This window comes from Diadema antillarum, unplaced genomic scaffold (assembly GCF_040938485.1).
Source record: "Diadema antillarum isolate AM-2024a unplaced genomic scaffold, OU_Dant_1.0 seq00001904_RagTag, whole genome shotgun sequence".
NCBI classification, from domain to species: domain Eukaryota; kingdom Metazoa; phylum Echinodermata; class Echinoidea; order Diadematoida; family Diadematidae; genus Diadema; species Diadema antillarum.
In genome coordinates, this window is record NW_027272570.1 from 110,385 (window position 1) to 182,473 (window position 72,089).

A 72,089-nucleotide genomic window follows, 5' to 3' on the forward strand; every position below is an offset into this window, starting at 1 on the left:
GTTAAGGAATCTTTAATGCAAATCAACAAATCTTCTCTGGAACTAGAAGTGAGAAGGGTAAAGTTAGTGAGACTGTATTCATGAGAAAATTCAACTCACTTATTGGTGACTATAGTTTCAAGTTTGTTCATACTATAGCAGATTTGGTATGGGTGGGGGTGGGAGGGGCAGTTTCCACGTTTTTATCTTTTGCTTGAAAACACGTAATCAAATTTTCACCTAACTAGCAAGAATTATCACAAGAGTCACAGACATTTATCTGTACAAATGAAAAACTATTCCCCACTTTTGGGTCTCCGAGGGACACATGATCTAGGGGTAATGGAAATCACTCCCTTCTTTCATAAATTAGTGGATGAAGTGGGCCTACAGTGGTAGTATAGGTCTCATACCAGAGTTCTTGGTGGCATCATTCTTGTGCAAATTCTGCTTGTTCAAATTTTATAATGAATTCAGAGCCTGAACAGAAAACGACAGTTTTGCCCATAATGAGACTGTGTGTCTAAATCTATATCAATAAAGATATGTAGACTGGGACTTTGAGTGAAATAATTTTCTTTGATTGCTTCCTTTCTATGCAGACAAAACTGTACACGGATGACTGATTGATGGGGGAGGCATAGAAAGTGACAGATGTCCCCTGTAACCCATCACCAACACCAAGCAGTGGTAGACTTTCCTCTCAGTGTTTGCCACTAGTGGCCAAAGGGGAAGTCTCTCTTAACTGCTTGCTCTACTAACACAAAGGATCATCAGGATAATAGCAACAGCTATGGGGGAATCTCCGTACTATGTGGTTGCCAGGATGCAGGAGGTGGTTGCCAGGATGTTTTATAACTATGGCATCTTCTGCTCCAATTATCCCTTGGCTCTTATCGTCTTCTCATCTATAATTGCTGTGTTGTGCAGGTGAGTTGGGGTGTAAACCAACATGTTTAGACTTTATACGTCATATTCATAAAAGTAGGTACAACTTGTAGTTGAAGTGAAATCCATGGTTTGAATTTTCAGTCCATGAACTAAAATGTAGGTGTACCTTGTACATGTATGTGTCAGAATGCATTAATGTTTGATGCCATATGCGACGTGTTGCGTGCATATCAAATACACCATCGAAATTCATGCACTTCATGGACTAGCTCTAAACTGTCATTGTGAATTGTGTATCTATAGAACTTTGTCTAGTATCAAAATACAAAAAGACAGTAAGTTATCAGCAGCACAAGGAAAACTGTGAAAAAAGTACAAGTGTAATTATTCATAATTTACGTGCATTTCTTGATTTGTGATGATGAATGATGAATATTTTTTGGGCATTTTTTGATGCACAATTATTACATTTTCCAGCAATGATGTGTTCTTTTCAGCCTCCCCTGCTTCTTTGCCGTTCCACTGACATTGACTACCCCATACCAATACACCACACCACTAAAAGGCTTTCCTGACACAGCAAGAAATTTCTACACTCAGAAACATCCAGACAACCAGACGACCATCGATTTCAGCAAGCGACCTCAGTGGGTGAGTCACTTTCTGCAATACATCAGACAATTCTTCTTTATCACGCGGTATGCTGCCACACAGAAACAAAGAGATGTATTAAGTCTTGATGAGCCAGAAATTCATCTGAAGATTTAACTTTTTTTTTTTTAACCATCAGAAATATGCAGAGTACATATTCTAATCCGGTTTTGTGTGGCTGTTGCTTCTGAAATTCTAAGAATATGTTTGAGGCTTTCTGTTGCTCAGCAGGAGCAGATCTACATGTATGTTGATATTTCAATGACACGTTTAGAACAAAGGGAAGTGAAATACTGGCAAGAAAAAGCACAATTTGGGGACTAAACAATTCTGTTTTCACATTTGTAAGTCAAGTTTACTTGCTTGTCATATTATTTCTGATATCACCATCGTTTCGACTATCTACTAACATCTTAATAGTGTTTTTTCAATGCTGTCAAATTTCAGTAGAAAGAGGCAATGTTAGACTTACATTTGTACATTCATAATTTTTTTGAACTTATTTTGTTGCTTTTAACAAATTTGTGGGTCAGCTTACCTTTTGAGTTCAACTTGGCATTCATTCAAATACCACTTTATGAGTCTTACAGTGCTCATTTAAAGTAAGTATTTATCAAGTGATGTTTACTCAAGGTTTGTACATGTTTGTACACAGACATGTAAAGTGTCACTTGACCTTTAACCTGTACCAAATGAATACTAGTATTCTGAATGTCTCAACTTGTTCTACTTTCTGAAACTTATCTGCAAGTCTTTATCGTCTGTGTAGCACTCTGCTTAAAATTGAATATTACAGTAGAGAAAACCGTGATGCATTTTACAATCATGTGTTGGGTGTGTATGTATAGATCTGTTTATCTTAGGTGAGCTTGAAATGGTTCTTGTCGTAATGATAATTTGAAATAAGTATGCAGTTTAACTGCTGTGGTCCTAACTTTACTGTAAAACACAATATTTTCGCGGTATTAAATTTTTGTGAATTGGAGCTGACGGCCTTTTTTGCGGTGTAAGATTTTAAGTGTTCTCAACTGTGTATACAATGTCACCAATCTTTTTGAAGAGCGCTCTGAAAGTGGTGACTGTCACCTGGTTGAATTGAAAGTGCATGCACAGTACATGTATGTGTTCTGAACTGTCTTGGGGGGGGGGGGGGTGTTGGTTAAGAATCAGAAAACATGCCAACTAAATATAGTAACAGTATAAGTGCGAGCTGTAGCCGCAGTGTGCATATAATTTTTGTCCAAAGTTTCTGCATATGTGCATATGTTTGGCTGTAAGCATGTCAGTTAATGCCCTCTCAGCCACTTTGTGTTTGGTCTTAGTACGTGGTGACTCTGTATAACAGATTCATACCCCATGTATACCTGGAATTATCTCTGGGAGCAGGCTAACTCTGTATGAAAGGTAAAAAAATATTCAGTTTTAGCTAGAGGTAGCCCGCTCTCTGAGGTAGTTTAGGTCCGCTCTAGGCCCAAGCTAACGTCAGCATAAGCTTGGGCTAGATTCATTGTCCCATGACCATAGGTTAAGCATACATATTGATAAATAATTTTCATGCCTGCAGGAAGTACGGCTGGAGGGGGAGGGGAGGGGGTGATAAGGTTACCATGACAACTACCCTGGTCTTGCACACAACTTGGATCGTCAAGAATGGCAGTAACTCAACTCATCCCAAGTTGGTGTTACTCTATCTCGCTTCAGAAGAGAGCTATAGTCATGCACAGTGTAGAAGGGGTATTGAAGGACAGTAAAGTCAAAGCATTTCAAGAGTGTTCCTGTGCCTGACTGTGTGTATAAAAGGAGTATTAGTGATACTTTCATAGCATGATTAATGCATTCATTTTCAGTCTAGACATTCATAAAAATTGTTTTCATCTTTGCTTTAGCATTGACCATGAGCCATTAATTCTTGTACTATAAAGAGATATCTGAAAAACAATAACTTATGTCTTTTATTTTCAGTTTTCCAGACCGCCAGTAGGCTATGTGTTACAGGTTGTTGTCAATGCATCAGTATATCCATGGCAACAAGGTTTGACCTATGGTGATGACATCAGAGGTCCTCTGGCCAAAGCTTTTGAGCTTGATAAGGACATCAAGAGCTTTGCCTCAAAATCAGGGTAAGATGTATGACTAGCGGTGGTGTTTTCAGACCGAGAAAGAACACACGTGTTGTAAGACAACTGTATGACTCATACCATGTTTGTTTCTTATCTGTTTGTCAGATCTCTTTAAGAGTTTCTGTAGCAGTGCTAATGGGGAACACTATATTCATGGATCCATCACAGTCAGAGGGCTAGAATTCCTTTTATCTTGTATGTGGTCATTTATGAAAATGTTGAAAGAGATTCAGCATTAGTGTTAGTCATGTAGAAGACACAGGGTGTGATGTCAATAGTGGCCCTATCAATGCATTGAGATTTATTTGCATTGTATAATGAAAAAGTCCAGTGAAGGCTCTGGCTCTAATCATATACTCCTTAAACAAAAAATTCTCTATAATGATTCATTAAAACATGTCTAAGAGAACTACTTATTTCTTTAATACAATTTTGATCTGTAGTCAAGTATGAAAAATAACCTTGGGTTATGCCCAAATACCCTAAATTAGAAGGATGTTGCCCAGGGGGTCTGCAGCAATCTCTTAGACTCAAGATTTTGAAATAGTCAAGTGTGTTATTGCAACTGATTGGCAAAGTGCAACTGATTGACATATTAAGCTTCATTTAACATATCAAGCATGGGTTATTCATCGTTGAAGTAGTAGCCATGATAATAAATCATGGGCATACAGTGCGCATGGGATACCAAAGTACATGTATGCCCGTGATTTTTGTCATGATTGGTGCGTATTAATTTTGACGAAGGGCAGTCGTCAATCAGTTACAATAAAAACAGCTCAGTGCGAGAATACAGTCAACCTTGCATAAGCCGACCTCACATAAGTCAAATTATCGCCTAAGTCAAAGATCTTTGCAAGTCCTTTTCTCTTTAATAATATTCTATTGATTTGATCCCTCATAAGTCGAATTTTCTCTAAGTTGAAGCTATTTCTTCAGTCCAAATAGATTCAACTTTAGTAGGGGAGGTTGACTGTACATTAATTTGCCCCACTAATCTCTGGTCTGTTTTTCCTCAGGATATCGATGAGGTCAACATGCCTGTATGTGATGGAAGCTGTGGATCATGTGAAAGGTTCCATGCCAGAGCATAGCTGCCTTGTTGTGTCACCAGCTAATGCCTGGCAGGGCAGCTATGATCAGTTTCAGGAAGATCCCTACCCTGGAAGGTCTGTCTTTAAAGGCAGGTTCTACAATAAGCCTGCCTTGCATGGTATGTGCACACAACACTTCACTTTCATATGGTTTTGTTTCTTTTGCTGAATCAGTGACAAAACATGATCCATGCTCATAGATTAAAGGTAATTCTGCCTATTATCTAAGAAATGGCATTTCTTGAAAACTTTCTTGGGACTGTTCTGAAATACTGAGATGAAGTACACAATTGTTGTTATATAATGGGGCATTAACATAATGTATCAAAATGTTACATGGTATCAAAATGTTACAAGGTATAATAGGAATATGGTCTATGTGATGATCTGGTTTCTGGGAGACATATGTGCAAGAGAACTGTCCCCCCCCCCCCCCCCTTACTGTATCTTCCCTTGTAGTACTCAGTACTGTTCAGGATAGCTTGCATGCATTGTGTTAAACCAAGTCAATTTTATGTGATCATCAGTGCATATTTGTGGGCTTCCAGTATGAAACTGATTTGCCCTTCCATTTGTAGGAAGTCTTCTTCACTTGATGTTGTTTTTATATTTATCAGATCTGCTGCTTGGTGTGCAGGCAAAGTTCACAGGTCTTCAGAAGTACAACATCCACTCCTTCTCTGAGCGTATCTCATATGCAGTCACTGTGGTGTTACACACCTACAATGACAGGTGAGGCAGAGATCTAGTTCTGCATTTCATTCAGCAGGGATGTACATATTTGTTCATTCTGCACAATGTGTGCAGGAAATTCTTACAAGAAGTCAGTACTTGTGCAATTAAATTCATTCACAGTTCCTTAAAGTGATAATGTAGACACTAAGTTATTTTCCATGGCCGTGAGATGTATGGAAGTAAAGATATGCCATATCCAACTGCAGAGATACCCTGTGGCCTGTTTACAGAACTGCCACTCATTCTAGTTGTTTGCAGGTTTTGCCAATCCAAATCTTAACCCATTGTGCCTAGCATTCCCCTTAAATAATTTTTTGTCTGCATTTCATTGTCTCCATTTGCTTTTAAACAGAGAATACCCTTTGAAACTATTTCCAGACTATATCTACCTAATACATGATTGTAAATTTGAGCCATTTTGAAGTGATCTTGTCTGTCTCCATTGTTCACTGATCATGGTAATTTACACTTTGCCAACTTTGCCATATGCTTTTCATCAAACAATTACTATAGTATTATCAAATGGGTATTTGTGGAAAGTTGGGTTGTGATTTACCAGCTTTGTGAGATACCAGTATGTCTTTGCTTTTTATTTCTCGTACACCGCATTCTGACAGGGCAAATTTCAGTGCATGCACCTGTAGAATTTCTTAAGTCCTGAAACTTTCTCAATTCCCAGTGAAACATGTGTCAAATATGGGTGAAATTTGAACAGAAGTTCTCCACCTTACCCCAAGAGTAATTTCCAGTTATGAAAATATTGAATTGAGGAGAAACACTGGTCTAGCTCTTGTCTCTCTCATTGAAACACCATGGAAACACTGATGAATGTACATGTATGTATTAACCTGTTCAGTGGCAAGGTTGAGGGTTCTGCATCACCAGTTCTGTTGACAAGTCGTGCCAACTTTTGGTAGTTGCATTTGCATTCTTGTGGTTTTCATCTGGCTTTATTACCTTTTGGTCTGATTGTGTGTGTAAAGAAAATTATGGCAGATATCATTAGAAATTGTCCCTGTAAAATCAGTGGGTGTCCAGGGAGTACCGTAACCATTAGGGGAAATATATATGAAAGGGATAGAGAGCTTATATATGTGACCCTGCATCACAAATCTAACAAAAAGTTGCCAGACATTGATTTTAGTTAAAGGCAGGTTCTCAAAGAGCAGACTCTTAAGCTTCAAAATGATGTGTAACTCAATATAAATGGGCTTCCCTAGCATAAGATATAAATAATGAAAAGAAAGTACACATTCTGGAAAAGTGTATACTGAGAAAAGAGGCTGTGCAGTTTAGGGTCTATTCAAGTGCCTTACCTCATGGTGCTGCGCATTGCTTTGCAATAAATGGAACAAAAAACTGGATGTAAAACTCTGCAGCCACCACAATGAAGAGATTATCAGATTAAGTTGAAATTTTGCACACACCCACATATATGTTCTATTCATGACTGATACCAAGGTTGAATGCAGTAACATAGTCCTTTCAGAAGTTATCAGAGTCTGAAGTGAGGAGTGTGTGAAGAGTATTTAAGAAATGAAATGGAGCCTCTTTGACTTACCTACACTGTAGTCACACTATTCTGTAAAATAGTGTTCTAGAAAAACTGCTGAAACACACTTGTGACGTCCCATTCGTTTTGTGATCCCAAACTTCAGAATTATGAAGAAGAATTGTGCTTTCAGAATATATAAAAGACAGAAGATTGACAAGGCTGACCCATTACACCTATTTTGAGTCTTCATGTAAATCAGGGCCTGTGACTTTATGTTAGTTTCATGATGCACGATCACATTATCATATTAGAGAACTTTGAGTCATGTTTGAAGTGTGTCTGAATATCAGTGTCTTTTTTTTGTTGTCCTCTCATGTCCAGTTTCATTGATGATTTGAAGTCTCACTTGGAGGACAAATACAACACAGCTTCACCGGTTGACTGGAACAATGGAGAATTCCTGATTCTGCACATTTATTACAAGGTTTGATTACTTTCATATCCTCTATAGCTGTATTTGAACCCCCTAGTGTATAACATGAAATATATTGTCTGTGCTGCATTGGCCTGGTGTTAAGTGAATTAAAGGAAGAGTTCACCCAAATGTATGTGTGTATTAAATGAATGCAGCAAAAGTAGTAGAACACATCAGTGAAAATTTGATGAAAGTCGGAAAATATATTCAAAAGTTATGAACTTTGAAAGTTGTAGTGCCACCGCTGGATGAAAAGACTACAACAGTTTGTGGCATCACTGCAGGACACCAATGTAAAGAAAATATGAATAGAATTCAACATATTATATTTCTTGCAAAATGAAAGGGCATTACACTTTTCATATTCAGAAAGCAGGAGGAATAATAGTGTCAGTAGCAGGTCGAGAGAATGCGTACTTTTCATTTTTTTTAAATCAAATTTGGTGGAATTCTACTTATATTGTTCTGCAGTGATGTCACAAACTGTTGCAGTCTCTTCATCCAGGGAAGGCAACCCTGAAACTTTAAGAATTCATAACCTTTGAACAAATTGTCCGATTTACCTCAAACTGTCACTGACGTTTTTCTAGTAGTGTTAGCTGCCAGCACTGGATCCACACATATATTTGTGTGAACTTGTCCTGTAAGAACTACACTGGTTTTCATTTTTTCACATTTCGAAATGCCATTATGAGAAGTTGCTTGAGACAACCAGCGTATTGAAGCTTTTCCGATATAGCAGTAATGAATTAGGAGCAAGCCGGATTTCTCTGCTGTGTAATGACATTAGAACGGATAAATTAAACTGCTCGTCACAGGATTTTACAGCAAAATATGATTGGATTAGAATACATTACCAAACTGGCCTATTCACCGATTGTGTGGGATATAGCCATATGTCATGGTGTGACTTGTGAATCACAAGCTGTGTGTATAACATGTGTGACAAAGCTTATCATAACCTGGTGTACTTGTACCATGTGGTTCATAATCAATCAGTTTTGACACATTTGCACATACGTAGGAACTGAATGAATGATTCAAACTTAGGTAATCTGATCAGTCAAACTAGTATGAAATTATGAAATATCATTAAGAGTATTACAGTTTGAGTGGGTGTGTATTGTTTACTTGGAACTCCTGTTGTTTTCAGAGAAATATATTGATAGATAACTGTTGATTTATCCTAGATATTTGGGACATGCCTTTGATGAATAAATTGCAACCAGTTCCTACAAACTTGTGTACAGAGCTTTGTTGTACAGTATCACTGAGTTTCGGCTAAAAATGGCATTTTCTGCTGTAACTTCATCTATCTTATGTATTTGTCTTTTCATCTGATTTTTTTCCCCCTCTCTTTACAGAGTTTAATCAACTTCCATGATCTGATGCCTGGTGCCATTGTATACTCTCTGCTCATGTTTTACATCTATTTTTCTGTCCGTAAGTATACATCATTATTCCTGTTTAACCTCTCATTACAAAGCATACCAGTATATCATCCCGAGAGCTTAGGACAAGACATATTTCCAGCTTACCAGACAAAATCATTGCTTTACAAAATATAACTGAAGTGTAAAGTACATTTATACTTCATGTTTCTGTAATTCATTGAGAGGATATGAAATATGAATTTGATTGGCAAAAGTGTATCGGATTGAAATGAGGAAAATAACGAATGAAAGCATTGGTAATTGTGAACAAACATGAAGTGCAAATACAGTGATAATGATATAACAATTTGATGTGCTTGGGTGTCCTGTAACAGGTAAAATCGAGATGGTGAAATCTAAATGGGGGCTGGCCCTTAGTGCTACAGTGATGCTAGTTCTCTCCTGTACCATGTCAGCTGGACTGTGTATTCAGTATGGAGTGGAACCGACACTAAATGAAGGGTAAGTTAGACTGTGTATTCAGTATGGAGTAGAACCAATATTACTTGAAGGGTTCTATCACCTCTCAGCACCTCACAGTTTTGTCACAATTAATATTTACATCCAGTTTGAGGATTTTATTGAAGCTATGAGGAAAAAAACAACAACAACAGCTCAGGTTTGTCTGGAAAAACAAAAATGCCTGTGTGACTAGCAGGTAAGTATAAAATGCATTGAAACTGTTTGTTTTGCCTGTTGGTCAATCAAGCGGAGTACCCTGTGAAGCGATATCCCGCTATGCAGAGACTGCTATGTTCTTTTCTAACATTTTGTCCCATATTTAGGTGTTTCTTGACGAGCATATATGTGTAATTGCATGCTTCTTAGATATTTGTTACTCTGAAACTGTACAACTGTGTTTTCTCTTGTAATACTGTCTTTCTATAGAATTAGTTACCAGGTATGAATTTTACAATCTGTGTTACTGCTTCAATCTCTTTACAGGGAGGTGTTTCCATACATCATCATTCTAATAGGACTAGAAAATATCTTGGTGCTCATAAAGTCTGTTACATCAACTCCCATGGATCTTCCTGTTGAAATCAGGATTGCCCAAGGTGACTATCAACTTTTCTTCTCACCTCTGTTGATTGTTGTGTATAATAAATGTTTCTTTTTGTGGTGGGATCGTGGCTTCTAATGTTGGTTTTGTCATATTCAGTGAATTCTCAGCAGTTTTGTTTGACGTTTTACTATTTAATAGGTAGTATATGTTCTTATTAGATTGATTTACACAATCGTATCGTGGGTATTGTCCAAATAAATGCGTAACCTATGAGTTCACGTGGCTTACAGATGTCTCGTGAATTCCTCAAGTGTCCTCTTCCTCTACATCTCTGTGTTTATAGTGGTGATGAAGTCAGATTTTGATGTCTGACCAGTCATTTCTTGGAAAAGAAAAGGAAATGATGTAGAAAGAATGAAAGCATACAAAAGTCAACTGCCGTGCTCTTTGTGAAATGACAAAATTTGTTATCAATCTCTAACCACACCCTAGGTCTGAGCAAGGAAGGTTGGTCCATCTCCAAGAACATGTGGACTGAGATTCTCATTGTCGTCATAGGTCTCTTCACATTCGTCTCAGCTGTTCAGGTGAATGGTTTGGCTGTGATCTTTCGCTGTTATTACTTTAATCTTCTCTGTACATAACTATAATGTTCATTACTTTTCATCAGGTTGTACATGGACCTAAGCCAGGCGTTCTAGCTTACAAACTTTTCTTTTTGCTCACATTTTCTTCCTTTTTCATTGATAGTTGAGAGATAATTCATTCTTGCAATCAGTATGTGGCTGCCTTTTAAATGGCTGGCTATTTCATTACACAGCAGCTGAGTGAAATTGATCTCTACCTTTAGAAAATTAAGCAAAGTATGAGACAATTGCAGTCATAGCAGGATGGTCATTTTTTTGTGATTTGTTGAGGTTACAGTGGCTTTGATGTAGTTGTGTGAGATATTTTTCTGGACTTATTTCTGCATTTGTTGATACCTTTAAAATTGTATGGTAGTTTGGTTCTACACAAAGCTTCATATACAGTCAGCAACTGCTGACTTACAGGAGTAGTGTAAAACATATCAGGTGTAAACTGGATGTCTTTTAGAGGTTGAAAGGTTTGTTTGTTACGTTGCTCTTCTCTCTCTATCTCTCTGTCCTACAGGAATTTTGTCTGCTAGCCCTGGTAGCCATGTTGTCAGATTTCTTTCTTCAAATGATGTTCTTTGTGTCCATCTTAGCTCTGGACTTCAGAAGACTTGAGGTACTTTCAGCATTCTTTTACCTGCCATTGTTATGTCAATTAGTGATCAGGATATGTTATATGACAAAGTCTCTGAGAAGATTTGTAACCCTGATTTGAAATAATGAATTTGGGAACGGACAGTTGGCTCTGGGCGTAACAAATTTGTCACACATATGGATTGATTTATGAAGGGGAATATTATAATGTGTATTTTTGATGTCATTGATTATTTTTCAGTTTGTAACGATGTCATTGTCTGTGCCCACAGTGTTATATGAAATTGGCAGGAAACATTACACATATTATAGTGAAAAGAGTCTTAACCCTGCAGAGGTTAATGAACCACTTTGTTTGTGTAATAACATCCGTCTGTTTTGGCTAGTTAGAAGAATTTAATCACTCTTTATCTATGTGTCAACAAGACTTATGTAGATAATTTATTGTTCAGGCATATTTCTGCCTGAAGGGACAGTTAAAGGAATCATTACCTAGCAATATGAAATGGTAGAAAAGGAAAATATAAGTGTATCTAATGATTCAAGTATTATGTGTACATTCATGACCATTTGTATGCTTTCTTTACTTCCTTTTTTTATGTTAATATCGTGCTTTTTTACATCAATCTCATGGTAAAGGTCAAAGGTGATGACATACTCTGATTATCCGATGCAATTCTTTCTAATCAACATCCATTTGTTCCACCTCAGATCTCAGACCTCTACAAGTCAGGGATGATGAAGACCCTACAGGGCTCCTCTGAGAGCACTCCAGTCCCACGCTCTGCCCATCGATCTTTCCTCTCTCCATTCTGGGGCCAGCCCCTCAAGGATCCCACCCCAGGGCCAACCATCCCCCGCCGGCTCAAAGTCTTCAACTTCTTTGCAAGTGTCAGAATTATTCAGAAAATCATCAAGGTAAGAGAATGTGAGAGTTTTGTGGTCAAGTAAAGTTTATCAGACCTTGTGGGAAGGACATTAGCACACCATGAATTCTTCCTGGCAAGCAAGGACTTTATGTCTTATAACAGTCAGGGAAGATCGCTTGTCCTGTTTATACAGTTACAGCTGTATATCAGCACATCTTTGTTTGTTTGTTTTTTTTTTTTTTGCGCTGATTTGGTTAAGTAGTGCCATACTGTTATTATCTTTGTTTTTCAATGCCTCTATAGAGTTTAAAATGTAATTTCAATAGCCAATTACGGATGCTTGAGACAAGCTTGCTATTTGCTAGTATTCATTCAATGAATAATGCCACTGCTTGCTGCCAGCAGTGTTGATGAACCTCTCTGTTTGTCAGGTTTCATTTCAATCCTTGTGCAATATTACAAAGTAATAAAATGTAGCATATCATGTGGTTTCTTTCTTCAATCTCATTTGCAGTTCACTTTGGCTCTTTGGATCGTGGTGACATGTCTCTTCATCTACAAGGCTGGCATTATCAACTTCTTTCTTGTCAGCAACAGCTACGGCAGTCCCCTTGAACCCTCTGCATCCCCCAACACTGCCGACTCCAATCCCACCGACCCCAAACTGCCTCCCTTGCCCGCCAATCTCCTTCCAATTCTCAGCCCTGGCAGTGCCTCCAAACCAACACAAAGTGGGAGGAGTGGCCCTTCCTCGTCAGAACTTCACATCAAGGCTGATCCAGGAAGCGAAAAAGGCAGACGGGGTGACACTACAGAGAGTGCTTCCGGGTTACAACCCTGCCATGGGAGTGACTGCAGTGACAAGCTGTCTTTGTGGCTGCATCAGAGAGGGATGTGGAAGCTGTCAGCCTGGCATTGGCCGGCTCTCTTTAACAAGTACAACATCAGCTTGGCTGACAGGTGAAAACTAGCTTCCTTCTTCTCCCTTCTTGGGTATTGACCGATTCGGGTTCGTTGAGGGCAGCAGACATTTTATGGCACTGGGCGCAGCCATGAGGTGTCTCAGCCGACCCCCCCTGCTCTCCCCCACCCCCCGGGCAACATGTTTATCACGCACTTGTAACAAAGGTTCGCGCACTAAGCAAGCATTCGCGCACTCAGTACGAAACGCCCATTGGCTAAAGCCATTTTTCATTCTGCGCGCGTGCTATTGTAGGGAGAGGGGTGGGGAGTGGGAAGGGGGGGGGGGGGTCGGCTGAGACACCTCGTAATGGCGCTGCCCATGCCAAAAATACACATAGCGCGTCACAGAATCGGTCAATACCGTCAAGATACAGAATGTCAACATTCATTATGTTGAAGAGTACCATGACAAAAGCAAGGACAATTTTTGTAAAGGTTTATCAGATCTGTGTCCTTTGAGCTAGAAATCAATGTGACTAGTTTATGAAGGGATGCTAGAACGGTAGCATGGAGAAGGAAAGTATTCCACAAGGAAGCCATGGCTATTTTATCCATTATTACTGAAGATCGTAATAGATCTTTGTAATCATATTGTTCTTCACATGCATCTACAGTGTTATGAATCCAGTGTGTAAAACCCTATTATTTATGTGTTATGGATCCAGTGTTATGAATCCAGTGTGTAAAACTCTATTATCTATTCACAAACATATCAAGTACACTGGTGAGGAAGAGGAAGGTGGGGGTTGTGAACTGGAAGTAGGTGAAGGAAATGTTTATTTTAAACCATGAAATTCCAAATACCATGCTTCATTTTAAAGCTGATTGTTAGAGCCATCATCGGTAGCTGGCATATAAGTCACGAATAGGGGCTGAGAACCCTGTCCTGAGATAGATTTCAGAAAGCTTGAAACTACGGCACTTCAATTATGTGTAGTCTTGTGTCTGGTCCACTTGAAGAGGAACCCTTCTTCTCCTCACTAGATCTGTCTTTCCAGATGTAAGTAATGTTATGATGGATCCCAAAAAGTTTGAATGTAAATCAATGCAATGCTTCTCAGGTATGTGAGTATCCTGCCACCAATCAAGCTGAACATCAACATTGGTCCAGAGAAGGCCCTGGCCCTGAGGAAAGACCATGAGACACGGCGCTTTGGTCCTACACCAGGCTTCTCCCCTGTCATTGGCAACTACCAGAGTCTCTATGAAGAAGACAGGTAGACATTGCTTGTAGTTTAAGTCCTACCTGTTAAAGGTTTATGTTTCAAAATGTGCCGCATTTGAGTCCAGTGAATTGCAATCCAAACTCAATATGTATGTACACATACTAATTGATAAGCTCTGAGTCTGAGCAAGGAGTTGTTTTTTATACTTTGAAAGAACTCTAGTACTCCAAAATTGTCAAAGCTGCCCTTCAACCAAGTAATCAAAGAGTTTCAGTGAACTGCTGTATTTTAAGACCATATTGAGCCTTGTTAAGGAAGTATTGTCATCTTTTTGGAAGCTGTGAGAACACTCACCCTGACTTTTCATAAATATTAAGAGTTATGGTTTAGTCCTGTATAAGGTCCAAGCTTTCAATTACACTGTGTGTTGGTAAGCATGGTGTATCATCATTGCATGCACCTCTATTAGAAGATGAGGCTTCAGTCTTCTTAACCAAAGTCCATACTTGATACATTTGAGAGCCAGAAATAAGTAATTCATATAGACTGAGACATTTGACAACAACAAGACGAACAATGCAGCTTTGGTTTATCAGACTGCTGGACATTGATCCCCTTCCTAGACACTTTGAAATGAAGGTGAGTGATGTGGGATTTAGTTGCTTACTTGGTGCACATGTTCTCCCAAATTCCGGTGCTCCTTCTTGTGATACAAATTGCATCAGAGCAGCCTCCTCAAACTATGTTATGTTTCATTAAAAATGTGAGTGAGAGTGTGGATTGCTGCCATTATGTGTATACAGTGTGTAATTACAGGACTGTCTATGTATCCCAGGGCTCTGTATGCCTGGAATAAAAAGAGACAAGTATGCAAGTAGTCTTAGCACATACAGTTGTGTGTTGGAGACAATTTGTACAAAGAAAGCGAAGTAACATACGTTTTTGCACAGAATGGTGTAATCTAGTCATACCTTTTGACTGACATTGTACTACCAACATGGCTGCTTTTAGGTGGGACTACTATGTGACCATGATGCTTGGTATCATCAGTGGAGCTTCATCTGTTATCCTTGTGATGCTACTGTGTAAATGTGCCACTCTGGTGAGGAGTCGTCAAGCTCGCTATAAGCCTGGCCGTCGTGTTGACATCATCAAACGGGTCCAGGGACCATGTGAGGCTGTCCCACTTCACCTCACTGGCCATGAGCAGGTAGGATGTGACCTACCATTCTTTTTCTCTTTTTTATTTCCTCACATGATAAGCAGAAACAACAATGATTGGGGAATTAGACATTGAGATACATGAGTATTTCAGTGATGTGGATGATGGTGAATGATATTACTAGGCACCCAAGTGCCATGAGTTCAATTGTACCGAATTAATATTGAGCAGTGAGAAGTAAAAACATTTCTCCCATATATGTTTGTGAAGTCGGGATATCGTTGCCTCAAGATGGAAGAATTTAATTTCTTTAAATTGATATTTCATGATACCTTGAATGAGGCCTTGTGTTGCACTGAATTCAGAATTCATAAATTTAACTCATAAGATAAGTGTGTAATCATGTGAGTTGGCATTCAGTTTTGTTCAATACTTGCATACAACTGCTCATGAAAATGCTGAATTGAAAGTTCCTGGATGACGGCACACAGGCTGTCTCACAAATATTTAGTATAATTCCTTATCTATAAAGACCTCTCTTTGTGAGACCTATTAAACCTCTTGTATTTGTTACACCAGGAATTATACCTTATATGTGTATATTTATGTGAAACACCTGGTGATGCATATGTATGCTATAACGTTAATAGAAACAGAGGCTGAACCCACAAACAGATTGAAATGACTGTGTGTTCCTCAATAGGAAAAAAAATGTACAGGGTAACTGAAAGCATTCTGCTAGTTTATGTAATTAATATGTTGTTAACTGAATGCATGTTTCTTACCAGGAGGTGGAGAGCTTTGTGGCCAATGGACGTTGGATAGTGAGTGCTTGCATCCAAGGTGATATTCGGGTGTGGCATTCTCTGGAGGGAAGGTGTGAACATGTCATCCAAAGGTCAAGGTACTTTACCAGAAGTCATTAGTCATCACTTCCTTCTTATCATTGATATGATTATTATTATTACTTTCATGATCATCACCACCATCAATGTATCCATTGTTATGCATTTTAGATTATGTCATTGTCAAGATCACATTTTTGTTTGTGAAAGTTAATGTGGCATGTTGGGTTATGGAGAGAAAGCTAGGAGGTCAGTAAAAAGAAAAATAAGAAGTTAAGATTTGAACAAAACTTTGCAAATCGATTATGTGGCATTGCAATGCAAATATAAGTTTCATATACCGTTATACCATGCATATTCTTTCTATTGTTGTTGTTGTTGTTTTTAGTTACTTTATGAAGAAATAATGCTCTGAAAAGGCTGGCCAACACAGCTCTGCTGTGAGTCTTTGTAAGGGAAATGACACTGTTCATGTATGCCAAGACTTCTACCATTTCTACTTGTTCTCTGTGTGTGTATGATTGTGGCAGACACTGCAGGCAAAGAGTGCGTAGGAGCAGCCAGGGTCCACCCATCTCTCCAACACAGCCTCTCTCAAGTCCCGGCACCATCCCAGCCAGCCCTTTCAGCCCGCTGGAGCCAGACTGTCAGGCCTCGTCACACCCAACTGGCCTCCCGAGACCAGGCAGCTCTTCAGACATGGCGGGGCGATACCACCCTGACGGGACCATTCCTCACACTGGAAGTTTCGCTGACATGTATACACCGTCCCATATTGAGGGGCAGAGTGGGACCGAAGACCAGGGATACTTTTCAACCAGGCCCCCCTCACAGTCATCCAGCTGGAGCTCTGGAGTTGCGAGTGTTAATGATGAACTTAAACAGCCTCCATTTAATAAACAGAGGACTCAGAGTAGACTCTCAGGAGATTTCTCTCCGTTGGAGAAGGAGGAGGATGTGTTGGGAGGAGAAGGACTGTATGCCCCCCTGGGTAGGGATGGGGGCGGAGACAGGAATAGGGATAGGGGTGGAGACAGGGCTAGGGATGGGGAGGAGGTTGCTCCAGCAGTATGGTGCCTGGCTTGTCAAGAAGGCGTAATTGCAGCTGGCTGCAGTGACGGAAGTGTGGAGGTAAGTGTAATAAGTCATCTCTCCTCTCCTTGATGAAGCTTTATCACTGAATCTGTGTTACTCTTTCTGTAAGCTTAGCGTTAACTTGACAAAACGACGTGCAATGATGATGAAAGAAGCAGTGAAATGGTGCTGTTTGTTGTTAAAACAAGGTTTTCCTTTTCACAGTGGAAAAGAATCTCTTCAGCAAGACACAAGATATCTAGCTGGACTCCAAGGGAAGAGTGCTAGAGGAACAGTTGAAGATTGAAAGCCAGTACTTGCATTTTAATGCTGTCTCTTTAGGCAAAAATATTAATGTATCCAAAGCTGCAAAATCAAGTGCAAGGAGTATTTGTGCTATCATTTATGCTTCCTGCCTATTTGCATGCAAGTATTCATTATTGTCCTGCTACATTGTATTTGTTGCTCTGCAGCTATGGAGTAGTGAGAATGGGCAACCCATTGCCATGTCACCCAGCAGCAAGGAACAGACTCAGGCTGGAGTGACGGGGATCTGCTTCGCTAGGAACCTCCTCTTGATTGCCAGATTAGATGGCAACATTGACTTCATGCAGATTGCAGGCTTTCAGGGCCTGGGAGGTAGGTTGTTACCAGATTCTAATGTCCTGTGGATTGCAGGTTCTCCAGGTCCTGGAAGCTAGATTGTCAGTTACCTTGATTCAATGTGTTAGTACCGCAAGTTTCTAGTAGATGTTTCATGCTGATTGGTGTCTTATAAAGAAGAAGTAAAAAAAGAAGGAAAAAAAAAAAGCCTGTGTATTGACATTGAAACAAGACATGCATTGAGTTGTGTCATTGTTTGTGTTCAGCCACTGTGAAATAATGTGGGGAAATTGTGTGTTTGAATAAGTACAGAATCACTTCAAGCAATAAGCAACCCTTGTCTTGTCAAAGCAGTGCACTTTTGTGGACATACAATGTACACCAAGACATCCCAACCACATTGCTACACTCTTTCAAACAGGATAACTTTTCATTAGCAATAAATATAACAGTTGCTAATCTTATATTTAAGAAGTGAAAATGAAGAAAATAGGTTGTCTTAAATGTTATTGACTTGACTCCAGTAATGGATATTTTAATAATGATAATAATAAACCATTTTTATAGAGCACAAATTACGTTTAAGTCTCTAAGCACTTTTTTAGAAACGAGAAAAGACATATACATGTATGAGAACACACAAAAACAAAAGAAGAAAATAATATACAGTATATCAACTTATAACACATCATTAAACAATTTACAGAACAATGAAAGTTACTTTACAAACAAATGAGACTGCGATAAAGACTTGAACTGATCTAATGATGAACATTCTCTGATATCATAGGAGAGCTGATTCCAAAGTTGAGGTATTGAATATTGAAAAGATCGTTGACCATATGACTTAGTTACTACATTATACGGTGTTTACAATAGATTGTTTAGTGCTTAATCGAAGTTGTCCGGAAGGTTGATATTCCTGGAGGAGCTGTTGCAAATAATGAGTTGACATTTGTATGCGATTATAAGTAGTTTGTAAACTAATCTATCTTTGACTGGCAACCATTGTGTGTAATATTGAAGAAGTAGATTCATATGTGTGAGTTCGAGTAACAAGTCTTGCAGCCGAGTTTAAAGGGTGTGTACGGTTCTGGTCGAGGTGAAGATTTAGCTTGTAACGTTTTGTGAGATATTCAGAAAGCACTCTATGAGATGTCAAGGAGCATGCGGTTCTAAGGGGTATCAAAAGTTTATTCGATGAAAATCGGTTTTGAAATGGCTGAGATATCCAAAAACAAGGTGAAACAAAGAGATACTAATAAAGTTGGGGCATGTCGCCTTTTATCATTAGCACTTTTTTTTGATATCTCAGCCATTTGAAAAACAATTTTCATCAAATAAACGTTGAATCCTTCTTAAAATTACATGCTCTTTCATATTTCATAAGAGGCTTTTCATTATCTCACATAGGAATGTTCAAAACATGAATCCCTACCTCAACCAGTACTGTACAGTCCCTTTAATATGCATTGAATGTTATGATTCAGTTACAGTCAGTTATGACAGCTACTACCAGTACCCCCCAGTGGTGCACCTCAACCTCTTGAAGACAGTACAGGCCCACCAGCAGCCTATCAACACCATCCAAGCTAACAATGCACAACTCATCACAGCCAGCCAAGACTATACATTAAAAGTAAGATCATGTGTAAGCTAAGACGTTGGCATTGATCATGAGGTCAGTGTTGCCATTACTGAATGAGTCATTCCAGCTTAGAGTGGATGGATTTTTTTTTTTTTTTTGCATTGGAGATAAGGCAAAATAGCAGCAATGTTGTCATCAAGGAATTGTATTGTTACCTCCGCCAAGGGGGGAGGTTATGTTTTCTTCGGGGTTTGTTGGTTTGTTTGTCCGTGTGCAACATAGTTGCGAACCGATTTGGATGAAACTTACAGGAAAGGTTGAGAATGACACAAGTAACAGATGATTAAATTTTGATAGTGATCCGTCAATTTTTGTGGATTTTATGAAGGATTTTCTATATTTTGGCAGGTTAGGGTCAATGAACTTGCGCATTTTTGAGGTTTTCATACGCGCACTAAAGTGCATGCTCTAGTTTCTGCTAAGGCGAGGCACAGCGCAGGTGGAAGTTGATGACGTAACAAAAGGCTTCTACATTGGTAAATCGGGCAACTTTCAGCATGCATAAGTATGGATGGAAATCACTGATTTCTATGGAAGAACAAGATCAGTTGTGTAAATGAACTGCTTGGTGGAGGTCTGCACTCTCAGAGTGCGTCTCTAGTTATAAATGAGATCTCCTTCTAGAGAATATGTACCTGGTGCAAAGGTAGTGAATAGTGTCATCGCCAATTTGCACATGTTATCTGTAGGAGAGGAACCTTATCATTTAAGTGACTTTGCCATTGTAAAACATCATACATAATAGTATGTAAATGCAAAATTCCATTCATGGATTATGGTGTATGAGACTCATATTCTTGGGCTATCAGACAAAGAATGGAGGTTTCTGGTAGCAGTGATTTCAGTGACAGTATTGTGCCTCTGTTGCAGAAGAGAGGCATATTTTTTTTTCTTTCCTTTTTGTATGCCTCCACCATGAAGTGTCACTGAGGCATTATTTTCTTCTTTTTTTTCCTTAACTGATTGACGCTGGACAAGAAAACTACAAAAGAGCTGTAACAATTGAAGTGTATTCTCTGAGCCTAACCTTCACAGCACACTGAATTCTCAAAATGCCCGCCAACCTTTAAAGCGGTACTAAGATGTTCATCTTCCAAACAAGAGATCAAGAGATACTGGGGATTTATGTGAAGAATGAATGTAATAAAATCTGCCAAGATCAATAAGAATACACTCCGACTGTATACTGTTTGTGAGTATACTGTCATTGTGGCACTCCATTGGCATTGAGTAAAGATTAATGCAGCTTGTAACAGTAAATGAAGCAACCTTCAGAGACATTCCTTCAAATGTGATGTGTTTAATACACATAGCTTATGTCGCCTAGCTGATGTTTAAAACACTTCTGACTTGTGTATTTTTCTTTTGTTTTTCTTTTTGTTTTAGGTATTTACATTAGATGACCTTAGTTGCAGATTCACCTTGAGGGGGCATGCTGGCAGTGTGACAGCACTCCATGTAGACAAGGTAAGAAAACTATTCATTGGAAGCGTAGGGTGTACATGTACATTGTAAGAAATACACTACCATAGAGCACTGACGAGGGAGAGAGAAGGCTTTGCTGAGTGTCATTTGTTCAGCATGTTTCAAGAAGGGAAATATGCATGTATGGGGACCATCAAAATTGAACTTCTTAAAATAGAACATAGTAATAATGAGAGGTGATGACTCTTCATTGTGATACAATGTATCAGATTTTTCTTTCAAACCAAACCACTTCTTAATTATATGCTGTTTGACAATTTTCAACTTCAGTTTTGGTTTGGTGTAGTCAAGGTTGTGTTTATTTGTTTGTTTGTTTGTTTGTTTGTTTTGTTTTGTTTTGATTTGATTTTGTCCAAGACTCATATGTCTCTCTCATTGCTAGCAGCTATAAAAACAATATCTTGCTACAGCCAATTAGTAGTAAGCATTGTTTCTCTTGCCATGGAAATTGTTATTCTGCATGACAGGTGGAATAATGTGGAGGCATTATCTGTACACTTACAATATGTACTTACCTGAAACAAAACTTGTATGTATTAAAAAAGGAGTTTTCAAAGAGAGAGTAAATGTCTTTTTTTCTTGCCACCTTCCAGGATCCCTACCACATGATAGCCAGTGGCTCCAGTGATGGTTTAGTGCGCCTGTGGGACACTATGAGAGGAGACATGGTGAAGGCTCTGAAGGGTGCAGGTGGGACGGTGTTAGGGATCACTTGTACCCCTCAGCATGTCTTGTGTGTCAGTATGGACAGTAAGCTGTGTGTGTGGACCAGACTGCAGGGATGGATGCTACATGTCATTCAGCTGGTAAGCCTTCCAAAATATGCGTTCATTCAAAGTCATTCATTCATTCAAGCGTATGGCACAATGTGCCTGGTTGATACTGTTTGCCGACTATTACTAGTCACAAATGATGCACTTTATTACACTGAGAGACAACTCTCCGTCAGTGCAATGGTCATATCCCTGTGGATGTTTTGTTGAAGGTTCAGTGGCATTGATCTTTTGCTCTTCATTCATAACTTGAATGTTGACTACCCTTCAGTAGGAGGGTTTAAGTTTGAATTAAATCAAAGATAATTCTTGTCCGCATGCTACTGTACTCATTAAAAGAGAATTAAATCCAATATACACTACTGTAGAGTGGAAATTTTTGCGCATTTTTCGGAACCAGAAACTAGCGCGAAAATAAAAGCACACAAATATTTTTGCTTGCCATATGTGCCTGTACATGATGTCTTAATTCCGGGGAATAAAAAACATGCAAAACTTTTCTTACCCGGCCAAGCACGAAAAATTTGTTGCGCGAAAAATATCCACTTTTACAGTACTTGTGAATTGAGGAAATGCAGCAACATTAGCAGAACATCTAAATTGAAAAGTGTGTGGGAAATCAGACAGTCTGTTTAAGAGTTATGTAACTAAGTTCTGGTGCAGACATCGCTGATGATGCATGTATGGAAAATAATATAAAGAAAATATAAAGAGAATTCATCGTCTGCATGGACCAATCAAAATGAAGTATATGTGTAGTATTCACATGTCTCTGTTTGTGCCATGTTTGTGTAGGACCAGGGATGTAGCACGAGTGTGGCCACTCTGAATGACAAACTGATGATCACTGGTGCTCAGGTGAGTTTTGGTCCATTCTCTTTGATAGACTGGTCAAAGCCTGTCTGATTTCTCTGCAGTTTACAGATCGAATTGAATCCAGTTATATTCAGTATCAGTATCAAATCACTTGTTCTGTGTCTTACCAAGCCACAGACTTGCAGCTGGATTGATGGCATATTTGAGAGATGGCGCTCTCTCTCGTTTAATCATGGCTGTTAACAGCAATCATGTCTGAATATATCAGAATTTATGGGAGCAGTTATGTCCATACAGTTCTTTGCAAAAGAACAACAAAGGAAGGGGTAGATATGAGGGTAAACATACTTTCTGACTGCTTTTGAATTTACTTTATCATTGGTAAGATCATGTAAAGATAATAATATTTTCAAATGCAGGCTTTTAACTTGTATTGAAGTGCAGGTTGTTTTTGTTGTTGTTTATGTTGCATTTTTTAGCCATGGTTTACCAATACAATATTTTTTTCCTATAGATGGATAGAAGTGATTTATAGTTGTTACAACAGTCATGTTATTTTTAGTCATCACTCTTTGACAACATATATGAAAATGTCCATGTATGCCTTGTTTAGTGACCTTACTTGTCAACAGTGCAAAAAGCTACAAATTGGCTCCAGTGCAGTGCAGTAGAATATGTTTCTTTCAGTACCGAGGATACTGAGAGATCTATTTCACTCCTTTACCTGGCTGCAATATTAGTATAGCTTGCCTTCATGTCTTACCTGCATCCAGTCATCTGAGAATAACGGACCAATTGTGATTCTCTTGATTCTAGGGTTACCTGATTGTGTGGGACATTGTGAGTGGAGAACCAATCAGAGAATTAAACCTTGGAGACAAGCATGTATCAGTGAAAAACATTCTTTCTGTGGAGAGCTCACCAACCATTGTATGTGACTTTGGAAGTGAACTAAGACTCATCCAATTCCCACCGAGCCTGGAGAAAAATGAATGAGGAAACCTTGAGGAAACCTTGAGGTACATCAAAGGTTGAGGAAGATGACTTGAGGGAGGTGAGAGCTCTAGAGGGACATGGTGTATAGCAGATTTCCAGCAGGAGTTAATGAGGGAGACAACATTGAGCCAAAATATGCAAAGATGCTGAATGTTTATTTCAAAATGAAAACATATGTACCCAGGTAAATTATTATCATCTTGAAATGGGTCCATATGCAGTATCTGATTTTTCTGATTTACTAACCTTGCTATTTTTTCTTGTTATGTCTTTGAGAGAGAGAGTGTGTGTGTGTGTGTGTGTGTGTGTGTGTGTGTGTGTGTGTGTGTGTTTATGTCTTGTTGTTTGTTACCATAGTCTGGTATGGGGCCTGTTTCTTACAGATGTTTGCAATAAAGGAAATTGTAATGATTGCAAAATGGACATTAGAATAACCTCTCATGATATGGGAGAATGGTGTGTGGAAGTTTTTCATTAGTGGGTATTCTTTGTGCCAGTCATTTCCAAACACTCGTGAAGACTAAATGCTGTTTACGAAATGTCTAACAACCAAGGACAAAATACTTCATGGCTTTTCTAAATACTGTAATCATATTTGACTCTGCACTTATGAACTTTTACGTTTTTTTGTTTTTTGTTTTTTTGTTTTGGGTGGAGAGGATTTTAACAATATTACCCGTATTAAAAGAGATTATTCATTATCAGTATTTCAATGCAAACTGTTCATCATTTGATCTCTTTCAATTAAGGAGAAGAGCAATGTTTTGTGAAAGTTGTGGTGGTAAGCACACCCTGAGAAAATTTTGATTTCGGTGTACATACTCCAGTTGAACATTCAGCAGTCAATTGGAATGGTTTGCTTTGTGCTGTACTAGAATTGTGTAGTGCATATCGAGACAATGTCATGATGTGTTTCCTGAGTGAAGTTATGAAGTTGGCATGAACAGTACTTCAGGTCAGGTCAGGTCAGATCAGGTCAGGAGATACCTACCATATGCCATGTTCTAGAATGCTTCAGACATGTCATGTCCTAGTGTGTGCTTTAGACATGTCCCTTTGCTGATCTCTCTCTTCATGTACTTCAAATTCAGGTGTCAAAGTTGATTGCCTAGATAAATGATTTATTCTAAGTGTCCAAATAATTCATTTTTAGTGTCCAGAGACTGATGTGCAAGACGTGGAGTGAAGGACATAAGACCTTGCGTGGCACCATAGATCTGAGATATTCTAACCTCTTAAAAAAATGTTCACACAATACATGGTCATTCTTTTTTATTAAATCTTTTGTAGGTACTGAGCTAGTTAAATGATTTTTTTTTTCAGTGAAAATAATTTCCCTCCTGAAGTTATACTAAGTCTTGCTATTGTAATAATCACTGTGCAGCATCATTATTTTCCCCAGTATCTGTTGGGATTAGATACATACTGTGACATTAATATAATTGTTGACTATGCATCTGATGGCATGCATTTTGATATTAAATTATTTTGCTTTGTGAACCCATTGTGTTTGCTCTTTCAACAGAATTACCACAATTCTGTGTTTTCACACTTTCAGTGTTCACAAGCAGACTTGTGTATTCACTTCTGTGCAATACTTTTGTTACACTGTTTTTCTATCATTTTTCTATTCATGTAAATGTGAAACTACAATGTATGCATTTCCTGTATATTTTGCTCCCATAACATGAAGGGAATTTATGCTGACATTTGAATACTGCGAGGTAATTGTTTGTTTTTATATGAGTTTTATACTTTAATGGTGTGGGTTATGATTGGGATATGTGAGGAGTTTGTGGCAGGCTATTACACTGTGGTATATTTCTTTCTCTGTGCTCAAAGTTTTTCAGTTTCTTTCTTTGCATGTGTCGCATGATTTGCCAAAAGTGGTTGAGCAAAAATCATTCAGGCTTCGGTGTATGGATTTCTCTGTAATTTCTGTCATTACAAATTACATGAATGAGTGAATAATATGTAAACTTGGACAACTGAAACGGTGTCAAATTGATATTGTGGTAGGGCGTAACAGGATATTGCATTGCATTTTTACTCACCATTTATTGCATTGAATGTGGATTTGCATTTGATATCTTCGTGTACACAGCATATGAAGTGTTGAACTCAAGTTGTGCATGTGCCAGAGTAGAGCATAGTTCTGTCAAATCCAGTGCACTAAATGCAAGGAAATTACTGCTGACCATTCTAGTGAGGCTAGTCAATCCCTCGATACTAGTTTGTTGATGGACTTTTGTGGTAAAAAGTGTACTGATCGGAGTTGTAACAAAGAAACAATTTAACAAGGTGACTGTGTTTGTCCCACTTTTCTCTTAGTTCCGTGTGCAATTACTACAGTTAAAACTCAGTTACAAGATTCTAGTTGCTAACATTTCCTGTGCATTAGGGCAAAGGAATTTGTACAACAATCTGATTAGATATGAGGCACTATTCCCCTACCTTCTGCTGTGTTACATCCAGCAAACGTAAGATCCACAACTGAAGTTCACTGTCTATTCAATCCTGCAATTGTGTAAACCTATTCAGACGACTGTACCCTTGCTGCTAGTACAGTAGCTGTTACTGATGTGTTTCCATGCATACATACATGTATGGAAACACAATGTACTGTGAGCTCACCTTGACATGTGCTGAATATGCCATGAGTGTACCTTCTCTGGTCTGTAATTCTTGGCAAGTGACAAAGTAATGTATTATCAGTGCTGTAGACTGATCCAGTGATGTCTAGTGGGTTGGCATTTGAATGGCTAAAGACGCAATTTCCCTACATACACCAAGGATATGGGAGGGACCACTTCCATGCATACACAGATCAAGATGTACAAAACACCTTCTTTTTCTCCTCTTTTTTTTCTTTTTTGATCAGTGCATTGATATATTGACAAAAGTTGATTATTGATATAAACAAAGACATAAGATCCACCAGACATTAAGAAAACCACTAATGGTGCTTGAAACTGTAATATCTTGTGTGGGCATTTTGATGTTTGTGTTTCTGTGTATAATGCACATTTATAGGATCCATGTCAGAATAATGTAGAGTACATTCCATATCTAATGCAGGCCAATGTGCAATGAGTCTCACTGTCTTCGTTCACACAACAGTCAACCGGTGTCTCAGAAAAACTAATCACAAGAATCTACACCTGTGAAGCTCTGAATGAAGCTCTGAATGTATCATGCAGTATTCTCCACTCCTGTCATATGATATATCACCCACTGTCAAGAGGCCTGCTCTCTCTTGTGACAAAGCAACAGATATGCCAACAGTTATAACAGTGTTCTATGCAGATGTGCTGCGACATGATTTTAGTTCATCGGTTATATTTTGCCAAATATCATGCAACTTGCGTTATTATTGATTTATTACAGTATTATTGAAATGACTTATTATTGATTAATGATTCTACTACAAGTTTGTACATGGAAAAAGTGATCATCAAATGACAGTGTAAATAAAGGAGCATTGTGTTTTTCTACCACCAACCCTATTTTTCTGTCTGCATACACGTGGTCATTTTAGATGTGAAGATACCCTGAAGATTTGTGAAAAGACATGTGACTGTTCAGTTTGTACAGCATTCACACACAACAGGTAATACCAGTACACTTCCCTTTACTACACTATTCAGTCTGGAAAGATTATCTTTTCACACTGAGTAGTGCAGTGCATGGTTTGATACCACACAGATATGATAACTGAATTCTGCAATACATGAAGGACAAGTGTTTGGCCAGATAGTCGTTTATTTCAAAGCTCTCTTCCTACCTACAGTTGTAAGTAGACCTATGAAGACGAGAGACCCATATTAAAGTTCACCACAGGTGAGTATGACATTAATCCACTCTACAGTGTTTAAAGCTTTCCTCATACACGTTACCTCTGAAGCTTGAAGTTTTTGAACTCACTGTAAACACAGCCTCAGCATACACTGTATGTGATGCTTTCACACTTTGACACTTCAACCAAGGGACAGTAAATTATCAATCAAAAATTGTTCGTAGCCGATTTAACTTGTGAAACGCCACAAGACAAAATACATTTACAATTTACATATGTACTTGTACTAACAAGAGAATATTTACACAGAGGAAATTCCCTACCATTAAAGAATGCACATGAATATTTGCTCTGTCCTTTACATTATTTCTCAGATATTCTAAATCAATCTTGCAACAGCAGTGTCATGCAATGCCATTCATGGTTTCTCTCTGTATTTTTTTTTTCTTCTTCTTTTTCAATACATCTTACCCATTGTACTCTCCTGACAAGCAGTAAGCAGTGGTAAGATTGTTTATGATTTTATCCAACATTAAATTCAATGTATTTGGGACAATGCTAACATCAGATCTGATCAAGGTGGGACTACATGCTATGTATGATGTGTACAGTACAGTACAGTGTACATACAGTATACATGAACCCAATGAAAAACTGATAAGGGGGCTGAGAATACCAGTAAAAAAGCTTGATATTAGATTAGAACAGATGCACAAGATTAATAAAAATTTGACAAACCAATTGCATTAAATCACGTTGAAAGTAAGTGCTGTTGGCAAAGGTTTCTGTATGAGCTTTGAATGCAAGATATTTGGTTGGTACAGTAACTGATGATAAACTATTGCGAGAAATATGTACTGTATAGGTTGTTATTTTCGCGTACAGATATTTTCACGAATGAGGACACGGACATTTTCACGAGACATTTTCGCAAATTGACAGAGAGGCCTTCATTTTAGCACACTGTTACCTTAGGGCGTAAGGACATTTTCACATGTTGTTAAATTTGAGGTCCAACTGTAATTCGCAAAAAATTAAACCCTCGCGAAAATAACTGCTTATACAGTAGAAGTTTACCTCTCTGCAGTAGCAAACAATATCTTCAAAAGTGGTGACTTTGAAGGCAAGGCTTTTACACATGCAATTGCCTTTGCTATTACATACTGGTATCAAAGTTCTTTTTGCATGTATCATAGGAGTAAAACTTTAAGTTTTAGAAACAAAATATGAAAGAATTCTTTTAGGGGCAGAAGCTGTTTTTGGTGCTCTTGATAATGTATATTGATTCAAGATGTAATGTACATGATACAGAGTATATATATGGCATAGTGAATGAAGTTTATGCTGTCTTTGAAACATGGCTCTAAAGATGGTAGAAATTAGTAAAAAGAACAGGAAAACATGTAGGCACTTGGAAAGGAGAAAAGGCCTTGAATGAGTTCCACAAAACTCAAGTCTAACAATTTCTATCCAACTAAAGTAAAGCAAGTCAGGAATAAGATTAAATTCTACAACATAAGCTACATTTTATCTGTGCACAATGTATCATGATCTACATGTACATGTACTATATTCCAGAACTCCTAACCTTATATTGCGACACCTTTTTCACATTTTTCCCTCGCGTTTTTTTTTCTTTTAAAGTTGTTTGTTTGAAGTTGTTTGTTTGAACTTGTCATTTTATACATTATTCCAAAATTCATTTAATTAGAAAAGATTGCATTAATTACATTTCCATGCATATTTACTCTTGATTTAAATCATATCAAATACACACACTTAAATGCAGGAGAGTACAGAAAGACAGTAAAAGAGAAAATAAAATGCCTAAGTTGCAAATGAGCATGGTAGATTAAGAACATACATTTTGCTTCCATTAGTGCAAACTTGGCATACTTAGATAACTATCTTATCACTAAAATACTGATGTTAAAGTCAAATTGCCATACAAGACTGTCCTGTGAGTCACTGTGTTACAGACCTGTAACTGAAATAACCTATAAGGATATATCATCCTCTCTCTGCATAGTACATGTATGCATTCAACGTAGATTAGGTTGACTACATGTCAATACCATAAACCAATCCCTTTTATTTTTGACAATACACCATTTCCTTGCATGAAATCCTTAAGATTCTACTACAGCTTTCGCTATCATCAAAATAGAAACAAAGTCAAATAATTCATGATGACAACATTATATAGCAAAAAAAAAAATTTTCATTTTGTCATGCCTTTTTGACAAACAAAGCATTACGAAAATCCATCTTTACAAACTTATCTTTAGCCATCCCTTAAGCAACAACACACATTTTCTTGCTCTCATCATCAATGAACATTTAATACATGAATTAAATTACACTGAATGGCACACAGATGTTATTAACTACCATAAATATAGTTTCTCTCTATTCACAACACCACTCACAAACTATACAGCAATTTTTCATTGCTCAAATTCTATATACAAAGTTTACTTCACTCATCAGAAGACGAACATGTTGGGGAAAGTCTCCCTCATTTCAATCATCAGCATTGAAAACAGTGAATGAAATATGAACAATTTCTGAGACAAAGGAAACAGAATATTGCAGTCCACACTGTGTTTAACACACTGCAGAATGGAAGTGGACTATCCAGGTCTTAATCAACAGTGCTGTTATATGTCTTGTTAAGCAAAGTGAAACTATTGGGGAGGTTGATTTAACATGTGGGAAACCCTGTGATAACTACGTTGGAAGGCTCATTTATCTTTTTTTCTTCTTTCGAAAATATCTGAGTAGAAAGAGATCCAGTGTTTTGTATCAATTAGTCACTTATACAACAGGACATAAGTACCGTGGTAGCCAAAATGCAGGGAAGATAATTGTGAAAAGGATTGTTATTATCCAACTCCAAATCTTGCAAAGGAACAACAGAACTTGCTCAGAGACCACTTAGAGAACACTAGAAGACATGCCACTACTGTGCAGCTGTAGACAAGTGCAAACCACAGACATGCAAGCTCAAGTAGTGCCACAATGGAATCTAGCGCACGGCGACATACCATGTATACATCACTGTTTAATGGCAATTTCCGCGCTCAGCAAAGGAAAGTATCCATTGTGACATAAAATCTGAAATGTTTCAGCCGCAGTCTTGGTGTTGCACACTGAATGAACAAACACAAACACTGTGCATGGATTATACTATACTGGTCTGTGCTACAATCCATGTACAGGATTTCATCTCATCATACACAGTATGTGCATGCACAATGACACAGAGGAGGTCCAATTCAGTGAAAGAGCAAATGCTGATTACTTGTGAGGGATGGTAAAAATTTCTTTTCATTTAGGGGTAGAATATGTAAATAATGCTTGATCACATGTTCTTGTTATCAAGTGCACATTATCATGAAACAGAACAGAAACAAGATAAAGTTGCTACAAAATTGGCTCTGGATATAAATGAGTTGAAACTAGGAAGTGTCATGGTGCACTCCAAGCTTAAAGGAAATAGAGTCTTAATTTTGCAACACTTCATTTGGACAGTTCTCTCGACTGTGGTCGATGCATGTTGACAATACGAGAATATGTATTAAGTTATAACATATATGCATGTGTGAAACTTTACGTGGGGAGCATAGCAGACAAGGACCTTGGAACACTACATGATATGTACTCGAGCCCATCAGTTACAGAATGTTTGAACAAAATCACCACATGGGCCTCTCAAAATAGGCCACTGGACATGATATTGCTCAAATTCAGCATTTCAAACATGAAATACTTTACCCAAAGACTCTTCCCAATATATACCAAGGACATAATGTTTGTATACAGACAGAAGTGACAGAAGTCATTCTCTTCATACATGTACACATTAAGAATACTAAATTTTTGGTCTTTGTGTGTACAACACATGAAGATAACTTCAGTGCTTGTGTGTTCACAACTGCTTAACCAGGAGGCTATTTTGAGGTGGCCATGTGGAGATATCTCATGATAATTTACTGACAATTAATGATACAGTAATAAATACATTTTCTCCCAACTTGGATGAAAATGATTTCAAGCCATAATCTTGCAGACTTGAGTGTGATAAATTTATACCAAGGGTATAAAGTTCTTTGAATTTCAGTCCATGCTCAAAGAAATGATTTAAAAAAATACAGTGTATGTTTATATTTTCCTCATATCACTTGACTGGCATAGGATTGAGTAAATGATTAAGAGAAAGTTTCCCCATCATTCTTTACCACAAGAACAATCATGACAACAGTAGCATATACATAATAAATAACTAATAACCTCGACATAGACTGGTAAATAAACCCATCTCAGTCCTCTCAGTACATTAGCATTTGCTGCTGGCCGTTTACAAGCTTCGATGTAATCTTTCCATTCTCCTCCACAATCTCTGTCTCCTGCCCATTCTCAAGGATTCTGCAAAGTCACAAAAAGATATTGGTCACTGCTATACCTTCACATATCACTGTACACTAGATTTATACAGACTTCATTGTTTTGAATGAAAGCTGTACTTAGTCAGTGCTGTGTATGGACATACAATGGATTCATACAGACTGAATATCTCAGACAACAATTCCACGTTTCCAGTTGTCTCTGTCTTTAAATCACTCACTTCTTTAAGCATCTATATATATGCAGTAAATTTAAATTCTAAAAGAAATCTTGAAAAATAAAAGTTTATAAATTTGTCTACAAAATATCCTTTGCTCTGACAGCACCTCCATGACTGATCCCAGTTTTTCTTTTCATGTTTTCATGCAAGATAAAAGTCTAAATGTTATCTGGTTACTTCCCTCCTACTTTCCAGTATCAGTGTCAATTATCACTATGATATCCCATGAAGACCAATTTAAGGATTAATGGCCAAAGAAGTCAACATAATGTTACATGGTTAATGTGTGAAAGGAAAAATGCACAAAGTTAGAGTGAAATACAGTGTATATCTATAATCTCTCCTCTTCATGGCTATGGGCACAAAGCTTAAAGGGGCATTCCAGACGATTTTCATAATTTCACATCGTGTAGTACATAAATCAACATCTCCATAAATAGATTTGTGGAAGTTATTGTAGTCGAGGACCCCGTTTACAGTGCAAGGCTCGGCCGAGCCCACCTTCATTTCAGTGTAAACGCGAAAAAGGCCAAATGTAAGGCCAAAATTGGCCGCGCATTTGGCCACGCTCTGGAGGTGGTCTCGTCAGCCGCGGCCAAGCCCGGCCTTTTCTCAGTGTAAACGCAAACTGGGCCAAATGCGCGGCCAATTTTAGTCTGGCTTCCAAACCCTCTGCCTGTACTATTTCACTGTTCAGGATATCAACCCCCTCAACGTCAAAAACTAGTATATTTAAGGTGGTTTTGTCCTGCAAAGGATTTTTTCCTTCCGCAAAGGCCTTTGCCCGAAGTTGCCATGGAATTCATTTGGCAAAGGGTCTGAAAATCAGACAATACCAAATTGCGTTTGTTTACAAGCAGAGCGCCTCTACGACAAAATATTGAAAGGTTTGAATCAAAAGCGCGGCCAAGCCCGGCAGTGTAAACGGACAAAATTGCGGGGCCCGGCCCCGCAATTGAGGCTGGGCTCGGCCACGGCTCGGCCCAGCCCCGCACTGTAAACGGGGTCCTAGAGCAGAGAAACCAATACTCTGAAAATCTTAAACAAATTACACTGAACAGTGTTGATGACATACAGTAGGAGCCTCACATATTTCAGAAATCTAGCAGTGTAATTCCATTACAATACCGCTTGCTTAACATGTTCACCTGTCTGAAATCCATGCATACCCTCTTTTGTTTTGCTTCCTTAAGCCCCAACTTGTGCATTCTTATCGTGAGGCTGCCATGTCCTCATCCTTGTTCATTGCAATTTGTTTTAAATTTTGAAAACATTCTTATTCCTTACCCCAATCACTATAACTTCTGAAACTCTGTACTCGGTATAACTAATTTATAGTTGTTCAAATGTAAAAGTCTGAAAATAATCCGGAGGTCTCCTTTAAAATGTGATGCAGTTGAACAGATGAAATGATTTAGGAATACTGTTTTGGCACAAGTGTGAATCTTACTTTGTTGTCTTGATCTTCTTGCCATTGATGAACCTTGTTGTTGATGTGGTTCGCCTTGCTGCACTTCCAGATCGTGGTGAACCAAACGATGATGATGTTGAAAATGATGTGAACCTTGATCAAAATCAAATCATGCATGGAAATGTCAGACTTCATGTTCATGATTCAGTTAGTACAAGTTGTACATTCACACTGCTCTTAATTGTGTTTGACCATAATCTGTTTCCATTAATTCTACACCTACAGCCAGGGCATTCATCATATTTGTCTGTAGCTAGCATTGTGATGTAAACAGACACTTTCAAAAAAAAAAAATAATAAAGAAACTTAAGAAACTCACAAGGTGAAATTACTGTAAGCCTTTCATTACACAGTATCATAGTTAGAAGAGCACATTTGGAATATCTGTGCTTAGTTTGACACACAGGTAATATCAAGGCTGAATAAATCTTTATCACAATACCATCAATAACAGCCCTGATACGGAAGGCAGCCCACTATTACTAAAACAGAACATCTTGGTCATTACTAGGCTGCCAACCTCTGCACATCAAAAACATCATGATGCACAGGAAAACAATCTGAATGTTTAAAAAAGTACATATATTTGCTCTATATATACAGAAATTGCACATACCAGTTTCCAAGATTGCCATCAAAACAATTTCTTTCATTAGGTTATCAATCATCAATTTCATCAGGCAAAGTACAGTGTATTTGCTGTGCGAACTTCAACAAATCAATTTCTGAAAATCTTGTCTGGCCTCTCAAACCTACCATGGTTGTTTAATAGTTTCCTATGAATTTGGAGAAACACATCACATGCATATATAACCTACTCTATCAGATAATTCTTGTTACTTTCCCTTCAACAAACTCTATTTCCTCTCTACAAGTGTAAATACAGTGTATTTACTATCTGATAGAAATGAGTTTGTATGAGAGAAGTGTACAACACAGACAACCCTGGCACTTGACAAGCACAAGACATTCTATAGTGTGACAAGGTGAAAGATTCAGTCTATGACACGTACATTGCATGCTAACTGCCAGCTACCAATAATGTCAGAACTCACCCGCTGTCAAAGTCTCCGAACCCACTTTGAAACGAGCTAAACCCAGAGCCATGACCCGGGGGGAACATACTATGTCTGTGTAGGGCAAACATACGGTACATCATGCACAGTAGGCATCATGCGGGGAAGAACAAGAAATACATAGTAATTATGTGACGTGAGGGTTTGCAAACCAGCTAGGACATCTACACATTGAGGCTTTAGTTACTTCAACAATACAATGTATCTCTACTGAAGCACTGCTACAATGTACACAACAACATGCATGACATCCTTCATATTCATGGCATAAATACTGACTATCAAAGTATCAACCCACTAGGATCAGTCAGTTCTGGTAGCAGCATCACATTTGATCATATACTGCCTGACTACAAGACTACAAGACAAATGTCAGCACAAGTGCATGAACAGGCATCATTTAATGTTGAGATTTCTGTATCAAAAGGGTTAAATGATTGCATCACTCCAGCAGCTGACAATGGTCTGTACAATAGTACCAGGTTCTAAGCATGCACAGCACCATGTACCCTGCAGGACTAATGGTATAATGTTTCATTTATGAGCATGATTCACAAAGAAATTGTGCACTGTACTGTCCTTTCCAATATATGTAAAAGTGGATTCCACCAACTTATAAGCATGCACATTACACTTAAGGCAACCCTTTTTAGTTCCAGCAAAAAGGATGTCCAGTACATACACATAATTGTAGATCATGACAGTATGAGGGAAGGCAACATGTTGGTGTACAGTACAATTGTAAATACAGACATTTCAAGCTTGTTCAAGCTTGTTCCATGGAGCCTCATAGTCATGAATAGTGCATCTCTCATTAACTGCGACAAATTATATCTGATTTCAATACAATCATGAGAGGAAAAGGAAACTAACTAAATTGTCACCTTATTTGGTTCCAGCAGCTTTAAAGGGTGTCATCAGGTCATACTGATTCTATTATTTCAATTTCATTGAAACAAACGTTTCAAGAAGACATCCCAGAGTTTACAAGCTTATTACTGTCTATCCAAGTGACAAACTGACAAAAAATTGACAAATATTTATTTATGTACCAGTACATACGGTACATAAAGACCTATGTAGGTTTTATTCTATCAAGGGTAGCCTCCTCAATAATTACTATTTCCTTTAGGGTTCAAAGGTCATAGACCCTGGATTGCTATGACTCACACAGTATAGTAAACAAATAAAAACTTCACATGCGCGAAAGTTGTACATAGTGATGATTCAGTGCAACATTAAAACAGTCTGACAGCTGCTTGTGGAAAATTGTCATAATCTCATAGTGAGGGTTGGAGGCACAACTTGTTCATACCTGTACATGCCCACTTTTCTCAGTAATATAGAAATAAAACAACCCCAAAAGTAATACACACAACAGGCACTTGCATGACATGCACTGGCTGTTGTGACAAACTGCAACTCAATACCAGACAAAGAAACAATGAACTGCTGATGCCCTGCATGTTCAGGTTACTCACAGTCATTTGACACACACAGGACTGACATAAATGTATAGAGATGAATGACGTGTACTGATGGAGGGGGGTGGGGGTACAAATATAGGATCATACGAGGGCAGCGTAGACTCATGATTCAGGATGATGGCGACGATGAATCCACAATAACTACAATAGTTCTCTGAGTTAGTCATAGGAGACTTCAATATCAAAACCAGACTAGCATGACACCTCATAAACCCTTGAAATGTCATTCACTACTGGTACTGGGTAGTAACATTTTAGCATGCACTGCCTTGGAGATACTGGGTATTGTACAGTGTATTCAAATCATTTAACCCGTTGAGGACGGATCTCGAGTATACTCGGGCAGGGGTCTATGGGAAATGCGTGTTGTACACGTAGCAAAACCAGCCCATTTCAATGGGTTAATGCCATGTAATATAAGCTTTGCATCACCATGAAGTGCAACATTGTAAACACCACTGACAATGGGGTCTGAAAAACTGAGTTTAGGCAGTACGCTCTATGATGTGTTTATAAAGCAGCATTACAGGGCTGCCTAAAATTCCTACATCAAAATCATGGAGATTCCAGGAAGCTTTAAGGGAGATACTTGTGTGTTACATGCACCTCAATTTGTACAATGACTTCTGAAATCAGGGAGGCATACTTATATTCGTCTGTCACGATGTGGAAAGATATTCAACTTTTCACGATAAATCCTATAGAATCAGAGAGAATTGGCAGTTCATGTATTGTACATAGTGTCATCTTCTATCGCACTTGACACACACACATACTTTAGATTTAGCTTGCATGGCAACTTCAAGTGCACCACTTCAGTGCCTTAGTATTTGTGCAGCTACAGGTTGAGTCTATGTACAGCCCAGTAGGGATAATGTGAAACTAAGTGGGCAACCATGCAGTATAGACTATGCACAGGATTTAGCTATACACTGCAACACTTGGATGGGAGTTGAATGTCAGAGATGGTATGTTGCACCAGTCTCTCATTACACGATGATGAATGAAAGGTTGCCATCTTGCTGCTGGTCTGTTTGCTGGGTCAAACCTCATTGTGTCTAGATACACTGTGTGTTACGTGACATATCATCAAATTAATTGCTTCCATTAAACTCTCATGAATTTCCCTTGCTTCCATTAAACTCTTCCATTAAACTCTTATGAGTTTAAGTCTAAACCAGGTATTTCATAATAATATGGTTTGTCTGATACAATGTCTGAAAAGCACCTCTATAAATAAACAGCTACATGTATTATGAAAGGACTACCCAAATGGCATATGGAAACAAACAAAGTTGCATACATTTTATGTGAGCACAGTCATTGTTTTTGCATAATCATTTTCAAAAGTCTAGTACAAACACAGAAGGTTTCTCTGTCATGGTATGAAATACAAACAACAACAAATAAAACTCTGGAAGATTCAGCCACATTTGTTACCAAAATTCAGATCCATAACCAACTACAGTACCCTCCAAATTGATTTCTTTTCAGCTGCCTTCCAAGATCAAATGGGAAACAATTTAGTTTCAAACATAAATGTACCTTGATGTGTATTATGGGACCTGCAGAAATTTAAAAAAAAAAAAAATTATTAGCTGATCGATAGCTGCTCAATGTACTCATTTGCATTTAGATAAACAACAAACAAATCAAGATCCAACAAAATTTTACTTCAGAAGGTGATACCCTGTATTAATATTAACATTAATCAACCAAGTTGGGAGTGCACGCAAGTCTGTCATCACTCAAACAAGTCATGGACAGATTCTATTTTTTTTTTCTGATTTACAAAAGAGAACAACTATGAGACCATGCATACACTCAAATGGCATTACCATTTACACAAACAATCCACAACATTGAAATTAATTTTCAGATTCAATATTTAAAGAAGTTTACAATTAAGTCATGCATATATCAAGGGGGAGAGTCCTACAGTGTGCTTTGTGCTTTACTACAGGAAAAGAGCAAGATGCTATATCAAGGTTTTGTGTCATTATGATAAGATCATGATAAGAAGTATCCATGTGACTAGATTTATCATGTCCAGCCAATTAGTATGGAGAAATGGATGCAGTCAGCAGGCCATCACACCACAGTACTGGATGCATTTTACACTTTTAAAAATAAATAAACAGACATCCTGCCCCTCTGACAGACAAACACAGCAACTCATGAAATAATGAAGACTACAAGGAATGGGTTAGCTTGGCAAGCAAGGGGACTATACACGCCAACCTCACATCCAGCAACCCTTACCCCGACCGAGGGAAGATACTCCAGAGATCACCATAGGGATCAAAGAGGAACCCTGAGCGTAGCCTGCTGGGGGCATGGGGCAGGCTGGGGAGGAGGTTGTGAGGTGTATGGATACAATAGGAAGGACTCAACATTAGCCATTGATGGCAATACGTTCTGTGGATTACAAAAATCTCTGACTCATGACATATAAAATCAAAAGAGAAATCATATTCCCACCTTAATGGATGTCAAGACAGCGTTTAATAGATGTTTTCATAGTATGATATCAATCTGACTGGTTTCTTGCACTTAAAAAACAACAACAACCAAACAACAAACAAGTAAAACTCTGTCACACATCCCTCAAATCCTGTGTTGATTAATGGCCAGTGAAAATTACTGAGCACTACAATCTTACATGGAACAAAAATGTAAAATTTGCTAATAAACATGAGAAAAATGAAAACAATTAATCTGTATGAGTCCTTGAAATGTAAGACACACACTACTGATTTGAAACCCTAGTTTCCTTGGTGGTCATGGAAACCATAAAAATAAATAAATAAATGTTCCAAAGTGTTTTTTTTTTAAAATTCAAAATAAAAAAAGACATAAATGGCTGTTTATATGACTTCTGGACCATAAAGTCATGCCTTGACAACTCTGCTTACAATTATGTACAGACAAGTATAATTACATTCTGATAGTCTAAGCAATTCATTTCATCTTTGCTAAATCTAGTATCCATATATAATCCATATCCATGATGGCTGCTTTTACTGGGTTCATTTTTTTTTTATATATCAAAAATTTGTTACTATGGTAATTGTCAGAGACTGACAACTTGTCAGGGCTGACAACTTTCATTGAAATGGTGCCCTGATATTGCACAGATAAAAATTCTGAAAGAGATATCATGTAATCTTGTCATACAAAGCAGTGACTGCAGATCTGACTGGATAGCATTTCTTACCCAAAAGAAGGAAAGCCAGAGTTGAAAAAAGAATCTTGGAACAAGGAATCATGACTTTCTGGGGTCCTCCTCCGAGATTCTGGAATGAAAGAACATATTTGTAGACAAAAACTCTGTTATTAGTTGATTAAAATTGAGACATCATTACTCTCATTTACTTTTATCATTTGACACATGTATACCTCCATTCATTCATAGTTTTATTTAACTCTTTATGTGCCACATTTGCACGATTGATGCAGTCAATGGTATGCCAACTTCGCATATTTTGCTCAAATGCACAAACCTGCTCAAACCGATCAATAAATCACCAAATGCCACAGTATTATGAAAGCATTTCTCGCGGTTCAATTCTTGTCACACGATGCTTGCACTTTATGTGGTGATTGAATATCAGCCGGTGTTCCTTACTGGATTTGCAAGTGAAATTCCTAGCTTCTGTCAATGTTTTGTGTGCAAACGTCATGCCTCTACAATAATGTAGCTACTGGTCTTTTGAAAGAAAAATAATCATAGATTTGTTATACGATTTAAATACATCGAAGCAAAGCTAGGATTTTCTCTACAACTTAGCTCATTACATGTCGCAGGTGGCAAAAATCTACAGAAGTTATATAGATTTGAAAAAGAGAATGTTTTCCCAAAGCAGGACTACGTTGCTGTTGTAGAATAACATGGCACACAGGGGGTTTACACCATGGCATGTAAAGAGTTAACCACAGTAGTGTTTAAGTACCTGGCACCAAGCACTGTAACATTGAGGGCCCTTTGATAATATTGAATTGGTTTGAAATGGTTTCTTTTTTCAGCAAACATGAATAGTGCTAGATAACGTAAAAGGAAATAACGTAAAAGGAATATTCCCCCCAAAATATCTACACCACATGTAAATGGCTTGTGGCTTGTGGATGTTTTGTTTACACAGTGAGGTATTACTACATGCCTCACAACCTTTGACCTTCACGATCAGGATTATACAGGAAAGTATTCTCTATCTATCTAACTGAGAATGTAAATGCTCTGAGACAAACCATTCTGTAGACAGGTTTCCACAAGGCCAACCTTCCAATAATCTGGGATTGTTTGTCGTGATCCTCATGAACACTTATCAGACAAGCAAATTTGTAAACAACTTCCTACAATTTCCATACTTATGATCAATGATATTTCATGAATTCCTATTCTTACTAATAACTTGCAAACCTCGGCTTGCAGGAACTTGATAAAGAGAATCAGTCTACGGGTACAGGGCTATCCATGTTAAGTGATATAGTCTATCAGCTTGTGGACATTCTCAGTCCGCTTTGTGTAAAATGAATTGGAAGTATAGCGCCTGAGACTCCATTGCTGCAGAGACTCCAACTCTCCCATTTTCGATGGGAGATCTCCCGCCGAAAACCCATTTTTGCAAAATCTCCCGTTCTCCCACTTGAGATTTAATTTCTCCCACCCTGGCTCTGTGTCTCCTGTTGGAAAGGATTTCTTACTTATTGGTAATTGTATATTGAAAAAAATAAGCCTTATAGCACCAGAGAGCATCTAGAACCCTAGAAACTTCGCGCTTTGCACAAATCAACTTGGAGTCTCCCGTTTGCTAGGGGTTTCAGGCAGGAGAATCTCCAGATCAGAAGGTGCTTTGGGTTGGAGTCTCTGTTGCTGAACATATGAAGTGATTGCAAAGAATACCAAGTGTTAATCCTCAGACTCTTGGGCATTCTAGAAATCATTTGTGAGCATGCTGTGTGTCCCTGTTTGACATTAGTATCTTGAAATCTTTATCATTCTATTTAGATTTTATCGGTCAGCATAGATGATACTTGAAGCAAAAACATTTTTTCTAAGTCAGAGAAAGCTTTCAACACTGAATGGCAAATGACCATGAATAAAGGTAAAGTTGATTGCACTTGATGATAATGGTGATGATGGCAAAATGAGTCTCTCACCTCCAAAAAAGGCACTAAATGGATCGCTGGTTCCAAAGAATTCTCTGAAAATATCATCTGGACTCCGGAACTCAAAGTGGAACCCTCCCATCCTCCCGAAGTCTCCAAAGTCATTGAAGCCACCATGACCACCACCTAGTAGAGAGCAAGCATACACAATGTATGGACAAACAGAAAACGACAGAAACAAGAACTTAAACATCAGCATTACCACGGGCCTTTACTCAGCTTCAATTCAATTCAAATCATTTTATTTCCATATAAAGTAATAGAAGGTAATATACATAACGTTTACATGAGTATTGCAAGAATTTTAAATCACATAAATTTCAAGAATACATATCAAAAGACAATCAAAGTAATTTTGTCCAGTTATATTTCAATAAATGAACAAGTCAGCAATTAAAACGGTATATTTTTTTTCCAACAGTATATGGAAAAGGGAAATCCACAAGAAAAGCATAGTTTGTAAATTTTGTGAATTACTCTAGAAGACAAGGGCATCTCAAGATCTGTTTGACCTTGCTACAACCTCCATGTGGTACCACTCTAAAGGTATGCCCTTTACTACACCACAAAGATCGTGATCTTTAATTTCTCAATCTTTTGCCAGTCTGACCGTGCCAAATGTTAGTAAAAAGAAAGAGAAGCCAGGGATGTAGTTGGTAGATAAAAAACACATTACTGGTGTAAAACTAAGTACCTACCTGCTGAATGTCTTTGTAAACCATCTAGTCCATATCTGTCGTACACTTCTCTTTTTTTCTCTATTGAAGAAGAAAAACAAGTCATAATGTCAACAAAAGATGCCAAAATTAAACAAAGTTCCCATAGTTTTCTTGCTGAGCATAATATTGGGTATTTCAGACAGTCAACAATAAAACAAGCTCAATATACTCGATTGTATGACTATGTAAACTACTGACAAAGGAAAAAGAGGTGAGAAAAGAAAGTCCAATTTATGTGTACTTTATTTACAGCATCACTTTGATACAATAAAGGTTTGCTCTAATGTCATCTTAAAATGCCCACTTTGTGTAGTATGTATTGTACCATTACAGAAACACATGTCTAGTGGGAAGATGTGAGAAGAATATGAGCTCTATGAATGTGGGGCTGTTCTGTACGATTGAATAAGGTTACGGGAAATTCCTGATTAGGGCATTTCAGTGCATGCTAACCACAATTGTGTGTGGTGTGTTTAATCACTAATCAAATACTGAATGTGCTCCTACCATGGCTCATTTAGATCTCATCAGAAATTTTCAACGTACACATGTATGAGGACAAAATGGTCCGATGGGCTCAGATCAACAAATTTGTGGCAAACATGAAATATAGATTGTGCCATTAGCAGCTAGTGTGCAAGTTGCAAAAGAATCATGTGGCTCTAGATGTCACTCATGTCAGGTTATACAGTATGTACTATTATGTAAAGTAAAGCTGTTTAAAACAAGAAATAACCTCAGAGTTTCTAATCTTGGGCGGAACTTAGATGTGGTCAAGTATGACCCACCACAAATAAGTTTAATGGCTACTGGTATCTCAATATATCCTGAAATGATCTTACAATGAAGTACAGTAACACCTAAAGATAGGCACAGTCAACACCGAAATCATTAGACAGTTTTAAGTCTACTGTTAAGGTTATATATCCCCATTTCCACAGAGATTTTGTCTCATCAGTCACTCTATCAGAAGCGAAGTTTGTTGATTCCGGCCACCAACCGAAATGTATCGGATCACAGTCTCATGAATCCAACTTGTGTTGGTCGACCATCAGGTCAGTGTCAGACATATTGCACGTGATCCTCCTTGGACAATCTTGCCTCTTTGGATCATGCGCGACATGTCCAACACTGACATGATAGTCGACCAACACAAGTCGGATTCATCAGACTGCCATCCGATACACTTCGGTTGGTGGTTAGAAGCAAAAAACTTTGCTTCCGACTAGCTGCCGACTAGTGAATGATGAGAAAAAATCTCTGTGGAACGGGAGTATTACAGAAAAACTAACAAATTTGAGGGTCCATAGCAGTTTGCAGGCTGGTGTAAAAAATTCTTGATCAGGTGGATTAACATTGCAGGTCAGTACAAGAAATATGTACTAGGAATGCAAGGTTGATTAGTCTGAAGATACACGTACTGTAGGAGTCTGGGTGTTTTTTTGTTTTTAAATAGAACAGGCTGTTGCTGATATGGCAAGGATATAGATGATACAATATATGAATGAGACTACACGAAGTGAAATATGGATGCCAGAACAAAAACCTTCCAAATAATGTTTTGTTTAATTTTTCATTTTTCAATTTTCAAATTTTTTTTTTTGTTGTTGTGCTTTTCATACAGAGCAGGAGTTCAACAGTCAGTTGTAGGAAGATTTCATATCTGTAGTGATGGTGGAGAAAAAAAAAAAACAGTCTCAGTGACAATGATGATGACATATTGTTACATCATTCCTTGCTGTACTTTGAATTACTTGTGTCTAGAGAAACAAAATCAAGAATCCATAGAACTAAGTAGGAAGGAGGAGGTATCTTGACCATCGTGTAAATACCAGGATGTATTCATCCTATGTGTAGATTACACAACAGCAAGTGTCCATACACTATTCAAACCGAAACTTGCACATAAACTTCACCATTGTACTGTATATGCAATAGACATTTTCACTACTTGTTAACAATGCTCAGTCTTACAACAGGCTCCTACTGTAAGATTCAATACAGATAGGCATTACATAATCTTCAAACAAATAAAATTGGTTGTACTAATCAGTGAATAGATCCCACTGAAGTGATTGACAAACACAGCACTGAAAGGGTTTATAACTTGCCAAACAAGGCACTCAGGACTGGATGACTCACCATCTGAGAGAATTTCATACGCCTCAGCAATCTCCTTAAACTTCTTCTCTGCCTCAAACTTGTTGTTGGGGTTCTTGTCCGGATGCCATTTCAAGGCAAGCCTTCGATATCTAAGGGGGAATAAGATATGACCTTTTAGCAGTCTGTCTCTGAGCATCACGCACGATTTTCACTCTAAACATGTTTCAATCAAATGGCAAAATCTATCAGTAGAGAAATATTTCTCTCCCCTCTCCGTCCCTCCTCTCCTTTCAATCTACCCTTTTACCTACCCTACCCACACCTTGTGCTAGTCTATTTCCTATATCTCTATAATAATTCTCTCTGCTTGTTTGCACAATATCTTTTTTGCTTTGTACATTGATCACCAAAATATTCTGAATACATGTTAAAGAAAGCACAAAACAAGTCTGAAGAAAGGCAACTGAATGAAACCAAATGCACACACTTCCTTACAAATATTTTGTACATGCAACTCTAAGACCCCGTTTACAGTGCGAGGCTCAGCCGTGGCCGAGCCGCAGCCGTGGCCGAGCCGCAGCCGAGGCCCCCTTTATTTCAGTGTAAACTCGCAAAAGGCTAAATGCGAGGCCAAAATTGGCAGCTCGGCCGCGGCTCGGCCCAGCCCCGCACTGTAAACGGGGTCTAGGACATTTAAAATCACACTCTGCATGACTTCATTTCATTACAGGTGACCAGTGCATCCAAATACAAATTTCACATGTAAATATCGAGTTAATTTTCATACATGTAAATTATGTGTTTAAAAACAAAACAAAACAAAACAAAACACAAAACAAACATACATAAGGGCCTTCTTCAACTTGAGTAGGTCAAGTTACCATTGATATGAAATTCCATGTGATTCACTACCCTTCTCTAAAGTGTACAATGATTACGATATATACTGTATGTACAGCATCTTATAGGCAATCTCTGCTTTCGCTTTCTGTTTCAGCTTCAGGGTATGATATTCACTTCCCTCTCTTCCAACCATTCTCTCAACCTTCTCATCCAAAGAACCCTTCTACCCTCCATCTTTCCTCCTTAACACTCATGTTTGGGTCAAGGAGAGACAGGGGTCAAATTTTCTTGCATTTGGATATTGCAGCAATCTAAGATTTTGCTTCCTTCCAGTGTGAATGCTTACGCTTTCTTGATATCATCAGGACTGGCTGTCTTGGCGACATTGAGAACTCGATAGAAGTCAGGCATTTTCAGCTTGGTCTGTTACTCTTGTTACAAGTCTGTTTGGAGAAAACAAGTTGAAGAACTTTATACAACTCAATCAACAGTACAACAGAATAGATATCCAAAATCAATTCATATGCACAAACCTTTTTTCCCCCTTTTGGATATTTCCTCAGTAAAAGGGGACATTTCAGACATGACATTTCAGGAATGTCCCATGCAACAGTTCAGTCAGTCCATACAACAAACATTCACTATCAAGTCTACAGATGGTACAAAAACAGTCTTCAATAGAATTTTAAGGCTGTTACATGCACATTTGTATTATTTTTTTTTCTAATCAACTTCAAGCCATTGAATTGAAAAACAAATTTTCAATGAACATTTATATTTGACCTTCGTATAATAGTACAGCTGTAATTATAGAAGTCAGTCCAGTTTTCATTTTGGCAAAAAAAATCTGGTAGATTGCTTGTTTAAAGCAATTTGGGGACAAGTAATCTCTTGAAAGTGTTCGAGAAGAACGTGTACAACAGTATGTGACCCTGCATCACAAAACTACAATGTAAAACAAAAAGTCGCCAGACATGGATTTTTAGTAAAGAGCGGATTCTGAAATCTAAAATGGTGTCAGTGTACCTCAATTCAAATGGACTCTCCTAACCTATCTAAATATCAGAAAGAAAGCACACACTCTAGAAAAGTGTGTGCTGAGAAAAGAAGCTCTGAAGTAACATACAGTCGGGTCTTCGAAAGCACTTTTTTATCTGACTGTGAGCCATGCTCTGTGCAATGAATATGACCAAAAAAGAAGAAGAAAAAACAGGATGTAAAAATTCATATCAACAACAATGAAGGGATTATCAGAAATTAATCATGCTCTATTGACACAATCTATCCATGACTAATACCGATTTTCAAAGCAGTAGTATCATCCTTTCAAAAGTCACTAGCATTTAAAGTGAAGAGTGTGTATAAAAATATTGCTAAACTATTAAACCCAATATCCCATTCATTTTCTGACCTACAATGTAATAAACTTTAGCATAATGTAGAAGAAGACTTGCTATTTCACAAAATATGAAAAACTCATGATTATGACTACACATAGCTTGACCCATTACACCTATTTTTGAGTCCTTACAAAAAATCTCTGAACTGAAATATCCCCTTTTACTGTGGAAATACCCAGAAATTTCAGATCAAAAGAGAGCTCTGGCACATTGCCAACAATCTCTCATGGTGCACATTGTTCAACTTGTCATACACTTCTGCCTGCCATAGAAAAAACCCCAACACAAAACAAAAAAACACAGTCAGTCAGAATTATACCCACAATCTATACATATCTGGCATGAATGACAAAAATCCTGTATGAACTTAATTACATGTACATTTGTACATGAACACTGTCATACATATCCTGGTTTACAATCCTACGGCCAATCTACTGCACAAATAGCAATGTACATGGTGAGTAACGTTTAACACAGAGCAAAAAGCATGGGCTGACCAGAAGTATAATTTGCCTATGTATACTTTCTCTTGCCTCTGTGAACACACACAGACTCTGGCAGAGGTTGTCACTCCCAAATCACTCTACTTCTGACTACTGTAAAAGTGGAAATTTTTGCGGTGTTCAAATTTTCGCGCATTTCGCGCAACCAGAAACTAGCGCGAAAATAAAAGCACGCGAATATTTTTGCTTGCCATATGTGCCTGTGCGTGATGTCTTGATTCCGCGGAATTAAAAACACGCGAAACTCTTCCGACCCGGCCAAGCGCGAAAAATTAGTCACGCGAAAATATCCACTTTTACAGTATTAAAGAATCTTACTATTCTTTTAAGTAGACACGTTTGCTAATGATTGGTTTAAATATTAGTAGGGCCTAGTATTTACATATTGTATCCTCCAGGCTGACATCAGTGAATTTCACTTTCAAATTCACAATTTCTGGGAAGAGAGTGCATCTGTGATATTCTAATACATTGTATCTCTGTTCTACATTCATGATGTACAGTAATGTAATGTAATATCTCCCCCCCCCCCCAAAAAAAAAAGGCTCATGAAAACGTCACTTCACAATGTCAGCATTTAATCATTGGATACGTGCATTGAGAAATTTGCTTCAGTGAGACGAAAAATAGTGTAATCTATTAAAGCAAGGACTTGCCACTGATAAAGTCAAGAAAATATTGAAATTATCATCAACATGATAATCAACAATAACAACAATAATGTGTGCATCAAAAACCACGGTACAACACTAATTTCATTATGGCTGTTCGTGTCCTTTGACATAGGGATCTTGCCATTTGTACAAATTGCACAAGGCTATACAGGTAAATTTACTTGATTTTGAACTGGTTTGTTGAGCGCATTTGCTCACAGTTTTACATGTAGGAGTCCAAAATACAGTGTACCAGTTAGTCTCCAATTGGACGCGATCATCTTGTTTATTAGACTAATTTAGCAGTAATTTAATAGTCAGAAAAGGGAAAACATTGGGCAGCATGTCTTGTTAGAATCATGCAGTTGTACGTAGCCCGTAGGGTTTATAATTACACAAACAATAAACGTTTAGCCGCGTCACCTGCTACTGTATGAGCTCCATCATGCTGATTCCTTTTCAGAGTGACTTACAAATTACATGCTATGATGTTAAACTGAGTTGATATTCTGTACTTCTTCACATTGATAGCACTTGCAAAACTGAATATGACATATAGACAAGAGGAAACATTGTTTAGGATGCGACAAATGAAACCTGATATATGGTTCGCGTTGCACAATCCCAATCCCGTATCACAAGCCGTACGCAGCTCAACGTAGTTGACTAGAGATCTTTCTCCATCATACTTACACTCTTACGAAGTTAGCCCTTTTCTGGGCTAATTGTGGTCGAATTCCCTCCCTATGTACAAATAGTCCGTAACTAAGGAATTCAGTTATCCAAGATACGCCTGATGACGACAATTTCCTGATGATTTAGGTAAAATTATCCATTTGTGCAGCGACAGAAACTCGACTTCTGCCCTGAGTTAGTCACGAATTCCTCGCTAGCTAAAAATGGCACTTAATGCATTCCTCGTCGAATCCCTGCGGCCTCGGCGGGGTCAGCTGCTGCGATCGATCTGCACGGTGGAATGCTCTACGGTCTCTTCGGTACTGCCGCTCTACGCTTTGTTGTTGGAAGGGAACGTGTGGTCTGTACGTGGCAGCTTTAAGATCCTTAAAGAGGAAGGTTAGGCGGAATGTATAAATGACCATCAGGAAGGTGGAAACATAAATTATCTCTTCCACCTCCCTGAGATGTCCATGGCATTGAACATTCCATGAGGCAAGCGTTTATTTTGTAGGATCTGAAAAAGAATGATACATCGTATTTGGGATTTTCTTCATGCTCGATATCAAATATACTAGGCCTATGTTCCTATGTTGACAGCCTCTATCATTCGCACATCTCCTTTGCATCAACTAACCTTTTTACTCATTTATTGCTTATCCTGCTGAGCTACTTTTGAGATTACATATCCAGGCCTTCGAAATAATGTAAACGTTTTCACAAGATTCACTCTACCTCCTTGCGTTACTCTTGTAAAAGCAATATAATTCTGAATATTATCATTATTTGCCCCCCCCCCCCTTTCCGGAATTCCTGGATCCGCTCTTTGCAATAGTATGCATTTAGATACGATAAACTTTGAGAAATTGAATTAAAATATGACAAATTTATATGATTACTCAAATTTTTCGAAAAGTGGAAAGCCAACGAAAATAGAAAACAAGGTATATTTCTTTTACTTTCTTAACATAACGGGTACCGTGTATAATTATTACTTTGTCAAATTTATCTGAGTATTTGCTTGGCATCTTTATAATGCATAATCACATCATTAGCTCTAATTTCACTGTCGATTAAAATATCTGGCGCATGTACCACATTAATCTTGAACTTGTAAACTTTGTCAATCGTAAGGTTTTCGTTTTCAGTGTTTTGCGTTATTTGTTCCATTGAAAAACATGGTGGATTCTTTTTATTACACAAAAACATATGTTTGTTATTGTTGCAAAACAACAACAACAACAACAACAAAACAAAACATAGACATCCGAAAAGTCCTTAACAACGAAATACAATGTACTCAGTTAAAGTTGTTTTGTCTTTGTGTGTGTGTGTGTGTTTTTGATAATTTTACAAATGACCAAAATGAGACGATTTCTCTTTTCATTTTAGTAAGGTGGATGTAGAATGGATTATAAATTAATTCTCTAGAGAAGAGAATGTGCTTTAATAATTATTGATGTGCCGACAAAACGGTCCATAATTCTTTTCAATATCTACGTTGATGCATCCTTCACACCTACAGGGATGCCAAGTTCAAAATTTTTTTATGAGTGAGAGTTTCATGACTCGGCATTGCTCGGCATCTCGGCGCGCGAATGTGCCAGCGAGCGAGGGTGTGGGAGGGGTTTTTCCCCCATGTGGCCACCCACGGTAGGGAACTTTTTCAATTTTTAACTCTTAATGGTGCGATCAGGAGCATACTTAAGTGACCATTTTTTACTTATTTTGAAAGACAAAAGGGAAATGTACCTTCAATTGCAACTATCAGTTTAATCTTTTGAGCTATGCTCATTATTATAGGCCAAAGTTGCAGATTTCGCCCGATGCGTGAGAAAAATGGGTGCCATGCGTGAGATCGTGAGACGGCCCCTAAATGCTTGAGTCTCACGCAGAATGCGTGAGACTTGGTAGCTCTGCACCTATACTGCTGCTATGCAATTACTGCTGCTCGTAATACCTCAACTGCCTATAAACTTGATAAATGTGTGTATAGATCAATATTTACGTTTATATTCCACATACTAAGAATGTTGCAGTAGGATTGGTCCAGAGCTGATCACGTGATGAAGCGTAGTTTTGCCCATCACATCACCTGAGAAGAAAAGTTCGTTACACTCTATGTTGATAGTCCCTTTTGTTTCGCTGATCTCCACACAGTCCACACAGTCCTAACGCAAGATGAGTACGCGCGAAATAAAAGTGCGTTGCACTGTGGACTATCATGTGACCTAGGTCACTTGATAGTACACAGTGCAACGCACTTTTACTTCGGTGACGCGCGGTGCTCGCAGCAAATTGTTATGTCATCTACGCGCACACGTAGCCTAAGCCTTAGGGATACCTAAAGACAGCTAAAACGGTTTCAGATGTGGAATAAAATGGGAATTTCTAGGACCCTAGATGTGGAATATAAAGCAAATAATCAACTTTTAGTTTCAGGCAATGAGACAAGCTATCACTTCCTTGGCGATCTGAATGTGTACGCTATCTTTCCTCAGCTGCGCTTCGGAAAGATAGCTACATCCAGATCGCCTCGGAAGTGATAGTTTGTCCCATCACCTTCACCAACGTTGATTATTTGCTTACTAACATAAATCCCCGTCATCGATCGTTATCAAGGCATTACCTATAATACCATCGACGATCATATAATCGTTATTTCCATCGTTGTCGCAGTATTCGTGACACTGTTTACAATCAAACGTTATCTACACGACTAAGAATGAACTCTTGTAACGTTTGCTGATAATCTTCTCAATATACGGTCTCACGTCTTTCAAAGATACACAGTGGTGCTTTTTTTTTTCTTCTCGGCGTTATCATGGCAAAACAAGATCTGTTTCGGAATAGGTATACGTCCGAGATATTCAAAATTGTAATATTATACGGTTTGTAAGAGGTCCTACTGTTCCAATATCTCCCCATATTAAAGGGACTGTACAGTACTGGTTGAGGTAGGGATTCATGTTTTGAACATTCCTAAGTGAGATAATGAAAAACCTCTTATGAAATATGAAAGAGCATGTAAGTTTAAGAAGGATTCAATGTTTATTTGATGAAAATTGGTTTTCAAATGGCTGAGATATCTAAAAAAGTGCTAATAATAAAAGGCGACATGCCACAACTTTATTAGGATCTCTTTGTTTCACCTTGTTTTTGGATATCTCAGCCATTTCAAAACCGATTTTCATCGAATAAACTTTTGATACCTCTTAGAACTGCATGCTCTTTGACATCTCATAGAGTGGTTTCTGAATATCTCGCAAAATGTTAAAAGCTAAATCTACACCTCGACCAGAACTGTACATACCCTTTAAGTATTCTCACCCTCCCCCCCCCCTCAAAAAAAAAATGACAAACATAAAAAGTAAAGACACATGGTTATAGGCCTATATCATCAGACATGATAACAACATGGAATGCACATGTTGGAGGTCTATTCATAAGAGACACAGCATATTCAGAATAAACAGAGGTATCAGTGGCGGATCCAGTTGTCCAGGGAGGGGGAGCGCACCGGGGGGCCCCTTTATCTTTTGTTAAAACAAAAGAAAATATAAGAAAAAATGGGGAGGGGTGCGTGCGCCCCTTTTAATTTTGTAAAGGTGCCCCCTCTAGATCAGCCCATGGCTATAAGAGTGGGTATTAAAAGTCGGGAGCCATTTAGGTATGAAAGCGTAAGAGTTCAATGGATCGCCGAACCGCAAACAAAATAATGGGAATGTTAGCCCATACAGTGTTAATTCCTATTATAGTTCAAAGGTACATGGGCAACCTGGAATAAGATGAATGGGGAGGTGCAATTAAACAAGATCATGCAGGAACAAAAAAAAAAAAAATTAATGATGATGTAAAGGGGCGAGAGAATGATAACAGAATCTATACCTGCCGAGCTGTTTTCTTTTTTTTTTTAACTACCCCATCGCCCTTCCTTTTCGACGGTCATTACCGATGTTATAGGTCTTAAACTAAACCTATTAGGAATAGGCACCTCCCACCCCACCCCCACCAAAACATCAATATGGTGTCTTATACTCAGGAAGACTTCAAAATAGTCTCGGACCGCGTTGACGGGTAGCTAAAACGTAACCCCGTTGTAATGGGAATAGACAAAGTTATAATGTCCGATTTCCCATGTCCCCTTAATGTCTCTGACAATCCATCCTAAATAGTTTTGTAAAACACCAAACTAATTATAGATAAGCAGTTGGATATATTGAATAGAAATAGCCCTTTCATGAAGTTAATTTAAAAATGTGACCGTGCATCACAAAACCAACAAAAAGTCGCACTCCGTATGAATTTACGTGAGGATTCAAAAGGTGAAACAGATCAACCTATAGTAGTCAATCTTTAATTTTTGCATGTTTTCTGGAAAAATCAATTATAGAATAATTCTTCTATATTGTTCTAAAGTTTGGGATCATGAAACGAATGCAAAATTGTGTGTGTGTGTGTGTGTGTGTGTGTGTGTGTGTGTGTGTGCGTGTGTGTTTTTAGCTGTTTTTCTAGAACACCTTTTTTTTTTTTTTTTGGTAGAGAATATAATAGGTATGTATTACCGTCTTCATTCCCCTTTACATTTCCCCACCTTTACACACACTCTTGACACTCACTTTTTATGTCATAACCTTTGAAAGGATGATGCTTCTGCTAAGTTGGTATTAGTCATGGGTATAGAATGTGTTGATAGAGCGTAATTTGTTAATCCCTTCATTGTTGTTGCTGTGGAGTTTTGCATCCTGTTTTTTGTCCCATTCAATGCACAGATTGAGTGCTTGAATAGACCCTAAGGTAAAGAGCGTCTTTTCCTATTGTATATCGCAACTTTCTTCAGAGTGTGTGCCTTCTTTCCAATAAATTAGACTGGTTCATAGAAGATCCCATGAGTTGAGTTATACGTCATTATTTTTAAGGCTTAATAATCTGCCATGTTTGGCGAGTCTTTGTTGGTTTTGTGGTGCAGGGTCACATATGATGTCATAATCAAATTTGATACACTGTGAGTACGGTGCATTAAATTCAAGGCACTTTATAGGCGACCGCATGCGGAGTCCCTTTCGCCTCTGGGTATACAGAAAATATCCTTTATACTTCCGGCCCTGACCAAAGTGTAAAAGTTAGAGATATAGGCATACACTCTCAACAATCTAAACCTATATATCTGCTCGCAATTTCTGTGATAGTCCTAGAATTGTATCTAAACACACGGATTTATACGCACATGTACATCATCCTCCAATCAGTTGGTCATTACCATTAGAATCATTATTTCCATGCGAATCAGTTGGAAGAAAAAGAAGAAAATGTCACTAGCTGATAATAGTCTGCATATTTACATGGTTTCAATAAAACGCAGTCTTGCGCGTGATATCACAGACAAACACCGCCATTCCATCACGCAGTTCTTAGAATAACACACTGTCTTGCAGAAGGGTGTCAAAAATCACACAAAAGATTCCACAACTCAAGGTGGCGGCATCGATATCATGCTTTAGGTACATTATTGTCTGGTGTTTGCTATAGTGGAGTAAGGGAAAGCACCACAGATGTGTCACGATGCGTAGTGTGTCTATAGCAGGTTCAGGTGTGAACGAATATGCAGACAGATCGAAGAAACATTCCCTTACAAATTTCGAGGAAACTTGCACAATCCCTCAAAGAGTTACTGGCATGTGCAACCCAACAGGGAAAATGTGATACGTCAAAATGGTATAATTTAATGAGGGAATTTCATTCAAATTTCACCAAGATATCGCCAGAGAACTTGACCTAACTGCTCTAAAATCAACACAAAATGTCAACCATTTTGCCAGGATTGAAACCATTTCTGTCACCTATAACGTACTATGCGTGTTGAATTGTGTTGGTGTGACGAATTTGTAATATATATTATATACATAGCGGTCATGAAAACTTACTTTATTGAAGGGCCTATAGTTTTATATTGGTTGCCTATTCTACATCCCTCCGACCTTTTCAAAATTCTGTGCAATCATGCATTTCATACAAATGATTTTGATATTGATAATCAACTGTATGATAACCCTAATTATGGTGTCTCATATATTATCGTGTATACCTTTTCTTTATCGTGTTTTGTGAACATGTCGGTGCAACTCAGAAAGCACATAATAATTGTCCACACATTATTGCATGGTGCATGGATGATATAGATCTCAACTCTGACCTTAATTGACTCCAAAAGATATGCTTGTATAGGGAGTAAATTATTTGCCTTTTATAACATCTCAGCTACATGTCGATGGAATGTGTACCTTTCAAAAGAAAGGAAAATTTGTGAAATTCCTTTTATCATATATACTTCCTTTTCATCTTTCTGCTAACATCTACATCACGAATTGCTGCGAAGCTCTATGGAGAGGGCAGCACATTGAATAACCAAACTAGACAATTATCTACGATACCAGGGAGGTTCCGCTAGCTACCCGACAGTACCTTTGGAATTGTTTGATTGTCCAATATCTTCCTCAGACTCAGTGGCTGCGACATTTATTACTGGATTGTCTGAATCCCATTATGTTATAAGAAATGAGCGTATACAGCTCTCTCCCTACAAAAAGGCCTGAAGAGTGGTGATTGAACGAAAAGACCGCCGGTCAGTTCTCTTTGAATGGGATCGTTGAGGTGGGGCAGCTCACAGCTCGGGTCTTTTATAACTCATGCAGCCAGAGCTGTAACAACACCATTACAAGGTGCAAATGTATGGAATGAAAAGGGGAATTTCGTATAATAAACCTAAAAGTTTCTGCACGTCCATCAAGAAGAAACAGGTTTCCTCATCAGCCAGAAGACTTGCTCACTCATGTAATCCGCATGTATATTACACAGCAACATATAAATCAATCGCAAACGTTAATTGGATCAGACTATGTATAGTTTTATAAGATTTATACCAAACTTTCTTATTAGTGATAATCACTCTTCTCTGCATGACGATGAGGCTGACAAGGAAAAAAAATGGAAAACTTAAATTTGTAAAAATGACTGTCATATTAAAGTTGCAAGGTCATGCGTAAAATCTGTTTAGAATTTAGCCTTAAGCTAAAAAAAATAAAAACGATGACAACCTACAGGACGATACAATATGACACAAAGGGTCAATCACTTGTTTACATCAGACACTAAAAAAAGAATGCATATCAATGACAACTAGCTCTATATACAGGTATAATAAGAAATGGCGTATATAATAATGGAACCATTTCAGAATATATTAGGGTTTGATTTCTGTACATGATGGGTCAGAGCAACAACAACAACAACAAAAAAAAAAACACAGCCTCGTGCACCATCTTTTCTGAACTCGTTAATCAATCTGATAGCCAGGAAAACATGGTCGTACAGTATCAATAGGAGATAACATTCAATTATAATGTATCCATGCACGGCGGCTTGTCCTTGCTTAAAACAAAGCTGTTGATGTACACATCACATCTGGCCACTGAAAGCAGGCTGCTTTCACTTCCTTCATCAAAGTGAAAGTGGTACATCTAGGCCTACTTATACAACTCATATACATCGTGACGGCTCTCCGGTGATGGGGTATTAGTCTTCTATCGCTTTCTCAGAACTGTTCTCTCTTTGAATCTGTGTTTGTGTTGGTCTGTCTGTCTCCCTCTCTGTCCCCTCCCCTTTTCCTCTATGTCCGAAACCACTGAGACTGTTTCCCTTTAAATGAAATACAGTGTGTGACTGAAAAGAAAATGAATAAAGAAATTTGCAAATGAATAATGGTGATATTCAGATATAGTCGTATATACTAAGTTACTACATAAATGAATTAATGAGCGAAGAATTTGATACCTAAAATGAATTAAGCAAGATAAAGTATCCTCTATATAATTTGCCATGACCTACTTGGAACTTGCATCATCTACCAGTATACGGATGATACTGATCTCCCTTTCTCTCTCTCTCTCTCTCTCTCTCTCTCTCTTTCTCTCTTCCGATCTCTCTCCGATTCATGAGTCATTGGACAGATATCCGTCCTATGACCATCAGCTGGTATATTAACCTTAAGGTGGGGCGGGGATGGACTGGCTCATTGGTAGCGTGGAGATGTGTTGGTGTTTCTTCTTCTTCCTCCTCTTCCTGTTTTCGCCTCCTTCCCATCATTAGAATTATAAAAATGATTATTATCAATGTCAACAATGAAATGTTAATACCTTATTGAAGATTAGTAATAGGACCCTGTATGTTGTTTAAGGATCAGTTGTGTACTCACAGAATAAGTCAATGCATACTCTCAAAGCAGATGGAATTTATATCAGAAAAAGTTATAGATACACTTAATAAAGATATCATTTTATCAACTGAAAAATGTATAAACTCACTCTTTGGAAACTCGATACCCTCCCCTCAAATACAAGGAGTATAAAAACGATAAAGAAAGAAGGAAATACATATACTTGTAGAGGAGCTACAGCCGACTGACTTCAAATTTTGAATCCAATTGTCACCAAGAATGTTGGAATTTAAATGAAGTGTCTTTTGTGCCTCATTGTCAAACATGGGATGTCTTTTCCAATCTCCTGTAAGTATATCCATTCACACTGCACGCTACTCCTGTCACCACACACACACACACACACACACACACACACACACACACACACACACACACACACACACACACACACACACACACACACACACACACACACACACACACACACACACACACACACACACACACACACACACACACTCACACACACACACACACACACACATTGTAGCAGCATGATCAACTTCCCAAGGAGTATACATCGTGTAGACGGTAGATCATTTTTATCTACTGTGTAGAAAACGTATCACATCAGCATGATTACTCATCAATTTGTGTGCCATTCAAATTTAAATAACGAATAACATAGAATCTCAGGATTTACAGAAATATATAATGATAGTGTTCTGTTATAGGATTAAAGATACAAGGATAAGACACAGAAGACAGCTTCCTGTTTGACAACCATAAGTCTTGCTCCGCCGCTGGCGTAACGATTTCGTTTACCTGCAGCTTTAGGATCACCGACAAGGGGGAAAAAAATCGCGTGTCATCAGCGCAGTAGTCAGTCACTCTGTATGTTGAATGACTTGACGGAGTTTAATATGCCATCAACAGTGAGTCGCACCACCAGATCGCTTTAGCATGATCAGCAAGGTTGGCAGGGTGGAGGACGGTACAATACCAAACAAATATCTGTTAGCGGCCAAGACATTAGTATACAGAGCAGGGTGTACTTCTTTCTTCCTCCTTCCAAAGATGAGCATGGAGAGAAATGTGTTGAAGGGACTAGTGAGGCAGCTATAGCTCACGATACTTTCCCTTCTTGCACGTTTTACTGTTCTTGCCACCCCACAACCCCCCCCCCCCCACACACACATCATGCATTCTGTTTGAAGTTATCCCATTTATCTGTTCATCTTTCTACACACCTGTTTATCTGTAGTACACTGGGCTTCCCATCTACTGCTAGCCCCCCCCCCCCCTCCCCCGGATCTCTCTGAACAGTCTACATCCTTATACTCTTTCCTTCTCCCTTTCTTTCTCCTTTACCCTTTCCATTTTTCCTCACCCTTTCTGTCACTCCTGTCCTTTCCTTGTCCTTTCCTTCCTTTCTTTACTTTACCTTTAGTTCTCTCAAGAAAAAATAAGTTTAGTACAGTGGAATCTTGTTATAAGGAGGTCTTGAATATAAGAAATCCTTCTTATGACAAAGTGATTGTGCAGGTCCCAACTCAATCCAACTCTCCATTTCTTTTTTCACGTACTCTCACAAGGTAATTGCCATGGTTTCAGGTCCTGACCTGTTTATTGAGGTTCACAATTCCCTTCTGCTTCTGGAAAGTTTGATCTACGCCTGCTGGTGGGAAATGTTTGGTACAGCATGTGTAATTGTACTTACATTCATTGAGGTAGACATTATTATGATACACCGTAAACCTTGCATACGTCAATATCACGTAAGACAACAAATCATATTTTGACTGAAGAATCAACTCTCAAGACATGGAGTATTCTTCCTTACACAAATCTCCTTTAAATTGCAAACATATCAGATACCTTAACAAAAAAAACCAACATGAAAATAAAGATTTTGAATGCAGGATACGTTTTATTAAAATATCTTTCAAGACTGAATAGACAGTACAATTAAACATTTTGTACCCATATGAAATCACAGGAATTTAAGTTCACTATCACACTTCCAGTTGACTTCACAAGCTGTAGTCTCACAATTGAAGATCTTTGTGTCAGTTACAGCAGATTTTGTTTGCAATATATTATGTACTAGTATACAACACATCTACCAGTATACAATGCTTCATACAGTGGTACACTGTACTACACATCTCATGGTCACTCTGTTTTACTACAAACAACTCTCACATTGATTGAGACATACGGTAATAAATTACCTCTGACATTTAAACACCACACTCTCTGGTATACTGCATGGAAGCTTTCACTTTCTATGGCAGCTATATGAGATCAATATCCACAGGGAATTCCCCATTCACCTCATGTTGTATGTTTCAGGGTGGCTTTAGATGGTCTGTGCTTCATCCACATCTGATTTCAGAGCTACCACAGGATTCATTACACATCAGCCCTATGTATCATTCACAGGAAATTTAGAATTTTGGTAGGCTTTTCTCCTCTGAGTGAATACCAAGCTTCAGATCTGCGATGTGAATGCTAAGATGGCTGTAAGTGTAATTAGACAAGAAATGGTGTTCTACACATGCGTGAGACAGCCGTTTCCATTGTCCAACTCGGGAGGCTGTGTTGTCTTAGCGTTTGTGTTGTAGATATAAAGCTGGCTAATGGCAGGGTCCAAACAACTGTGCATGTGTATGAAGTAAACTCTTTGAAGCTAAAATAAATGAGTGAACAACTCATGAACTTAATAACATCATTACCAACAAAGAGATTTCATTGATAGTTTACTGTGAAATTCCATTAGAGGTCTAGAGAATATAGTAGTCCTCAATCAACTTGAAGTGACAGACATGGAGAATGCCTATTATGACAAAATGACATTGCCTTCACCAGATCAAGAGATCTGTAATTTCTGTATACTGCACCAGTATTACTTTGAAAACATAAAGAACATTTACTCAGGTAGCAGGCAATAGTTTTTCAGACCAAAGAATATTATTCCTCACCCTCATGCCTATCTGTAGCAAGGCCAACCACTTTTGTCCTTGGGTGTTTTAATAGTCGGGTTTCCTTTTTTGTCTTCTTCTTCTATAATGAAATTCCTCGACTTACAGGGTCCATGAAGTGAATCAAAATGAAATCATTACAACTCTATAATCTTGCTGGGAGAAACCATAAAATGAATCAAAGTCAAATAATTACAGCTCCATAATCTTGCTGAGAGAAACCAAAAGACCTTCACTGGAAGAGAGTACCAGAAGATGACTTACCACAGAGCATATCCTACAGCAGGAGATTCATTCATAATGTTACCTGAACATATAAATCCTACACAGGCATTGCTCATTGACGCAAACCATCAGCATTTATAGAAAATAAGTGCAAACATAGGGAAAATTTGGAATAGGGAATTTCATTGTTATACCTGATACCCTGCAAGAACAGAACAATCAAGACATCAAAATACATGTATGGATAACAGGTGTTATACCAATTTCACAATAACACACAGTCAACCTTGCTCACGTCGACCTCACATAAGTCGAATAATCGCCTAAGTCGAAGGTCTTTTCAAGTCCCTTCTCTTTATATTCTATTGATTTTAATCTCTCATAAGTCGAATTTTCTCTTTTAAGTGGAAGCTATTTTTTCAGTATGAAAAGATTTGACTTCGGCAAGGTTGACTATATTTCAAGTCATTGTAAACTGTAATACAATTGTACATAAGTAATGACATGACAAAATGCATCACCATAGATTGTTGCATCAGAAATAATGTGGTTTATAAAACATGTAGTATTCATTCAGCTCAGCTATGTTCACATATATCACTGAACGTGAAAGAGGGTCAGTACCGTCAATTCACTTGTGGGTTATTTACTTACGAGCACAAAAGCATTGCATTACATTTTTTGTTGTCAATACTCATTATGGTAGAGTGAAGTATAGTGAATAGGTCTTGTCCATTTCAAATATGAATGGGTCAGGCTTTGAACAGCTCATTGCACTTTCATTACAGGAACAGGGCTGGGCACATGTATTTGATGTGATTTTAGAAGCAAACCAAATTATTCTGAGTGTGTCTTGCCAGCAAGGCATAAGTGTTGGCTAAAATAATCACTTACATAAAATCCTTGCTTCTTCAGGTTAAAAAAGGTATTGTTTTCTTCTGTTTGGAAGTGATAACTAAAGTTCAAACAGTCAGATTCTTGTTACACCCTTTCTTGCTTGATAATGCCCAAGTCACATATAAACACAGATGCTCAAGGATCTACACGGAGATCCGGGGAGATTCGGGGAGATCCGGGATTTTGGTATGACTGTACACACGGTATCAACACGGCAGCAACACGGATAAGGCCGGAAGAGCGCGGCGTCTACATGGACAAACACGGCATCTACACAGATCAACATGGCAGCGACACGGCAGCCACACAGACCGACCCGGATTGCTCTGCCAACACGGCAACCCCTGGATGACGCCGGATGTTTTTGACCTCCAAAAGTTGCCGTGTTGGCCTCCCGGCGTCAACACGGATCTCTCCCCAGATCAGATCCGGGGTGGTCCGCAGTGATCCGGGATGTCTATGTGACTGGGGCATTAGTTTGATAACGCACAGATGTCTATAAAGGACAAACAACGGGACTAATGTAAATACTGTACGAGCTGAAATTTTCGCGGTGGTTTTATTTTCGAGAATTTCGCGAATCGCCTTTGAACCGCGAAAATAACAACACGCGAAAATAACAACGTGCGAAAATAACAACGCGCGAAAACAAAAACGCCTGAAAACAACGCAGGGAAATGAAAATCAAGCCATGCCATGTGCTGCAGGATCGCACCAAAATTATAGTGCCGTACAGTACACTACTAGCACTCGTAGCTAGCTACGTACGTAGGTCTAGCACACAGCTATCAGGAGCTGAGCCATATGGCCATAACGTAGCTAGCATTAATAAGTACAGTATGTATCCCTTCCTGCGCTGCACCTAGCTAGCCTTCAACTTGTCGACTGTGCACGCACGTCGCATAGTACAGCTAGCTATAGCTGTTTAAAGTGCGTTCAGTCTAATGTTACTCTTGCAGCTGCATTCTTGGTGTTCGCCTGTCGATGTCCGGCACGAATTTCGAAAGTCCTTGTAAAGTATTTCTTTTTGATATTTGTTTTACTTTCAAATTGAGAAAGTACTACTATTTACACGTGTAAGGTACTTTTAGTTTAGACAGCTATTGTTTTTTCGTGAGAGTTCAAGTAAGTTCAGTTAGACCCTCGCAACCGCGAAATTAACAACACGCGAAAATGTCCTCCAAGTAGCGATTTGCGAAAATATCTGTATGCGAAAATTTCAGCTCGTACAGTACCTCTTATCAAGCAGCATCCAAGTGAGAACTCAAATCTACCAAGACTGTAAAGTGTGAGGTCAATAAACTTTACTATGAGGCAGAGTACAGACCAAAAGATTAAATCATGGCAAGTAATCTCACAATGACAGAGTTCCCTCATATCTCATACACTTTTTCCTGTCACAACACTTCACCAGTGTTTATCAAGAAGCAACTATTGGCACCTCACATACTCAAAGAGAATATTTTTCTCACAGTGACAACAGTGAGTCCAGTTTCATCCACAATATCACTTTGTATGACAATAGATCATCACCATACTGTGTGTCTCTTAATATTAATGGGTTGATTCTCAATTTGAAGTGAATCATACCAAGGTAATACTTAATATGATGTCATATTCCATGCCAAGTTACTCCACAAAACTATTTCATTATGTGGAACAGTCCTTGTCTCAGAGAAATAGGATCACATTCTCTTCATTTATTTCTCTTGGAGCGGTTGCGGTTCTTGACGTTGGCCGTGGTATAGAAGTGTTGACCAGTCTTCTTGGACTTCTCTTCCCTTGCCAGTCTCCGTCTCTGTAAGGCAGACAGACAGATACACACATATACACACAGACACAAACCCAAAGCAGCATTAGCAATCATCAAGGTCAAGTTAGATTTCTTTTATGCCATTTTAAAATTGTGAATCAATATAAATCAAATATTTGCTACTGCCATTAATACAAAATGACCTAAAAATCACCTTAACAGGTCTATGCAATCTTTTTTCTAGGAACATGGCTAAAAGAAGAAATATTTCATACAAAATATCTCAACATAAACCTTTATTACCATATGTGACCTCACCAGCAAGGAGTAAAATGTGGACAATATATTGCACTTTTTGCAATGCATTGGCACTGGGTCTACCCAGAGTTTGCATATCTTCTCCAACTCAACTGCATAAATTCAGACGTTGCAAAGAAAATTCAACCCTCTAATCCCATTTGACTGAGAAAAAAATGTCATTTTCTTCTTTTTTCTTATGCTTCTGCTTTGGTGAGCAAATAATCTCAACATCTTTCGACTGCTAACAAACAAGATGAAAGCTGAGAGGTTCTCATCAGCATGGAAGATCCACAGTGCAACTATAACTGAGTAAATCTGTCCATCATCAGAAGAGATACATTACCTGCTTAGAGGTTAATTTCTTTTTGCTCTCTGGTTTGTCCTCATCAAAGTATCGCTTCTTCTTCTTGCTAGGGACATCAGCCTCCTCCACATCACTACCAAGGGGGCAGTAAGATCCTAATGACTTAGCTGTGGAAAAAATGATAAATACAGTACTTTCTTACCACCCAGTCATACATGCAGGAAATTCAAGAGCAACACTATTTAATGTATATCCCTATTACCCTCAATGCTTTTAAAACGAAATGCCACTATACATGCTCACCTTGACAGATTCAGCAAATTTTCTCACATTTAACTGTTGAGGTTTCATTAAAATCCCATGAAATATTAGCAATTTTCGAATTACCAAATTCAGCTGACTTAATGTCTTCATAAGACTACAGTCAAAATTGAAATCTTCTGTTTGTTGGACTGAACTTTTTTACATTCTTGCAAATGGACTGGCACTTTCCTTGAAAACACCTCAGGTTATGTCAAAATCAGAAAGGTTCTATACTTTAAGAAAGGTGAAGGGGAATAAAAAAACAAGAAAAATGCAGATAATTCGAATAATCCGGAAACATCTCTTTCAATTCAGTGTTGGTCCTAAAACTCATTTCACAAATAACTGCCACAGATCTGATGTTTAATTTGCTCAGTACTTTAATGGAATCCCTGAAAATCAGAAGCGTTCTGTTATCCAATGCATGAGGGGACCAAATTCACACTTTTGATCTCCACTTTATTCTGAAATCTAAAACATCAGAGAGCTTTAGATCTGTGACACGAATGATAAGACTATGCCTCTTCCTGGGCTGGACAATGGAAACAACTGTCTCACCCATGTGTAGAACACCATTTACTGCCTAATAGCGTCATCTATAGCGCTTGGTTGCAGACTTATAGCTCACTAATATAAAAAAAAGATGCAAATAAGAATATCATATGAGAACAAAAGAGATAAATTTAAGAGCACATTATACTGGGATCCAAGATCTGTCTTTAATTTGGCATTTCACAGTAAATGAAGAATGGAGGTTCATGGGAATAGATACAATAAATGCTAATGTATAGTGTACCTCTGGTGCTCTGCTTCTTGGTTGTAGGTTCTTCTTTTCTCCTCTCCTCTTCCTCCTCTCTTTGTTCTTTGTTCTTCTTCTCCTTCAGAACTCCAGCTAAAAGCTTCTTGTTCTTGGTGCTGAGAAAAGCAGTGGGACCAAATGAGATGTCAGGATTGCCTTCACCAGTCCTTGTTCTCTTTACAGAGATCACCGATGAATCTGATGGTCCTAGCTGCCTCCTCTTATTATTGGATATAACCTTATCCACTCCTCCCTCTTCCTTCTTTGCATCTGCATCTGCATCCTTTTCCTCCTCCTCCTCCTCCTCCTCTTCCTCCATTCTGTCTTCTTCTTCCTCATTTGACTGATCATCTTGGTCGCCAGAAGGCTGTAAGTCCTCTTCTGCGAATTCAGGTCCAATGTTTACTTCTCTCAGGTCCTGCCTCACTCCCTTGACCTTTTTCTCAGGCACGGATGTCCTTGTGTTACTTGGTTCCTCACTGGATTCCCCTGTTTTTCCTGTTTCCCTTGTATCCTGTGAGCAAGGCAAATAAGTTTTTGTAACAAAATACTTCTCTAGTCCTAGTTTAGATCAATACAAGGATAACTTAATTATTTCATCAACAGGCAAACAATTCACAAATACATGACGAGTCTGAAGAAAAGATTGTGTAACGTACCAGCACATGTTCTAATAGAGTCTCACTGGTAACACACTACAGTTTAACCCTAAAGGGGCCGCGCTTTTTTTTGGCTATGCTCAGACCGGGGGGTGGATAACTCGGCCATCGGTGGTGCAATCGCGATGAAATTTTGCATGTGTGAGACCCGCGTCATAATCTACAAGATTGTGTCATAAGATTTTTTGAAACAATCAATTTCTAATTTTAATTAATTAATTATGCAAATTAAGCTCAAGAAGATATTTTAGCCTAATTAAAAGCAATGAGAGTCTAATTTTTGATCTGCAAATCTGTTTTGCATATTCAACAATTGTACATCACAAACACTTCCAAAACTCATTTCAATTCTTATGTATTTTATTGTTTTCAGAATTTCTTATGTATTTCCTTGTTTTTCAACTTTTGTTTTTTCTGTTTTTTCATTGGAAATTGTCACTGACCACTATTCTACCATAATTGGCACAAAATTAATCAATGAAAGTGATTAATTGTAAAAATAATCAGGTTTTTATGACTTTCATGACAGAGCACTGTTTTCCATAGGAAATGTACACAAAATCACAAAATTGCGCCCGTTTTGGGGCGACATTCCGTTACAAAAATGGGTGTGGCTTCGCAAAAGTATGCGTGGACATTGCAAATTTGGTCTCAAAAGTTGCGCGAGACTTGAATAAAGAAATTCAAGAAGTCTCGCGATGAGGCCTTCTCGCGTTACAGAATTATAGCACGAAACGTCGAGGGGGGGCGGGCGGATTCCGCCCCCCCCCCCCGTCGGCCCTTTTAGGGTTAAGATGGAATGATACATTGGATGTCAAAAACTGACCAACAACTTGGCCTTAAGCTGATTAGAGTGCTTAACTTTAAAGACTTTCCTTTCATCTACAACCAAAAGAAAGTCTCTGTGCAACAGGCCAAAGCCCACTGGCAAAGACAGGAACCATTGTTTTCCAAAACACAAAGCCCATGCTATATGCATTTATTTGTTTTTCATCATACATACAGCAACCTGTTGTCACATAATCTATGATCCCGTTTACAGTGAGTTTACAACCCAGCCTTCATTTCACTGTAAACACGCAAAAGGCCAAATGCGGTACCAAAATCGGCCGCGCATTTGGCCAAGCTCTGGAGGTAGTCTGGGCTAAGGCCAAGCCCGGCCTTTTCTCACTGTAAACGCAAACTGGGCCAAATGCGGTACCAAACAGCCACCAGCGCGCTCCCAATAATAGTGTTTGTTTACAAGCAGAGCGCCACTACGACAAAATATTGAAAGGTTTGAATCAAAAGCCCGGGCCGAGCCCTCCACTGTAAACGAACAAAATTGTGGGGCCAAGTACCACAATTGCGCCCGGGCTCGGCCCAGCCCTGCACTGTAAACGGGGTCTTAGAGTTTTTGCCCATTTTGTTGTCTCCAGAGTTCCTCATACATTGGTCTAAAAAAAAAAAAAAAAATCAATGCAACATACATTTTGTGACACCTGTTCATAGTGTGAAAAGAACAAGAATCACAAAGAAGCAGAAGAAAGTTGGAAGGCGGAGAAAACTGATAAGCCAAGAGGGCACACTGACCTGTTCACAGTTTGGAGGTTTGACAAAGAAAGGGATCTTTCCTCTCTGCCAATCATTGAGAACCATCTTAGACACAGCATTGAGGTCTGGCTCACCACCCTGAAATCCAAGCATGACAGAGATATGGAGTGTGACAAGATTTCTGGTACCCTGCCAATAGTAAGGACATGATTGAATGAGTGATACAGAGAACAAAGTGACCAGGTTCACTATTCAACAATTAAACTGAAATGCACATGAGTTTGAGAGCTCAAAATCTATCCTTGTACACAGTGTTGCTGCCTTGATCAACTTCACTTGCAATATCAGTTTGTTCTGTGGTCTCTTATCATCTATAGTACCAATAAAGAGTTTCTAGACGATGCAGACTTAAACAAGGAAAAGTAGAAATTACGCGGTGCGTAATATATGTCCCCGCCGGAAGTAGCATTTTGTAGCAAAATGTACAATACAGGTCAAAAATCAAGGTCAAAGGTCAAAATTCTGTGTAGAAGTTTTGAAGCCCTCACCTATTGCCATCACATAAATTAAACGGAATCGAAATTGGGTTAGAAATGGCGAAGGAGTAGCATTTTGTAGCAAAATGTACAATATAGATCAGAAATCAAGGTCAAAGGTCAAAGAAGTCAAAGGTCAAAATTCTGTGTAGAAGTTTTGAAGCCCTCACCTAGTGCCATCACATAAAGCTAACGGAATTGAAATCGGGTTAGAAATGGCGAAGGAGTAGCATTTTGTAGGCAATGTGCAATATAGGTCAAAAATCAAGGTCAAAGGTCAAAGAAGCCGAAGGTCAAAATTCTGTGTACAAATTTTGAAGCTCTCACCTAGTGCCATCACATAAAGCAAACGGAATCGAAATCGGGTTAGAAATGGCGAAGGAGTAGCATTTTGTAGCAAAATGTACAGTACAGGTCAAAAATCAAGGTCAAAGGTCAAAGAAGTCAAAGGTCAAAATTCTGTGTACAAGTTTTGAAGCCCTCACCTAGAGCCATCACATAAAGCAAATAGAATCGAAATTGGGTTAGAAATGGCGAAGGAGTAGCATTTTGTAGCCAATGTACAATATAGGTCAAAAATCAAGGTCAAAGGTCAAAGAAGTCAAAGGTCAAAATTCTGTGTAGAAGTTTTGAAGCCCTCACCTAGTGCCATCACATAGAGCAAATAGAATCGAAATCGGGTTAGAAATGGCGAAGGAGTAGCATTTTGTAGTAAAATGTACAATATAGGTCAAAAATCAAGGTCAAAGGTCAAAGAAGTCAAAGGTCAAAATTCTGTGTAGAAGTTTTAAAGCCCTCACCTAGTGCCATCACATAAAGCAAACGGAATCGAAATCGGGTTAGAAATGGCGAAGGAGTAGCATTTTGTAGCAAAATGTACAATATAGGTCAAAGGTCAAGGTCAAAGGTCACAATTGGAATTCTGCGTAGAAGTTTCAAAGCTCCCATGTGGTGCTATCATATAAAGCAAACAGAATCAAAATTGGCCCATAAATGACAGAGAAGTAGCAAATTGAAGATTTTGATCACACGCGGACGCACAGACAGACAGACAGACAGACGGACGGACGCACGGACACACACACGTACGGAGCCCGTTTCATAGTCCCCTGCTCGAACTCGTTTGGCGGGGACAAAAAAACACAAAAACAATAACTAATAGCACAAGAGACCTGTGTGTCTAGCGGTCACCTGAGTAGCACACTTCACTTTCATGGCACTCCACATGAGGCAAATGATTGCAAAAAGTTTGGGAGATGAGATTTGGGGATCATTGCACACCCTTTGGACGGTCAAGCCCCTGGACTGCAGTATACCTCACACTTGTAAGTCAATAACCAGCTGTTACACAGTTTGTAACTGAGCCGGCATGTGAAGCAGAAGCATTCATGTGGATGACAGGAACATTCAGAATTAACATGCAAGTTTCTGTTTTCAATTACTAACAGATGGAACAAGATTTCAAAACCACATTATAATAAGAGAGAAAGTGAATTCACCTTGAGTAATTTGCCAGTTCTCTGAGCTAGCTTCTCCAAGAAGTCCACATGATCTGTCCAGTCTGAGATCCTGTATGTTTTCTGGATATAGTCTGGTTTGACTCGCTGTAGCACCTCAGTGATGTGATCCTCTGGAGATTTGACATACTCAATGCGTACCTGAGACAACCAAACATCAATAACATTTTCTCTTTCGCATTCACATTTTCAAATCCTATGGGTTTCAATGGTTCATTGCTTTATCTGTTCAGACAGCCATATCTCATGGTCTAGTGACATGTAAACAAACATTTCAACAGTAGACTTCTTAAATACAATCTCTGAATACAGTAAAACTTGTGGTGTTTCAAAAGACACCTCCACAAGACCTGAAAATAGCAAAGATTATGTCTTAAGGAATTTCATTTCATTTCATGAAATTAAAATCTGCTCACAGCAGCTATTTAGTCTCTTTTTAATGTAATATCAGTGCATCATCATTCTTCATAACAGAAGTGTAACTTTGCATGAATAACATTTTGTTTGAGGAAATGAGTGCATTTTTTACTGGAACTGTCTACATCATAACTTTTGCTTCATTTAATTTCCTGCTGTCATGTAAGAATGCAAGATGAAATTATTCACCATGACGAAAATCTGAGTCACAACTACAAGAAAATTGTTACTTCTACAAACACACTTCCTCCCTATAATAACAGTTCAGAGTATCAAACACTAATCACTACATTCTCTATACCTTTTGGATCAATTTTGGTAATTAAAACAAAAAGCAATATTTTAAATTCTTTCATATCCATAGGTTCTTTACAAAGTATGACAGAAAGCATACTGATCACTCCATCAAGGATGAGGTCAGTCTCCATATCTCTGGATCAGTATGCTAAGCTAGGATTGCCAATACCAAGGTCATATACAAATCACATGATGGAACGCTGACTGTACTGAAAAGAGTGAAATACTGTAAAACTTGAAATTTTCGCGCATTTCGCGCAACCATAAACTAGCGCGAAAATAAAAGCACGTGAATATTTTTGCATGCCACACGTTTCAGTGGTGGATGTCTTGATTCCGCGGAATTAAAAACACGCGAAAATCTTCTCACACGGCCAAGCGCGAAAAATTAGTCGCACAAAAATATCCACCTTCACAGTAGTCAACCTGAAGTAAGGGAGTTAATAGAAAGGATTCAAACAACCAGAACACTGACCACTCCCTTGAGAATGATTTCTGTCTCTGTATCTCCAGATGGGTAGACCACACCTGGGCAGTCAATGAGGAAGATCCTTCTCATCAGGGTAATGTACTGCCATACCTGAGCAATTAGGAAAACAAATATGATCAAATAGGGTCAGTGAAGTTCAACATGTCTTAGATCAAAACATGCTTAAATCTGATGAAAGTTGCCTGAGTTCTACGCTAACAAGGGGTACAGATCTAAGTCATCTCATCATTTAAAATGTTGATATTGGTAATACATCTACAGTCTTCTCTTTGTGGCTGGCTGGCATTGAGACAAAGAATGAGAAATCACATGAACGATATTTGATTATTCATCAGGTTAATGTTTATCTCATCCTTTTCACAGTGATACAATTAGACCAAGTTAATCACCTAACATAGACATTCCATTTTGTTGGAAGACATAAATATGTACATAAATGATCAGTAACTATGAAACATCAAGTATTTCTTATCATCTATGAACTAGATAAAACAATAAATGACCGATATAATGCGCTGAGCCCTGGCATTGGTATGACAAATTTCTCCAAAATCTACCCTTAAAAAAGCTCTAATATCAGGGGTTAATGCATTATGCAATCATCACGGAGTTACGGAGATGAGAGATGTACGATGATGGTCCCACCTTGGTCTCGCCGGCTATGGGGGCTACATTGCAGACCTTCTTGTTCCTCAGTGTGTTGATGATGGAACTCTTGCCAACATTGGGATATCCAATGAAGCCAACACTTATCTGCTTCTTGTCTACATGGAGCTGTGGGAGGTAATGGAAGAATAAATTCCGCTGCCAGTAAATGATATTTACCACGACAACAACTATCATTTGTGAATATGAAAGCTGATTAATCAGTTTGTGAATGTACTAACCAAGGTAAGCTCTAATCTTCTATCAATGGTCACAAGTCCAGGATTGCATGCATCTGAACCTTGCATTCTGAATATCATTTTATCAGGATGATATGAATTTTTATATCAATTTTCCCTTCTGCACATACTCTCTAGCATCAGTAAAATATGCATTAATACCTCCCTTCTTAACATGTGGTGTATGATCGCTGGTTTCAAGACTGACTTGGTTTTACACACCAGTGCTCAAAGAGACTCTACGGCACCTGAGTAATATTCCATTAAATTAATTTTTGTTGTTCACTGACCTGATCCTAATGCAAAATATGAGACAGCATCATAAACCATAAACTGCAATACTTGAGTTAGGAAGAAACACATGAAACTAGGAATGGCTCTTCCCTCTTGCAAACCAAAGAAATCATTCTTGTACACTTTACATGAATTTCTCTCAAGAGGAAGTAACCTTAATTCACAAAGCAGAATTTTTAGTACAAGAGAAATTAGGTAACATAAAGTAATAAAACATGTCACATTCCATGAGACAAGAACTAATTCCCGGATATAACTGACAGTAAAATAAGAATGTCATGATTTTGCACTACGACACCATGACAGCTCTGTATAATCACAGGAACTTGACAGAAATCCAATGAGTATTTAATTTCTTATCTTTAAACCAGTATAGCCTCAGTTTTAAATCAACTAAAAGTTTTTTAGAGGTAATTATATCAGTTTCAAACAAATATTGTAATAGCAAATAATGTCACTCACCTTGCCAAATTGTCGAAGTAGCTGAATGAGGGCGCCCTTTCCAAATGGATTTCTGATGCTGGCATGGAAGGCTAGGGTTGGGTATTCATGAGATAGAACAGCTACCCAGCGTTTCTAGGAAGACAACAGGTCACAAATAACAATCACTATTAAAACGCTCATGACACAAATATCAAAACAGAAATATTATACTGTAAACGAAAATTTTTTCGCACGATTTATTTGCGCTGGGCAGCTCAAAAACATATGGGCAATTCCACGGTATGTAGGACACAGATGCCGAAAATTCAAAATGATATTTGTTTCAAACACCATACATTTTCAAACAATACTTGAGTTGAAGTTTTAAGAATCATTATGTTTTTCAATAAAAGCGGCCATTTTGATTTTCAAAATGGCTGCCAAAATATGCCTATAACTCAATGGTAAGAAAGAGTGTATTGTCACATAATTTACCCTCTGTATATCCACTTTACTAGTACTCTAAACAACAATCTTTTATATGCATGCAGTTACCAGACAAGTCTTTTACCACATGATAGAAAGAAAAAGCTGCTTGCTTTAAAGAATTTTATAAAAACTTTTAATTACTTTGACAATGATGGATGTAACGTCAGTTACCAAAAACAAGGAATTTTTAACTTTATTCATCAAAGAAAGTTAGCTATATGATGTAACTTAGGATTTCTAATGTATGCCCATATGCTTTCCTTTCAATAACAGAAAATAAGGATACTTGGCATACTGGAGAGTCAAATGAACACATCAAAATGTGTAACGTCAGTTACCGAAACATCATATACCAGTATGTAACGTCAGTTACCATGACAGTAATAACAACTTATGCAAATTTTTTTACTTTAGGCCATTTCTATACATCTGGGAAGTCAAAGGTTATCAACAAAGAGCAGCAATCCCTTTGATAGGGAATGATGTCATCACCATGGTACACTGTATATCCATGGATACATTTTTTTTTGTTCACTTTATCTTATTTATTTATTTATCATATTTTTTTTTTTTTTGGTGGGGGGGGGGGGCTTGAGCTTTTGATTTTCGGTTCAGCACAAGTTAAGGTTAAATCATCTGGAAGTTTAGGTTTACCACATGCAATATCTAATGCACTCAAATTACTATACAGTACTCACTGTCCTACGGGATGATAAAGCTACCAAATTCTGTAGGCC

General features: G+C 38.2%; 3 protein-coding genes across 5 annotated transcripts in view; 1 reads left to right on the forward strand and 2 right to left on the reverse strand.

The window, feature by feature from the left end:
* The first annotated feature begins 772 nt into the window (after positions 1–772).
* Positions 773–23,612, forward strand: LOC139713095 (sterol regulatory element-binding protein cleavage-activating protein-like). Its single transcript, XM_071624853.1, is given in 23 exon segments — positions 773–909; positions 1,368–1,521; positions 3,484–3,641; positions 4,661–4,854; positions 5,353–5,467; positions 7,347–7,449; positions 8,805–8,883; positions 9,209–9,335; positions 9,819–9,931; positions 10,372–10,466; positions 11,032–11,130; positions 11,820–12,026; positions 12,492–12,937; positions 14,002–14,157; positions 15,118–15,316; positions 16,057–16,213; positions 16,685–17,244; positions 17,661–17,826; positions 19,281–19,429; positions 20,825–20,905; positions 21,517–21,729; positions 22,492–22,554; positions 23,329–23,612. Coding segments are annotated over 23 exon segments (3,951 nt in total). The 3' UTR covers positions 23,509–23,612.
* Positions 23,613–27,236: 3,624 nt separating this feature from the next.
* Positions 27,237–48,317, reverse strand: LOC139713091 (dnaJ homolog subfamily B member 6-B-like). 3 transcript variants are annotated; one of them, XM_071624846.1, is made up of 10 exons: positions 48,052–48,317; positions 45,146–45,242; positions 43,996–44,105; positions 41,833–41,892; positions 41,126–41,260; positions 39,183–39,261; positions 38,228–38,311; positions 34,458–34,532; positions 33,382–33,495; positions 27,237–31,732 (listed from the first exon to the last, which is right to left on the reverse strand). In XM_071624846.1, exons 2-10 carry the CDS (start codon positions 45,208–45,210, stop codon positions 31,636–31,638), a joined length of 819 nt encoding a protein of 272 aa, XP_071480947.1. In that variant the 5' UTR covers positions 45,211–45,242; positions 48,052–48,317; the 3' UTR covers positions 27,237–31,635. The 3 variants fall into 3 exon arrangements, with proteins under 3 accessions (XP_071480947.1, XP_071480950.1, XP_071480948.1); XM_071624849.1 differs by lacking the exon at positions 38,228–38,311; XM_071624847.1 differs by lacking the exon at positions 34,458–34,532.
* Positions 48,318–62,050: 13,733 nt separating this feature from the next.
* Positions 62,051–72,089, reverse strand: part of LOC139713092 (uncharacterized) — a 20,440-nt gene continuing 10,401 nt past the window's right edge. The window contains exons 8-15 of the mRNA XM_071624850.1: positions 70,903–71,016; positions 69,908–70,036; positions 69,248–69,352; positions 68,041–68,199; positions 66,045–66,143; positions 63,811–64,327; positions 62,751–62,878; positions 62,051–62,152 (exon numbers count right to left, since the gene is read on the reverse strand). Coding sequence (XP_071480951.1) covers positions 62,051–62,152; positions 62,751–62,878; positions 63,811–64,327; positions 66,045–66,143; positions 68,041–68,199; positions 69,248–69,352; positions 69,908–70,036; positions 70,903–71,016 — 1,353 coding nt within the window. The remainder of the gene's footprint in view (positions 62,153–62,750; positions 62,879–63,810; positions 64,328–66,044; positions 66,144–68,040; positions 68,200–69,247; positions 69,353–69,907; positions 70,037–70,902; positions 71,017–72,089) is intronic.

Bases quoted from the DNA above. Each gene is read 5' to 3' on its own strand.
- LOC139713091 (XM_071624846.1), bottom strand. From the start codon at position 45,210: ATGCCTGACTTCTATCGAGTTCTCAATGTCGCCAAGACAGCCAGTCCT. The intron at 44,106-45,145 runs GTAAGCATTCAC...ATTCCCCCTTAG, and splicing joins CCTGATGATATCAAGAAAGC to ATATCGAAGGCTTGCCTTGA. The intron at 33,496-34,457 runs GTGAGTTCTGAC...ATTTTGATCAAG, and splicing joins TTCGGAGACTTTGACAGCGG to GTTCACATCATTTTCAACAT.